Genomic DNA, 72,089 nt, shown 5'->3' on the forward strand with positions numbered 1-72,089 from the left:
ATGAACGGTTCTAACAACACTTACTGTTATTATGATGAACCGTCCATGTATTTCATAGAAATGAATAACTAAAATGTCTTCAATTTGATTATTTTTTACAAAGCTAATCTTTGTATTACATTATACAACATGAATGATTAGATTAGAAAATTATAATATTATTATGCGTTAACTACAAAAGAGGGTGAATATGTTAATTCACCCAAGAGTGAACCTGAGAATTGTTCTTTTTTGTTAACCCCTTTGCGGGTAGTTATCCCTTAAAATCCCCTCTCACCATCTTTCACGTACATACTACATGCATGCATGCATGTGCTCCTTTAAATGACGATTTATTAACACTATTATGAAACCTCACAACCCATGATTGATTTCTCTCTGATGAAATCATTTACGTATGTGTCATCCGAAAAGAAAGTTAATTTAAGCATTATATATATTCTCTATATACACCAAACCAAGTTTGTCAATGCATTATTTAATAGATTCAATCTTGAGAATTTTTTATGGGGTGATTTTCTCATGCTCCTTTTCTACATCTTTCAATTTTTTTTAATACATTATTAAATGAGCACGAAAATGAAGTGGAGCATGCAGAAAATGCTAAATGGGGAGCGTTCATATTTATTAAGATTGAGACGACTTCCTGTTTTGCTTTTTTGTTTTTGTTTTTTTTTTCTTTTTTTAATTTCTTTTTCCTTTTTAAAGAGGATCAAGCATTCACGTGATCCAAATACATAAATAAAATAAAATAAAAGTAGTTATCAATTGTCAAACTCTCTAATGTATACTGTACGGGATTGTAAATTATGTAATACTGTTTTGCTAAAATGAACGACAAATGATTTCTATTCGAACTGATGATGTGGTTTCCCTTGTACAATCTGCAGAGATATAATTATGGAGTATTCTAAGCATGCTCACAAATTAGGTGTCATTTTGTTTGCATTGCTATCTGAGGCGCTTGGACTCAAACCTGATCACCTCAAAAACATGGATTGCGCAGAGGAGCATGTGATTCTTAATCATTACTATCCCCCATGCCCGGAACCTGAACTAGCTATTGGAACTATCGAACACGCAGATCTTGATTTTCTGACAATCCTACTTCAAGACCAAATTGGTGGACTCCAGATTTTGTACCAAAACCAGTGGATTGATGTTCCTCATGTACCCGGAGCTCTGGTGGTGAACATTGGAGATCTCTTGCAGGCAAGCTTTCTATGTCATATCTGTTCACCAAGGCTATTTACTATTGTTTCAGTACATATTGAAACTATATACATGAATTGCTTCCTGTACACAATTTTCTGTTTTATCATACCACATAAGGCGTATCAGTGACATATTGTCATGGAAGCTGATACCTATGTTGTCATTCCAAATATTAAACAGCTAACTATAATTTGGACAATTTAGGTAACGATAGAGCAGCACGCAGATATTCAAAAAAATCAGACAACATTTGCCATTAGGAATTTTTAATCTATTTAATACTAGAAGATAGTTATGTTTCACATAAGTCCGTTTCCAACCCATATATTTTTTAACCCGGTAGTGTTTTGATGATAGACACTACTACCTTTTATCTTCGATTTGTGATCTAATTTTGAATGATCACCTGTATTACAAAATCACAAGTTCATAAACACAAGAACTATAGCCATGCTAGTTAGATTATATTATAATATAAGGACAAGGCACATACCTGATGTGAAGAAGAGTCAAACGTCATTAGTGCAAGTCTTAGTCTTCTGCATGTTTTTAAGTCCAAGTAATCTCTCAATGGGGAAGTAACTGTAGAACTCGTTGTCTAGAGAATGTAGGGACCTCGAGTTATATAGAGGATGATATTAGTAATATTCCTAATACTAAAGTAATTAATTACTCGTCTATATTATGTATCAATACACATTACCTTATATTCAAGTATATTACATTCTCAAAAAAAAAAAAGTATATTAAGTTTCCCTAATCAATATAGATGCAGATACAATATCCATATTGTAACAGGATTAGAATTTCTAAGTAATCTCAAGAATGAAAGTCATTAACTTGTTATTATGATTATTACCCATAAACAATAATGAGTCTACAAAATAATTCTTACACCATTTCCATTGCATTTAACGTGAAATTTAGAGAACTTCAATTTCTTTAATCCAAACATTCAACCAAGTCACTGTATCGTGTAAAATATATATATATATATATATATATATATATATGTGTGTGTGTGTGTGTGTGTGTGTGTGTGTTCATCATTGTATATTTGCATACGATTCCTTATGTTGTTGACTGCAAAAGTTGCTAATATGCAGGCCATTTCTCAAATACATTAAACAGCCTCCATTTAAGTTGTCACTTCTAATGAACTATTTGAGAAACTTTTTAAAAGGCTCAATTCTATTGCACTTTTGAATTTTCACAATGAACTTAACAGTCTAGTGGTACGTTGCTGCAGCTAATGTCAAACAATAAGTTCATAAGCGTCAATCACAGAGTATTGGCTAAAAAGGAAGGTCCCAGAATTTCCGTGGCATGTTTTTTCAGACCACCACTAGAAAGCTCTTCGACATTGTATGGGCCAATCAAGGAGTTGACATCAGAAGAAAAACCTCCAGTTTACCGGGAAACAACTATGACAGATTATATTAAGTGCCACTACAAACAATGGGAAGCAAATGAGGTATCCGGGCTTGAAAACCTGAAGATGTGAATTTATGATGAAGTTTGACCTGAAACAAGCATGTATCTAGCTAGTACTATTTATGCAATAATTGATTGGTCTCTTACTGTTGGAGAGCCCAAAAATGGACTAGAATAAAAATGACATACGGCACCCTTATTGGAGATGCCCTGTTATTATTTTAATTTCTATGCATCAAGTGATTTTTTTTCATGTTTCATGATATATATGTTTTGAGATGGTCGGAAATTTGTTGCTCCTTAACTAGGGTCATTGTTGATTTCTACCAAGCTTCTCGAATCTGGCCCGATTGTGCTCTTGAAAGTTGGTATGACTTTTTTTTGCAGTGGCGCTATCACTGTGATAATGTCCTTCTCCTAGCCAGATTGGGGTTTGGGTGCCTTGAACTCTCTTGGTTTGAGTTATTGTTGTCATATTTTCTATTTTTGTGGCAAGTTGTGCTACTTCTTGTCATGGTTTCACTTTTGGTCAATCCTTGATGGTTGTTACTCCTTTCTGTTTGCTGTATTTGTAATTTTGATTTGGTTTGTTGAAATTTGTTATATTGTTTGCCAAAAAAGAGATTCTTGTTTTTTTTTTTTTTCATCAAAAAATTCTTGTTAAAATTCCCAAATTTGCTAAATGTGTAAAAGTAAAATGAAATCGGAATTGGTCTACTCATTTAATTTCATAGCCCCTTTATATAAAGAGAGAATTACAACGGAAAGATCAATTACAATGATGACATTAAATGTTGATTGGTCCGTAATCCTTGTTGATTGATGATAATTGCTAATTCCTTGATTCCCTCACCGTCAATCACTTTAACGAAGGCACATAATGTGTTTTTCCTTTAATACTCCCCCTTGTGCCAAGTCAAAGACTAAATGGTGCATGAGTTGTTGCCTTACTAAAAACCTTGCCAAGTAACAATAAAAACTCTGTGGGACAAAAAATACACATTGGTCGAAGGAAAAGAGCACAACGCACCTTTTACATTTGAGTATGACATGTGTGTGTTAGACTCCGCCTGACGTCTACACCTCCCCTGATACTTACATTAATCAAGGGAGCTTAGAAAGTCTTCGCATTCCTATGCTTTTCACATGTTTCTCAAATATGGCCTTAGGCAATGATTTGGTGAACAAATCTGCCACATTCTCCTCAGACCTTACTTGATTCACTTGAATCTTAAGGAGGGCATGTTGTTGCTGATTGTAGAAAAACTTTGGCGATATGTGTTTTGTATTATCACCCTTGATATATCAAAGCTTCATATGTTCGATGCAAGCTGCATTATCTTCATAAATGCAAGTAGGCTCTTCAGTGGTAGAACTCAAACCAGTAGTCCCTCGAATATGTGTGATGATAGCTCTCAACCATACACACTCACGAACCGCCTCATGTAGAGGAATGATCTCTGAATGGTTCGAGGAGGTAGCCACAAGGGTTTGCTTGGTTGATCTCCAAGATATCGCCGTGTTCCCAATGATAAATACATAACTAGTTTGGGAACGACTTTTATGTGTGTCAGAAAGGTACCCAGCATCAACAAAACCAACCAAAACGTCATTTGGCGTTTCAGTGTAGTGAGTGGCGCTTTCACCATCAACATTTCCTTTAGGGATCGCAGTTCCATCTACGGTCTCTCTTGTCTCTCTGTAGGGAAAGAATAGTCTCAAGTCAATGGTTCCTTTTAGGTATCGAAAAATGTTCTTGATACCATTCCAGTGACGCTGCATTGGCGCTGAGCTAAATCTAGCTAACAAGTTTACTGAGAATGCAATGTCTGATCGAGTACATTGGGCTAAGTACAATAATGCGCCTATTGCACTTAGATAGGGAATTTCAGCTCCCAACACATCTTCGTCATCTTCGTTTGGACGAAATGGATCTTTCCTTGCATCCAAACTTCGACCGATCATGGGAGTGCTAGCAGGATGCGCATTGTCCATGTTAAATCGCCTGAGCATCTTTTGGACATACGCAGACTGGTGGATTAGTATTCCACAAACTCGGTGTTCTAGTTCAAGGCTTAGACAGAATCGAGTTTTCCCAAGATCCTTCATCTCAAATTCGGATTTCAAGTAGCTCGCGGTATCTCTTATTTCATCAAGAGTACCTATTATGTTCATATCATCGACATATACTGCTACAATTGCAAATCCAGAACTTTTTTTCTTTATGAATACGCAGGGGCATAATTCATCGTTCTTATATCCCTTTCCAATCAAGTAGTCACTTAGACAGGTATACCACATCCGCCCGGATTGTTTCAATCTATAAAGTGAGCATTTCAACCTAATTGCAAACACACTCCGTGGTTTAGAGTTACTTGATTTGGGTAATGTAAGGACATCAGGCACTATTTCATATATATATATATATATATATATCTGAATCTAGATCCCCATAGAGATATGCAGTATACACATCCATGAGCTGCATTTCCAGTCCTTCGGAAACTACTAAGCTAACTAAGTAGCGGAACGTTATAACGTCCATTACGGGAGAGTATGTCTCCTTATAGTCAATTCCAGGGCGTTGTGAGAAACCTTGTGCCACAAGGCGAGCCTTGCACCTCAGGACTTCATTCTTCTCATTACACTTTCTGACAAAGACCCATTTATGTCCTACATGCTTTACACTTGGTGGGGTTAGCACTACCAGACCAAATACCTGTCTCTTCGTCAGAGAATCTAATTCTGCCTAGATTGCTTCTTTCCATTTAGGCCAATTTGCTCTTTGTTGACATTCTGCAACAGAGCGTGGTTCGATATCATCGTGCTCTTTGATTTCTTGAGTAACAGTGTATGCAAATATATCATCAATGTGTATGGAAGATCTTTCTATCAACTCATACGCACTCTCATAATCCATTGAGATTTCTTTGTTCTCTAGAATCATTTCAAACATCGGAGCTGCCTCCAGTATTGATTCATGAACATAACTATAATAAGAGACAATCTCATGAGAGGGATTCTCTACATTGATGATTAATGGATCGGTTTGTGCCTTACTCGCCCTCTTCTTCCTTGGGTGAGTGTCAATCGAACCAAGTGGCCTCCCCCTCTTCCTTTAGGGAGCCACGACCTCAACCACACCTCCACTAAGTTTGGTTGCTGTGCCTCTATCTGCGGCACCGTGCCCTTTGTTGGGGACTTCTGACCTTGCAAGCACATTTGCAGCTGGTATATGTAATCTTGTCACTTTTCAGATATCAGTAAACGCATCAGGCATCGAATCTGCTATGTTTTGAAGATCGATTATTGTTTTCACTTAACTTTCACATTGTGAAGTGCAGGGATCAAAATGAGACAGAGTGGGAACAAACCACGACAATTCCTGTCATTCCCTTGGAAAATCATTTTTTCTATCTCCCCCTAATGACGGGAAGACTGTCTCATGAAAGTGACAATCCGCAAATCTAGCGGTAAAGAGATCGCCTGTCAAGTGTTCCAAGTAGCGGATAATTGTTGGGGATTCGTATCCAATATAAATACTTAATCATCTCTGAGGACCCATTTTGATGCGCTGTGGGGGCGCAAGAGGCACATATACTGCGCAACCAAATATGCGTAAATGTGAAATGTCAGCCTCATATCCAGTGACCAACTGGTACGCAGAAAATGGTTGGCTAGCAGTGGGTCAGAAATGAATAAGTAAAGCTGCGTGCAATATTGCATAACCCTATACAGATATAGGCAGATTGGTGCGCATAACCAATGCCCTAACCACCATCTGTAGCCTTTTGATGGTGGCTTTTGCGAGACCATTTTGGGTATGCACATGGGGTACAGGATGCTCTACATCGATCCAAATAGACATGCAATAATCATCAAATGCTTTTGATGTAAACTCTCCAGCATTATCATGCCTTATAGACTTGATAGGGCGATCAGGGTGGTGAGCCCTTAAGCGTATAATCTGTGCTAGGAGTTTTGCAAATGCAACATTTCTTGTGGAAAATAAAAAGACATGTGACCAGCATGTCGAGGCATCCACTAGAACCATAAAGTACTTGAATGGTCTGCATTCTTGATGGATAGGTCCACAGATATCTCCTTGTATCCTTTGTAAGAATGGAATGTTTTATTTTGTATCTTTAGCATAGGAAGGTCTCGATCCTATTTTTGCTAAAGAGCAGGCTTTGCAAAACGAGTGATGTGCCTTCGAAATAGTCAATGAGGCATAATGGGAGGGAGGTAGTGCCTCTGGTACTTCAGAAGGCAATGGCTGCATTTGAGCAATACTAGGACCGACATCTTGCAGTGTGGCAGATTTTTCTCCCATTTTATTTATCACTTGAAAGAAGGGATGTCCGTGTGAGTTCTTTAAAATACGGATCATCATGTCACGACCGGGGTGCCCTAGGCGGTCCTGCCAAAGCCTGTATGAGTCATTGTCCCACATTTAATTGTTGGTGACAGCATATGATTCAATGATCCGAATCGTAGTGACATATGGTCCACTAGATTGAGTCATAAGTTTCTCTAAAATGCGTTTCCTTCTACATTCATTAGAGGTAATATAAAGGTATTCAGTTCCATTCTCATAGTGTGTTTCTACATGATAACCGTTGGCACAAATATCTTTGAAACTTAATAAGGTTCGATTAGCTCTTGGTGAATATTTCTATTTGGGTAGAATGACAATCTTTTCATTCTAATAATTTTTTTTCTTTTTCTAGATGTATTGCATTACATTTTTATAGTGCTATTTCGAACCATGCATGTAAATATGTGTAGTAAATAAATTCAGTGCTTCAAAATAAAATTCAAAATTTATTAACAAGCCAACGATAATCAAATCAAGGTCTTTGTTCATAAATCTAATTCATCAAACCATTCTTTAAGACCAAACAATAGTCTAATTAAAAATGAGGCATTATGGCTTCACAACTATCTTTGGAAAATAATTAGATAAAGCAGGTCTGTCAAAATCTAGTGCATCCATTGACTGAGCAAGTTCCTTCTTGTCGTTGAAGTCTGCAGTTGTGAGGTTGACATCTGGGTCATGGCCTCCTTCCATATAGTGAGCCTCTTGTTCTTTAGACTCTCCATACCTCTTGTAAGTGGCTGCAATTATGTTGCTTGCTTGGCAGTTCTTGTACCAATGCCCAATGACTCCACACCTATAGCATGGTTCATTATCAATAATATCATGTTTGACTAAAGGGTTTTTAGGTGCCCTTTGCACCTTGTTTCCATGACCACTAGGGCCAGCACCACCATCTCAGTGCCATACATTAGGAGGGCCTCCACGGCCCATACCACGACCCCCATGTCCCTTTCCATATGGTGCATTGTTGCCACGTGGGGAGGGATCAACACGTCCAACCCCTTTTCCTTTGGGGTTCTTTCCACATTTCACTTTGCCATAATTAGCCTCGGGAATTTTCTTTGTCCCAACAGGCCTAGAATTGTTGTTCAAAAGAACCTCATTATGCCTACTCTCTGTCACTTGCAGTAGGTTGATTAGCCTATTGAAGGTTGTGATTCTTTTGTTATCATACTCCAGCCTATACTGGTTCGCTAGTATAAGTGCTGAAGTAGGAAAAGTAGAAAGAGTCTTCTGGATCATATCATCTTCTGTGAGTTCCTTTCCACAGAAATTTAGATGTGCCTTTAGGCACAATATGTCCTTGTTGAAGTCATTAACCCTTTTGTAGTCAAGTGAGCGGATTTCATTCCACTGAACGGTCAGTTCTGGGAGCAAGGTGTCATGAATGTTCCCAAAACGTCCTTTAAGGGCATCCCACAGTTCTTTGGGTGTCTTCAACTGAAGGTACTCCCAGCGTAGGTTAGGATCAATATGTCGCCTCAGAAACATTAAGGCATTTGCTTTCACCTTGTCAGACGGTCCATCGTCTTTGGGGTCAGTGAGAGTTTTGATTGTGGCAATGTAGTCTTTTGCCACAAAGGTAGTTTCTACATCGGAAACCCAACGGTGGTACTCAAGTCCTTCTGAGTCCAAAATGTTAAATTCAGGTCGAGTTGGATCAGCCATTTACATAAACCAGAGGGAAGATATAAATTACGCAGTCATAAAGACATCCCGTAAATTTATTTTCCAAAAATATGAATTAGATTTCAAAACCAAGATTCGTAATGGTCACATTTTTTTCGGTGCTACGTGAAAATACTTTATCACGGTAAGTATGTATTTATAATGCGCATGAATTTTCATTATCATGGCAAAATGCAATTTTTGTATAGCATTCTAAATAAGGAATAATCATAGCACGTAATAAAGATAAAACATAGCATATATAAAAAATAAATTACATAGCATGCTCAAATTTCACAAATATACAACAAAATATATGCTACACATAATGAAAGCAATAATATATCACGCGTAAAATAAAAATCACGAAACATGCTTAAAATTTCATAATAAAAACATAAGCAATAAAATATAAAGCATGTTTAAACATAATTATAAATCATGCTTAAAGACAATCAAAGAAAACATAAATAACAAGGCATGCTTGAAATGATCAAAATTATCTAACTAAACATGCTAAATAACAAAATATAATAAAGGCATAAACAATAGGGGCTGTGACCACTTACCCATTTTTAGCTTAAAAATTGCTCATCCACTCCACTAAGAGTTTTTTAACCCCATTTACCCAATCGAACATTCATTGACAGTTTTGCCCTTATTTTAATTAATAAATTACATCTCTCTCTCAGACTCTCTCTCTCTCCGATCTCTTTTCTCTCTCCTCCCCCCTAACTGATTTCTCTCTCTCTCTCTCTCTCTCTCTCTCTCTCTCTCTCTCTCTCTCTCTCTCTCTCTCTCTCTCTCTCTCTCTCTCTCTCTCTCTCTCTCTCTCTCTCTCTCTCTCTCTCTCTCTCTCTCTCTCTCCCTCTCTCTCTCTCTCTATCTGGGTTTGGGTTCGATTTGTCAGGCCTCCACCACCAAGCAACCGCGCCCACCACTCCACCGTCGATGTCGGGCCTCCACCGCCGCCGCTCTGTCCCCGCTGTCGGACCACCAGAGGAGGACGCCATCCAAATCCACGATCCCAAACCCATGCAGCCTGGATCCAGACCCGAGAGGAAGACTGCGGTGGCTCCGCCGCCTTGACCTAACGCAGAACCATGGGTCCGCCCAATGACCAACATGGTGGTTCCCAGCAGCCGAGGTAGGAATACGAAGCTCAACGAGCAACTCCCTCTCTTCCTCGGCGTACAAATCTCCGAGCCAAATCGAAGACGAGCCGTGCACCGTGGGACGTCCGTTGCAGGAATAAATGGCGTCCTCAGCCTGCTCCTGGCAGTAGGCAGCGTTTTGCCCGAACCCGAAAGCATGAACCGGAATCTCAATGTGGGCGAACGGGTGGACGACACGTCGTTTGAGCCTGACGTTGATTGGTTGAACCGGAGTTGTTGACCCTCTCATCCGGAGTTGTTGATTGGCTTGGTGTTGGGCTGATGTCATGAAGCCGCCATTACTGACTCCTAAAAATCACATTACTGGGGGGCAATAATATGTCTATTGTCCCCCAATAGACCAACATAGTACACTACATTTCCACTCTATAAACACAAATAAATGTATCAGCTATCAAAAACATAATTCCCACAAATAATAACATAGAGTCAATAGATTATTGGGGGGCAATAATCTGTCTATTGCCCCCCAGTATACCAACCAACAGGCCTCCATTTTACCCCTATTCACACACTACTACTATTTAATAAACAGAAAATTTTTTAGGAGGCAATAATATGATTACTGGGGGGCAATAATATGGTTACTGAGTATTATTGAGGGGCAATAAATTCAGACGCCGGAATCCCGACACCAGTCCTGTAGTCGGATTCCGGATTCCCTTCACCGGTCGGCGGCCGGCCACTGGACACCGGAGTCGGGCAAGGTGGAGGATGACTTCTCCCTCTAAGTGAGAAAGAAGGAGAGGGCAAAAAAGTCTCAAAAATAAATAAAAAAGAATAAAAAAGAATTAATTGGGTATTAGGGAAATAATCCCTTTGAGTGTTTTGGGTAAACGGGGTTAAAAAACTGTTAGTGGAGCAAGTGGACAATTTTTAAGCTGAAATTGGGTAAATAGGCATTTTCCCTTAACAATAAGGTATAAAGCATGCTGAAAAATAGAAAATATAAATAAAATTCACATGCTTTGCTAAAATCATAAAATAAAATAAAGAAAACATATTTGATTTTGAGAAAATAAAACAATTCTAACGCGCGCGCGTGTTGATGCAGGCATGCGTAGCAATATTTTTTGGCTTGAGCAAAAGTGGGCTGCTTCCATTTGCAGGAGCCACAAAACCTTGTTTTTTTTTTTAGGCCGCAGGTCTGCTTTTTTTTTTTGTTCTGGGCCGCAGAGGCCTGCTTTGTTCTTTTTTTTCTTGGCTGGGCCGCAAGGCCTGGTTTTTTTTTTTTTTCCTATTTTTTTAAAAATCTTTTTCTTTGTTTTTTTCTTTCTTTCTTTCTCTCTCCCTTCTTCTTCTACGTCTTCTTTCCTCTCTTCTTCTTCTTTCGTTTCTCTCTGTCCCTTTTTTTTTTTTTTTTCCAGGGATGCTGCTGTTGGGTGAGCAGGGCGAGTGGGCTGCAGATGCGCTGGTCGGTGCAGCAGCGTGTGGGCGCCGGGGCGCTGTGCTGGTGGAGGAGGGGTGCTGCAGCGTGCGAGGCTGGGCTGCTGCAGCGCGGGGGCTGGAGACCGGTGGGGCTGGGTTAGAGGCAGCGATGCTGGGAACTGAAGGCAAGGTGCTGCTGTGTGTGGACAATGGTGAGGCCGGTCTGGCCGACTGCACGGGGAATTTTTTTTTTTTGGTTTAGGGTGGCGGCACAAAAAGAAGAAAAAGGTTTTTTTTCTTCTAGGTTTTGGATTGTTTTTCAACAGAAAGAAACTAGAAAATTAGAGTTTTATTTTTGGCTATTTGCTCTGAGCGTGCTGATAACGTGTAAAAGTAAAATGAAATCGGAATTGGTCTACTCATTTTATTTCATAGCCCCTTTATATAGGAAGAGAATTACAACGGAATTACAATGATGACATTAAATGCTGATTGGTCCGTAATCCTTGCTGATTGATGGTAATTGCTAATTCCTTGATTCCCTCTCCGTCAATTACTTTGACGAAGGCACATAATGTGTTTTTCCTTTAACAAAATGAGTTAATTGCACTATTTTTTAACTAAGTTTGGTTTAAATTCTTTGAAAAATGACCATTTTTAGGTTTCCAAGTTGATTTATAACCTGATTTTCTAAAAAGTTGAAAAAGGATCTAATGAAAAGATAAAAAGTCATAATCATCCCCATCAAGAATCAAAGAAATTTTGAAAAATTACCATTTTTAGGTCTCCAAGTTGATTTATAACCTGATTTTCTAAAAAATTGAAAAAAGGACCTTATGGAGAGATAAAAAGTCATTATTATCCCCATGAAGTCTCTTTGTAAGCTAACTTTCTAGCAACACTAATCTCCCCCCCCCCCTCCCTTTAACAAAAGTCAATTCCATCATATTGTCGCCATTGTGTGCTTTCTTCTCCAATGAATGCCAAAGAAGTTTGTTGTCATAATCTTCCCCTCTGGCAAAAACTAATTTTAGTTTTCATGTATCTTCCTCTTTCTTTCTACTTCTATGACTTGAATTAAGTTACATATGGAAAATTTCTTGTTCTTTTCTATTTTACAGAGTCCTTTAACAATTAAGTGAGAGATTTAACATGTTCAATTGAAAATAAGGTCAAGATTTCCTAGGAATACGTTGAATATGATTTGAACGTGATATAAACTTGAATCATCATTTGAACATGCTGATTGAGAGACTGTTCATGTCATACTATACAAAACACCGAATTCTAACCATATGCCTACAAATCTTCAGTAATTTGCTTCGTCATTACTGTGATCTTCTTCATGTCTAATCAAAATGTTTTTTTTTTTTTTTAACTTCCAAATTCTCTAGCTTCACTTCTATTTTTTCATTGCAAGCAAAGACTATACACGATGAAGCTTTCTAAGAGGAAAATTATAAGAGAAATATAGATATGAACAAGTATAGATGTTTGATTAGATGTGTATGTAGTGTCATTCTGATGTCTCGTTTAATACCTTCAAAAATGTAGAAATTTATCTTATTTGACTGTCGGGTCCCTGATTTTCTCAAAAGTACCAACACCTCCAAAAACATCATAGTAGCAATGTCTCTGTAGGTAGACCCGATTGATTATACGCAATTATAAACAATACTGTTTTTTTTTTTTTTTTCAACATTTCCTAATGGAGAAATTTTAAATACACATCCCTATTATTTTATATTTCAAATCAGATTTTATAGGTAGGTTAAATGACCAAAATAGATATTTATGTATTAAAAGAAAATAATAATAATAATAATAATAATCATATGTTCCTTATATTAGTCTATAATTATAAACACAATGAATTTCTATACATGGCATCCTCATTTAAAACAAGAATAAAGTTAGAAACCATCTAATTTACATTTTTCTTAAATGAATTGTAATTAAATGGGGTGAGATACCTTGTAATTTAGAATTTTGAAATCAATAGCGTTAAATGTTTTTAAAACAGATCGCTTTACTCCCACTTTTTAGTTTTTTTATTTTATTTTATTTTTATCTAAAAGTGATGATTAGACAATTTCTTATCTAACATAAAACATCACATGTATAAAACTTTGTAATTGTTAATGTGTTTGACCATCCAATGATAACTTCGTAGTTCCACCATTGTGGAGAAACCACTGATACAGTTTTGGTTGAATGTTCGACTCAAAATTTTATACTTGATTAATAGGGTGTTTGGTGGATGAGAACTCAAATAATACAAACCTATTTCTAAGCATCCATTTGAACTTTGAAGGGACCAATAATGAATCCTTATGGATTTCCCAATAACTAACACAAGTAATTAATATGGTCAATTTTATATACTAATCAAATGTTAAATAATAGTGTATTGCATGATTTTTAAGTTTAAGGATATTTTAGGTAATTTGCGTTGTGTATTTAGTAAAATGTTAGAATGAGAAATTAAATTGTAGGTGTATTGAGTAAGGAGTGTGTATTTAAAACTTCTCTTTCCTTCTTTTTTTATTTTTTTTTCCTCTTTTTTTGATCACCTTTTTTTTTTTTTTGGAAACTTTCTTTTCTATATAAAATCACTCACTCCCACACTTATTATTTTGTAACACACTTTTTACTTTTCTTTTCTTTTAAAGCACTCAAACATAAAGTCATTCTCTCGAATCACTTCACAAACTACCATGGAATGGTAGGATAAAAGTGTATAGGCTAGGTAGGAATTTGTGGTGCAAATGAATAAAAAGGCTAAATATATAAATAGGCTCAAAGTGGCAATCTAGTGGTAAATGTCTTTGGACACATGCTTCTTTGGCCATGGTGGTAATTAACCCTAATGCCTCAATCATTTCCATCCCGTTGTGAGCTAACAAGTAGCCTTAAGAGGTCTCCAGCAAGTTCTAGATACGCAATGTCATGAAATTGTACACACATGAAAGAAAAAGTGAATGAACAATGCATACACCATAGATATTAGGCTCAAAAGCTCACAAATAAGGCATGCAAGTTAATCAAATCATCTATATGCTACTCTATAATTATGATGAACCAACCTAACCATAAGCTATGTGCACACATATAGTCAAGCATAGATCACATATAGACTTAATCACAAACAAATTCGAAGTCCTAGATCATGCTCAATCTATTCACAATCATAACAAGTTAAGTCCATGTCTCGCCATTGGGGTTTGAAAAGGCATTCACCATTAAATTCTAATTACAAAAAGCTAATTTAAAAAGGAAAAGTTTTTTTTTTCTTTTTTTTTTTAATAGGGCACCCAAGCCCTCACCCCCACACTTAAAAGTTATTAACATATAAGTGTAGCTTGCACAATCTTTAAGCAAACAATTATCCAATATTTGATAATAAATTAAGGAATATCACGGTATGCTCCGAGATTGCTTGATCTTCAAGTACACTTTATTTAGCCTCTAAATAATATTTTTTGAACTTGTCGAAAATATATAACTTGGGCCACCGATATTGGCCCGGTTTTCTTCGAGTCCCCCTCGTCGGGAAAAAATGTTAATTTTGGGTTTAAACAATCACCACCATGCACGACAGCACTTTTTAGCGATCCTTCATGATAAGTTATGGAATCTTGGAATGGAAGTTGTAGAGGGGATTGTTGGTCGATGTAGACGAAGGACTTCATGACAGTTGATTTGCTAATGTATTGCTGATGAAGGTATATGTGGTTTGCCATAAAGATTGTTCTCCTATTACTATACGGAAATGAGTGTGGATTAATTCACTTGATGATATGCTATATTGAGTTAGGATTGATACATCTTTTTAGAAAACTATAAAGACTTCATTGCTCAATTAATACAATTATCACAGATTCATCTCAAAATCAATATACAAATGAAACTCATGAGTGCCAGTCTAACAGAGTAAACACAAGCGTGCTTGTTTACTATCTCAATATACCACCAAAAGTGAGAAAAACCGAACCCGGTTGAAGTTCTATGATCGGATGAGTATGAAAACCGATATGGCAGGTAGAAACCAAGAAGTGTTGTTCTTGAAAATTCATTTCATGGCCTCTGACGATAATGGCATTCTTGCTGGTTCTACTGCTGAGCTCGGTGGAGTTGAGAAGCTTGGTTTTGTGCTTGACTTGTTTGTTGGTTTTGGCCGTTTCATAACCTGAAAATTAATTAACGTCCCAAACTCAAATTAAAGGCTTCCCTAATCTGCGATTAAGGTAAAATAATCAAGATACTGATGAAGTGGTGAGACTAGTACCAGAAGGAGGAGGACATGAAATCACCGAAATTGTGGTGTTGCAGAGAGGAGGGAGTTCCGGCGACTCTGTATGATAAATTGGATCCAAGAAATCATAATCAATTTTCATAATTACAGATTTGATTTGAGAAATTAAAGATTGGGGGAAAAGAAAATGATGAAGAAAATCAAGAACCTGAGCAGAGAGACTGAAGAAAAGTAGAAATAGTGGTGAAGTTCCGGCTACGGAAAATTGAAGAGAGAGAGAGGACGCGAGCGACGGTCACCGGAAAGCCTAGCATCAGAGGATCTTGGACCAGGTAGCAGAGGCAAACAGCGCGGCCTGAGTCGGCTGCAGACGAGAATGCCTCACAGCACTTGGAGGTCGGCGAGTCGGAGAGGTTGTTCGGCGCCGACGCCACGTACGATAGGCACGGCGAGAAACGGACGAGCTCGTCGGCGCAAGCGGACGGCGACGATTCTTTTGCTGACTTTTCGGAGCCTAGAGTGACGAACAAGGAGGCGAGGAGGAGGATGGCCATGAGAGACGACGAGCGCAGAGTGGTGGCGGTGCTCATGATTAAAAGGCGTAGAGAGAGAGAGAGAGAGAGAGAGAGAGAGAGAAATGGCGGGAAACGAAGTTTTGTTGTCTCTGAAATGCCCTTATGGTTTCTATGATTTACGTTCTTGTACAATTAGTTAGGAGAGTAGAAGAAGGCGGTGCTCAACTGCTCACCGTTTGGCTAGTTAAATCTTATAGAAATTAGAAAAATGGTTTTAGGATGATAATGGGTTGTTTTTGAATTTTGTTTGTTCCACGTGATTAGCAATTTTGTAGAATAAATTGCTAGAATTAATGCTTTTTGTGGATCGTTCAAACATGATAAGCTATTTTTTTTTGTTGAATAAAGGGTTGGTGCGGCTGCCCTTAAGCTTTGATTAAAGAAACTGTCGAATACAGGGGGGGGGGACACATTGAGCCTAAACCCCTGCTTACAATAGACACCTAGAAAACATCCTGACATAATATCTTCACTCTCTACTAAACAATTGTATTCAATTACACACCAACTAGCAAAGAGCGCTCGACAGGCGACTCTATTTGCTAAAGATAACTCGATTTGCAACTTGATTACAGCATAGCATAATTTCCCTACTCACAGCTTTCCCATCATGTTGCCACTGGAAAATACATCCAGTGACACTTAGTCTCACCCTGCCACTAGACGGTAGCGACCATTTGACGAAGCAAGGAACTCGCCGCCTACCTAGAGCAGACAAGGCACTTAGAGGGCACATCCAGGCACAAAGCCCGACTAGCCTTACACCACTACAGTAAGAATTTATTTTCAACAGAACAACAACCGTAAACAAACAACTGGAAACAAAACAAACAGAAATTAAAAACCACCAACAAGGCCCAAAAGCGAAAGCCCGGCCCAACCACCATCTCCCCCGAGGACCCAACGCAGAAGCCCACCAAGAATGCATCCAACGCCATCCGCCGGCACCAGACCGCCCCCAAGGATCACTACGCCGCCACGCTGCAACTCTGCACCCCCGCACCACCGCGACACTGTGTAGGCCACCCAACAATTAGATCAGCGCTCGAAACCAGATCCAAAAATGAGCTAAGCCCTCGCCGGGCTCATCACTGCCATGAGATCGAGATCTCAGCTGCAGCCCAGACCCCAGATGCCATAGAGACTCCACGATTCGCTGCCGGCAAGCCGCGCCCCAGAGCCACCCCACATCAGCCCACTCCCACGATCTGGGAGGGACATCGACATCGATCCCCCCACAACCAGATCGAACCTTCTTTCTCCCACGTGGACCACACTTCAGCTCAAGAGACCCACTGCACTCCCAAACCAACATCATTTCCCGGACCGAAACGCGGCGGCAAGAGGGCCGAAGCCGTTCAGCCGGGAGAGATCGCACTAGAACTTGTCTCTTCTTTCTCGCGCGTGAGGCGCGTTCCTCTCGTCGCTTATAATATTTTTTTTACATGATAAGCTATTATATAGCCCAGAAATATGATCGCTTTAGAAAACTGTGTAAGCTGAAAATGAGATAAAAGTAGTCTGTTATATTCATTTGATTTCGAAAAATTTAAAGGTTACTAAATGAACATGCAAGACATTTATGTAACCAGATTAGCAAACTTTAAATCTAAACAAAAGTAACAACTCAGATGAATGAATCGAAATGCAAATTAATCATGGAAGTTGATGTGGAAAGTACATATCAACTAAACAATGTTACTAGTAATAAGCATCTAATTCCTTATAACATGTTTCTTGGCACAAGAAACTCCACTATGCTTTCATCAACACACAAGAGGAGGCTTTATTTGTTTTTTCTTAGGGCCGTGGGGTTACATATCAAATAACTATAGGATTGAGAGATGCATACGCAAGCAACTCCTTATTGGTTTCAATTATAGCCATGTCGTCTTCTTTTAAACTCAAGAATGCTTCTATGCCTTCTCCATCTTTTGTATCAATAAAAAAAAAAAGATTCTTGATTGGGAAACCTGGAATAGTGACCCACGATGGCTTTCCCCATCCAAAATTGGCTTCATAGAAGCCAAACCTACACCAACTGCTACATGTATAGTTATTTATATCATTCTTACCCATTAAATCTTCATGCTCTTTGAAATGTTGGTAGATATCATCTCCGCTAACTCCATTACCATATTTCACTTTAAATTTCTCAATACTTTCCCGTAGTATAGCAACCAAGTTTTGAAGAGTTGCCTCACGTTCTTGTGTCTTTGCTGGGACATATCCTAAAAGATTTCCCATTAAAGTGGGATGCCCCAATACTTTCCGCATGTTTGCTGCTAGAAATTTGCATTGCTGGCCTTGTAACACCTAAGTTTGATCTTGATACGTCCCTTGCACATTTCCAAATAAGCGCTGACACTACTTCAACCCGAGTTGGATTTGGAACGATGGCACTGGCGGCTTTAGACTTGAGACGTAGAATATTTGAGGCATCAAAAACAAATCTCCTTTTTGCACAATCTTCATAAACATATTCCCCAGAAGTTTGCAATGACTTGATGAATAAATCTTGTGGTGGGTAAATAGATGCTGCAACACCAAATTCTGCAGTTGGAAGAGCCACTACATCAGTGCCAAGGCCCATTGCTACCTAGCTACATATGAATGTTCCGAGTGTGAAGCCGTCTGCGATCTTATGTGAAATGCTAATCCCAATTGCAATTCCGCCACATTCAAAAAAGTTGGCTTGGACTAGTAGGAGGTAGCCTGTGCTTTCAAATGTTGATTCTATGCCATTTGGAAGTAATTGATTTACTATTCCATCATGGGGCTTTTCCAAAACCTTTGATATGGGACAATTGACACTGGTTTGGATAAATGCCTCACCATGGTCATTGCAACAGATTGAAAGAATGTTGTTGTGGCTAAATATTCTTCCTGCGAAAGGATAGAAGCGGCTGAGGGCTTTAGATAATGAAGTTTTCAGAAGCTTGGATCTTTCGGTAATCAATGAGTAGTGGTGATCAACTGTATTGCCCTTTTGATTAGTAGTACTATTGTTGGGATAGAAGAGAAGTAGGGGGACATACAAGTCCGGTAAAAACTGATCAAAAACAGAAAGGTTGGAAGTTGTAAGGTGGTGAGGAGTAGGAGATGATGGTGTAATTGTTTCCTTGTTGATCACTTCAACCCTCATTTTTGAACACATTTTTCTTCACACATGAGTTTCATAATGAAACATTCATCTATATAAAGGCATATGATGGTGCAATGGAAGTCAATTTCTCTAATCTCCTGTATGCATTTTTTGACAATTAAAACTTTTGGAACTAAAATTTAAATTTAGATGAAAGAACTAGAGAAAAAAAAGAAAAGAAAAAAAAAACGCTCTTGATGAATACTAAATAAACCCTAATAAACTTGCTTGAGAAAAACAAGATTTAGTAAAACGCAAAGAGTAGAGAATAAAATAACTCTTTTTTTCTTTTGTTATGGGAAGACATTAAGAATTTCTTTTTAAGGAAATGAATATTCATATATTCTCACGACTTCAAAGAGTCAGCACCAGGATATTACATACGACAGAGCCTCGCGAATAAAAAGAAATACTCTTTGCCTTTTCTGCCTAACCGGGAAGAAAATCCCTAACAAATAACACTCATTAAAGAAATTCCATGCACACTTTATTCCTAAACTAAAAAACAAAGGTAAAGTTAAACTATGCCTAAGAACACAACTCACATGAGACATAGTGATCACCTGCAACTCACAAGAGACACAGTAATTGTTGTACGAGACTGGAAGAATTTTTTTACTTCTTTTGGCTTACTCACTAGAATTATTTATATTTCCTTTTAAATAGAGCATTCTTTTTATTATTTCATTGAACACGATCAAATTCTTTTCTATTTTCCAAAGATATGCTGGACTTATTGATTGGACAAATTAATTCATTAGACTTTGATTTAAAAAACTAGGTGGGCTATGATACAAAGTCATATGATTTGACAAAAAGTGACTGGTCTCTTCTATTTAAATAACGTGTTGGATATCGCACCATATATGGATCCCATGCCATTCTCTTAATCAGGAGAAGTCTTGTACTACAATGACTGATCGATCGACCAGAATTTGATATATTATAGGGACCTCTCATAACCAGGTAAGACGAGACAACAATAATCAATGGCGTCAAGAGCTTCAATGGCGTGTTCTTCTTGTTTTGGTATTCTTCTTCCTCTTTTATTTCTTTTTAGTTTTTGTTGATTTTGATATTCCAAATTTTAGTTTTGTTTTTTATTTTAATGAAGGAAAATTTGATTTTAGATTAGAAAATATAATGTCATGTCATTTGCCAAGTCAGCCTATTGTATGTTGATCTGAACCATTGAACATTTTAAAATCTAATGGCTCACAATGTGTGTCAAAGTTTTTGTAAAAAAAGGTGTCCCTTGATCCAGGGGATCAAATTTTCCTTCATTAAAAGAAAAAACAAAACTAAAATTCAGAATATCAAAATCAACAAAAGCTAAAAAGAAATAAAAGAAGAAGAAGAATACCAGAACAAGAAGAACACGCCATTGAAGCTCTTGACGCCATTGATTGTTGTTGTCTCGTCTTACCTAGTTATGAGAGGTCCCTATAATATATCAAATTCTGGTCGGTCGATCAGTCATTGTAGTACAAGACTTCTCCTGATTAAGAGAATGGTATGGGATCCATATATAGTGAGATATCCAAACACGTTATTTAAATAGAAGAGACCAGTCACTTTTTGTCAAATCATATGACTTTGCATTTGTAAACTATAATTGATTTTTATTGTCTATGTCTCAGAACATGTGACTCTAATTTCTACCGATAGCACCTACTAGAAAGGGTGGTAGAAGAGGAAGAAGGCTGTGAGCTTGCAGTTCATGTCTGGGCATGACTGTTTCTGTCACCTAGTTGGATTATGACTCTTAAACCCACAAATCATATGCTTCATCAATGAAATGAATGATTAAACAAAAAATTATGTTTGATATGAACTTGCACATATTTGTGTATCGGGTTTTGGAATTAGATGAACAAGAGTTAAAATACTAAACTGGGCACAAGAAACAGAGCAAGAAACCAATCAACAAAGCTAAGAAACTGATGCGCCTCCTTAGACTAAACAAGGTTGAGCTAAGATAGATATATTACACTGAAAAATTCAATATTTCGAGAGGTTTAGCTAGCAAGAAACAGATGGTGATAAGAAGATGAGGGATTGAGCAAAGTCATATGATTCGATAAAAAGTGACTGGTCTCTTATATTTAAATGACATGTTTGGATATCGCACTGTATATGGATCCCATGCCATTCTCCTAATCAGGAGAAGTTTTGAACTACAATGACTGATCGATCGACCATAATTTGAAATATTATGAGGACCTTTGACAGAACCCGCCCCGGATTTCACCTTGAAATCCAAAGTGGCCCTGCAGGGCCCACCTCAGAAGAAATTCTACCAAAAAATTTGGCAGAACTCCCTCTAAAAGGGGACTACCCAAAAACCTGTAGAAAGACATTTACACTTCTAAAATAATCCACCCTTAATCTTCTGGAGCCACCCTACTCCCCGTATCACAACATCTCCCACAACACAAAACAATTCTGAACTTAAGAATATTAGAATATTAATCTCATATTAATCTAATGTATGGGCGTACAAGAGAATAGAATACAAGATAAATGACCAATACTTTTATAATGCAGAAGCTATGACAGCTATGCCTCAACCCCATGTACGCTAGACCTCAAGCTAAACTGGCCTGCAAAATGGGCATTTGAAACCGAAGGGCCCAGGAAAAAACATTTAAAATCTGTTATAGTGAGTGGACGAAAAATAAATAATTTCGAATTAATAAGTAAAACTTAAACCTTTCCCAAGTTATTCTCTAAAACCTCGCATGCAGTAACAATATTGGAAATACTTTTAATCATCACCTTTACTGCAATCCTAATCACGTAAAAATAGAACATCTTGCAATCTCTTAAAATCTCATCCTCAATCCTTATAAAAACATCCTTTTCAAGAGGCTCGTTTGATGACTATGAAGGACTGCTGTCTAGTCATCTCATGCCGTCTAGGAGGGACTGCCACCCAGATGACGCATCGGAAGGAACTGCCAACCGGAATAGGAGGCGGTGGGTAGAAGGGACTGCCAACTAGCCACAGGTAGTTAGAAGGGACTGCCAACAAACTACCTCATGTCATCTAGAAGGGACTGCCAACCAGGTGACACATCGGAAGGGACTGCCACCCGGAATAGGAGGCGGTGGGTAGAAGGGACTGCCAACTAGCCACAGATAGTTAGAAGGGACTGCCAACTAACTACCTCATGTCATCTGGAATGGACTGCCAACCAGGTGACGCATCGGAAGGGACTGCCAACCAGACTATTACCTAGAAGGGACTGCCAACTAGGTAATATACGCATGCGCCGAAGATAGCCTTCTCAATAAACTGAATAGCCTCCTCAATAAACTGGAAACAACCTCTTTCAATTACTTGCTTTCGGAAAGAAACTCACTGTTACTTCAATAAAACATTAAAAATTCACCGAAAGCATAACTCAGGATTATCTCGCTAAATCAAATCTCAATATCTTAATAAATCCTCGAAAGCATATATCAAATACTCTGTAAATCAATAAATGCTTTCGGAAAGAAATCTCAATCTAACTCAAGGCTGATAAGTGCGGAGCTCAAAACTCAATAAATCTCGATAATTCAATCATGCTCAAATATTTGCTAAATCCTTCGTACTCGTATATCATCATAAAAACTTATATTCGAAATCAATAATTCTCATAATATTTTCTGAATCAGTCACTTCCCGAAAATCATTTCCCAACTCAATAACTCATAAATAATTAGCTTAAAAATCTATTGAAAGCCCTTGGGAAGGAAATCCACTAAAAATCCCGTAACTCATAGAGCATAATAAATCTCAAGAAATCAAGCTCATAAAATCATAATACTCAATAATTCAAATAATAAATTAAACCTCAATCGGAAAATAATAATATACTGCATGCACATTTAATTTAAAATAAATTTCCACTCACAGTACTATTTAGGCGATCACGCATATGAGTTCCTTCATCGAGCAATAGCTCGGTATATCGCCATGTATACAATTATAATTCATGAATAACATTCCGGAATTTAAATACGATTCCAATGTCCTATTCTCATAAATCAACATTTTCATTTCTTCTCCAATTTAACCCAAACTTCACCATTAACACCAATTCATTAATTTAAAGGTTCTAGGGCAGAACCAAGAGAAATCCGGCTGTTTGATTCTCGTAAATCGTTAACCGAAATTCTAAAATTCAGAAAAATTCACAATCGATACAAAACTTCTCCAATGTCCACCAAAATCACATAAACAAGCTATACAATATTTATAGGATTTAATTGGCTAAAAACAAGAATTAAAAACTTACTCTACGCGCCTCCACGCGCCATCTACAGTGGCAGCACGTGGGCCCCACGCGCCGCCGGCCACCACCTCTGATGGCCACCAAATTTCATCCACAGCATCATCTCAACATTCTAAGCATCTTTAACAACTACAACAAATCCAGAAAACGACTAGAAGTACCTCAACAATTAAGGAGAAGTTTGAACCCGAATTATGAATAGTAACCTAGAATTTCAAATCTTCGATTCTTCCTTCTCGCGTCAAATCGCTGTAAAATACTTGGGGACATCATCTACGACCCAAGGCGCTCCCAAGGACTAAGGTTTGTCGTCTGTGGTGGCCGGAATCGGGAGAAACCGGCATTGACCTCAATCTGCTACAGTGACCGTCCTCTTCTTCTCATTGCTGCACCTCCCATAGTTCATATTAAGCTACCAAACGAACCCAGAAATGAAGAGAAGGAAGAGAGCTTTCCAACGACATCTTATACGTCAAAATCTGTCGTCGGATGAAGGAGTTATGGCCGGAAGAAGGTGAAGAGGTCGGAGAGGAAGAGAGAATCGGGGAGAGAGAAGAAAGAGAGCTCGGTAAGTTTCCGAAAATGGAAACTTACCACAGTAGCTCGGCTATTTATAGAAAATTACCATAAACAGTAACTTTACCTTTTCGCTTATAACTTTCGCATACGAACTCTGATTTTTACGTACCATATATGCACGCGCTCGGTTTAACGTCGTCTACAACTTTCATGAAGAACATTTTCTTAAATTTTGACCCAAACAAAAAGCCAACTTTTAGGGCCCCCTAAAATATCGAAACGGAGCCAAAAAGTAAATGTAAATGTCGTTTACCCATCGAAAGACTCGTAAACTGGTAAATTTAGGTTCGGGACGTTACAACCTCTCATAACCAGGTAAGACGAGACAACAATGCTCAATGGCATCAAGAGCTTCAATGGCGTGTTCTTCTTGTTTTGGTATTCTTCTTCCTCTTTTATTTTTTTTGGGGAAATGCCCGTTCACCCATTTACCAAGGGGGTAATTCCCACTCACCCAAACTATTTTCAAAATGCCGGAAATGGACATCATAGCTGCAACCTTTCTTGTCTATACCCATCACATGAGTGTCTTTGTTTTATATTCTCAACTTTTGTTTTTGTAGACTTCTGCATGTACAGTTGTTGGGTAGCTCCTTGTGTAAAGAGTTGTAAAAATTTTTGTTCTTTTTTGCATGTTTCTTTGTCTAGTTATGCATGACAAGTCGTCCATACTTGCATGCTTCTTCCACTTGTTCTCTGGAATCACCACCTTACGGTGGAGTTTGTACAAAGCTAGCTGAAGACTAGTATAAGATGGAAAATAGATAGCAGATGGAGTACGTTGGAGAAGAAAAAATCTCAGTACCCATTGTTTTCCTTTGTAAACACTTTTAGTATCAATAAAGCCCTTTGTTCATAATATCATCTGTTCATATACTTTCTACTTATTAACACCACAATCATCCATACATAACCCACAACAATAATCTGTAGCTGTAATATGAAGCAGTAGCTGTTCATGATTAGCAGTAGCTGTGGTGACACTTTATTCATGTTCGTGTGAAGCAAACTAGCATTCAACCAGTGTTTTCTGTTGCAACTCCATAGAAGACTGTACAGTTTGTACTAGCATGTTCAAGTAGGTTCATCTTACTTTTTATTTTCCGGTTTTCTTAGTAGACTTCTAGTCCAAAATAGGGAAACACTGAGATAATTATGCTATTATATTGCTAAACGGACGATCATATTATCTTTAAGAATTCCTGTTTTAATTAACATGCATGCCAAGATAACTAATAAAATTAGTCAGGGAACCTCTGAGTCTAAGAACCTCTGTTTCTGCTCTTGTTTGGCCCAATAGGTTGGCTTTGTATGCAGTTTTAAGCTCTTGTCCATGTTCAAGACTCAATCTTTAATAGATGTTTTGGCATATGTGTAGTTAGGACAGACCTCCTTAAATCTGGTATCAGAGCCTAGTTTAGCATTATAATAGTATAGTTATATCAGTAAAGTACCTTGAGGACAGAAGTCATAAACACACCTAGTAAGAAAACAAGAAAAATTTGAACCTGTAATTAAGAGTCAGTACAATCCGACCCTGTATTGGGGGGCAATAGACGACTATTGGAGGCCAATAGACGATTCCGTTATCTTGAAATCTAATCTGTTTGTTACATATATTTAAATCTGTTGTTGTTTTATGATAGATTATCACTTAATTTAGAAATCACAGAGCATCAAAAACGTAAAATTACTCTAGATCATAATACTTTAGTTTGTTATTTTCCACAGAAGAATAATAAGCATATTTTACATAGTGAAGAACATCCACTAATTAATAGTGTCATAGACCTTATAATTAGCCAAGCAGAAAGTATAAAATTAGAACATAGTCAGTATAATCAGAAATTACAGCAAGTATTAGATTATTTTCAGAAAAATTCCCTACAAATAATTAGACAAAATTTAAGTTTTATACAATCACAACTAGAAGATAATAATAGAAATATACAAAGGTTTCCTAGTAGAAAAGAAATAAAAGAGCTTGTAGACATCATTGACAGTAAGCCGAAGCAAGTAGAATTGCAGTCCTTAGAAATTGTAGAACAGCTGAAAATAGAAGTACAGAAAATTAAATTAGTACAAAAAGAATTAACAGAGCAAATAGAAAAATTGCATAGTAAAATAGATAGATTATTAATTTAATGAATGATTCTAGAAATAATAATAATTACATCAAAGCATTAAAAGAAGTTAGTGAGTTAGAAGAAGAACCAATAGGATTTTCAGACTTTACAACAAGTGTTCCTAGTAATAATATTCCCATAAGGCAAAATAATTTTATTATCCAATTGATAATAAATTTAGCAGAAAAAATAGATCACATAGAAGAACAAATAGCAGAAATTAATCAACTTTTAAATAGCACATCAGCATCATTACTACCATCATTAGTTAATAAATTAGAAACTTTAACATTAGGCACAAGTAATATAAGAAAAAGAAAAATAAACCCTTTTGATAATAGCAAATGGAACTCTTTAGAAGAAAAGGAAAAGAAATAGTAAGAACCGAAGATATATATCCTAGTGAAGAGGAAGCACAGGACTTTCTTAGAAATGGATTTTTAAGATCACAAAGAAATAGACATAATTTATATCAATTAGGAAGATCTGAAAATAGAAATAGCATAGTAAGTAGCATAAGTCAATATGAAATAAGTTGCATAGATAAAGAAGTTATACTAAATTTACTTAGTAATTCGGCAATAGAACAACTTAGAAAATCAAACTATTCACAAATTCATATAGGAACTATATTAATCGGAATAGCAGGATTAACTAGAGCACAAGTAGGAACTAAAGCATTAGTATACATATATGATGATAGATGGGATAATCATCAACAAGCAGCCATAGCAACAGCTGAAGTAGACCTTAGCACAAACTTAGCAATTATAGGTTGCATTCCAAATTATGTAATGAATATTAAAAAATTTAGTAAATATATTAATTAAGGTAAGCATTAGAACAAAAAATTATAATATGAAAGGAGATTTTAAAAACTTAAGTGTTAGTTTAATGTATGTAGGAAAAGTGTCAGACAAATTTAACTATAAGTTTAATGTTGAATTCCAAAACTTAGTACAAACTTTTGGAAGTAAACATGTTAATATGATAGAAGCAAAACCAGTAGATAATAGTTTTTTAGAAGGAACTCAATGGTTATTACTTAATTTACATGGATCAAAAAATAAACAACCTGATAAAGCACAAATTTTTGAAAATCACTTAGGAGAAGCATCAGTAAGGTTTAGCAATTATAGACAAATAGAAAATGTAGAAGACTTAGAAAGTGAAGCAGAAATTAATATGGCTTTTGATAATTTAGAAATCAATATGATTGAACATAATTTTGATAACATAGTAGATAAAGTAATAGAAGACATAGATAATTTGAGTGAAGAACAATACTTAGAAAAATATAAAACTTATGAATTAGGATTACATAGACTAAATGATGAGGAACTGAAGCAATTAATATTAAAAATAGGATTAGAACATATTTTAGGAGAAAAAGAATATAACAACATGTTAATAGAAGTAGAATGTATGCCTGTAGAAGAAACTAGTTCAATAGGAACTTGAGGAATCCATACTGAACCAAGAGTAGGTAGAACCGATCAACAAAATATAAGACCAACTAGAGAACATTATGCAGAAAATAGTAGAACTTATGATTATGAAGAAACTAGACCTAGAAAAAATAGAATACCTTATTCAGGAATAGAACATGTAAACTTAGCAGGAAATATATTAAACATAGATCATGTAGACCCACAAGATTGGGAAAAAACAATAGAAAGATGGGAGAAAGGATGTGTACATGCGGCAATCATGTTAGATTTTAGTAATACAACTGATATGTTAGATTATTTTGAACATACTTTAGATGGAATGGTATTTGATTTCTTTCAAGCATGGAAAGTAAAAAATCCACAACAACATCAAGCGGCAAAAGAAACTTTTAATATAGATACTTTTGTTAAACTTATTAAGTATGAGTTTTTAGATCATAATAGGTTAGATGGTAGAAACGAACAAGAACAAATTAGAGCAATAAGAAATTTAGAGCAATTACAAATTTGTGATTTGCAATACATAGGAGAATATACTACAGATTTTAAATATTTAGGAAGAACAGGTAGGATTAATGACATAAATTTATTAAATACATATATGACTAAAATTAAAGGACCAATAGGAGAAAAAATATGGAGAGAATGGCAAAAACACCCTAGAAAAGATGATATAGCAATAGGACCTAGAACACAACATGTATATGATATATTAAGAGAAGAATGTAGACAATTAAAAGCAAAGAGACAAATTAGAAAACAATTTTACATGAGCTGTAAGAACATAGATTTACCTAAGCAATATGGTTGTCATAGGAAAGATAAGTATAATAAGAAAATTAGACCATACAGAAAGAGCTATAGGAAGAAGTATAGATCATATAAGCAACATAAGACCTTTGACATACAACCTTCAAGAACCTTTAGGAAGAGAAAATACATTCCTAAGCACTTTAGGAAAAGAACCAATAAACCTTGGATTAGAAAATACAAAGCACCAAAAGATAAGAGTACTTGTAAATGTTATTTTTGTGGTGAAGTAGGACACATTAGACCTAAATGTCCTAAGTTAGGAAAACAACCTAGAGAAAAAGTACAATTAATTGAGCAATTTAAATTAGAAGAAGATGAAGACTTAGAGTCAATATATAGCTTAGACAACTTAAGTGATAGTGAAAGCATTTAAAGCATAAATAGCATAGATATGTTATCCGAATCAGAATTAGAGTCAGATTACTCTAGTAATTCAGATAGTGAACTAGATGAAAATATATGTATGTTTGAGGAAGAACAAGAAGAATTTCAATATGTTAATTTAGGTTGGCCTCAAGAATGTAGTAAATGTAAGAAAGTAGTAGTTGAAAAATATTATACAAGCAAGATAATATTTTGTAAACCTTGTTATACTAATGAAACATTAGAGCTAAATTCAATAGAGGACGAAGAAATTAATATGCAAAACATTGGAGAAAATCAGAAAACTAGTTCTTTAATAACTATTAATTGTGAGTTAGAACTATCTAAAGAACATAAGATTCAAACAGTAGGTATGATAGATACAGGTAGCACTAAGAGTGTCATAAAGGAAGAGTTAGTACCAACACAATTTAGGCAAAAACTAGTTAAACCAGTTAGAGTATCACAATTTGATACTAGAACTGTATACTTAACACATTGTATGACTAATATACCTATAAAGATAGAAAGACAATTATTTACCTTACCTTTAACATTTATATCACCCGTAGGATCTTATCAATTTATCTTAGGATTAAACTTTCTTAAAAGCTTACAAGGATTTTTGTATATACCTCCGGATATAACTTTCTTTAAGAAAGGTATAACTACAACTGATCAAAGTAATTTGATAGAAGCTTATAATAGCATTAGCATAGAAGAGTCAAGAGAAAATAGCTTTAGAGAAGAAGAAAATCTAGATAACAATGTCGATGAGCAGAATAGTATAGAATATGATGAATCAATCTTTGAACTTGAGTATCCAAACATAGGAGAAGTAGCTCTAGTAGAACTAAAACAAATAGGTAGACCTAAAACATTAGAAGAATTATTACAATTAGCAGAACATACTCGAATCATAGGAGAAGATCCCCAACTACATTGGAATAAAAATAAGATTTTAGCAAAATTAGATATAATTAACCCAGATTTAACTATTAAAACAGCAGATATGCCTTGTAATTTATTGGGTAAACAAGAATTTGAGCAGCAAATAAAAGAGTTATTAAACCTTAAAGTAATTAGACCTTCTAAATCTAGACATAGGTCAGCAGCCTTTATAGTTCGAAAGCATTCTGAACTAAAAAGAGGTAAAGCTAGAATAGTTTATAATTATAGGAGACTAAATGACAATACTTATGAAGATAGTTATAAATTACCTAATAAAGATGAGTTAATAAATAAGATTCAAGAGAGTAAATACTTTAGTAAATTTGATTGTAAATCAGGTTTTTGGCAAATTAGATTAGCTGAAGAATCAATAGAATGGACAGCCTTCACTTGTCCAGAAGGACACTTTGAATGGTTAGTCATGCCATTTGGATTGAAAAATGCACCTTCTATTTTTCAAAGAAAAATGGATCAACTTTTGAAGAAGTATGATAGTTTTTGTAGTGTATATGTAGATGATATACTTATACATAGCAAAAATAGAAATGAACATAGAAAATAGTTTTTGTAGTGTATATGTAGATGATATACTTATACATAGCAAAAATAGAAATGAACATAGAAAACACTTAGAAATAATCTTGCAAGAGTTTATAGATAATGGTATCATTATTAGTAAAAATAAAATAGACTTAGAAAAACAAGATATAGAGTTTTTAGGAATATATATTAAGTCAGGAACTATTCAATTGCAGGAACATATAGCTAAGAAGGTTATAGAATTTCCAGATCGATTAGAGGATAAAAAGCAGTTACAAGCATTTTTAGGATTATTAAATTATGCTAGAAGTTTCATCCCAGATTTAGGAAGAAAAATAGCAGTTTTACAAAGTAAGACTAGCAAAACAGGTCAGAAATACTTTAATACAGAAGATATTAAGTTAGTTCAGCAAATTAAACAAGAAATTACACAACTTAAACCTTTAGCACTACCATTAGATAGTAGTTACAAAATAGTAGAAACAGATGCATCAGCATTAGGTTGGGCAAGAATTTTATATCAGAAAAAGTTTAAAGAATTACCAAAGTCTGATGAGCAAATTTGTAGATATGCATCAGGTAAATTTAGTGATATACAATCTCGATTACCAGCCACAGATTTAGAAATATTAGGCATAATTAATTCTTTAGAAGCATTTTCTTTATTCTTACATAATGAAATATTTACAATTAGAACTGATTGTCAAAATATTGTTTCTCATTATAATAAAATCACTACTAATAAACAAGCAGCCAGAAGATGGGTCAATTTTATAGATTGTATTACAGGAAATGGATTTAGGCCACAATTTGAGCATATAAAAGGAGCTGATAATACACTTGCAGATATCTTATCTCGGCTTCTTCTTTGACAGGTATGGACTTCTTCAGGCCTTCATCTTCTAGTACTCAAAGAGTAGAAAGTGGTGTGCCACCTCAAAGTGGTAATACACTAAGCATGACAGCAAGATCAGCAAATATTAGTTACAACTTTAATGGCTACACTGTGCAAGAAATTAGAAATCCACTCTTTAGATATAAAAGTACAGCATCATTATCGACTAGACAACAAGTTCTATTAGATAATTTTTGGAATATTAGAATAAATGCTATGGATATGAGAAGAGGTCAAGAAAAATTAATTAGAGCACTTGAGCAGGAATTTTCAGCCAATAATTGTGATCTTGCTAGATATCAAGAAGAGTATCCTAAGTCAAGAGCACAATATGCTAGACTTCAGACACAATATAATCACCTTAAAGCACAACATGATAATCTGAATGCATTGTATTATAATTTGCAAAATGAGCATGATACAGTAGTTGATCATTTTCGTACACTAAATATAAATTATCAGAAAACAGTTGAGTTTATTAAGCAAGAAGAAGAAAGTAGTTGGCCTGCATCTCTGTTAGAAAGAAAACAAAAAATCCCTACTTTTTACAAGCCCTAGCAAAAGAAAGGTTTTCGTATTTACATCATGATTGTAAAGATAAAATCTTCAAGTTACAGCATGATAAGCATCTTTCCCTTCAAGTAGCTATCCAGAATTTTCTCTTTAATCTTATATCTCATCCTCAACCTGGTATAGGAGTCCTTTGTCATGATACATTTTCTCACCCTGAAGAAAAAGCACGATTTCATATTCTATTAGCTACTATTAATATGAGAGACTTTGGTGAAATGTACATTGAGCATGATAATCGTAGAGTTAGAGTTACTCCAGGTTTTCTAATGGAACATGGAGTGTTAAAAAGTCTTTATGTCCAAAATGAACATCATATAGAGTCATTCTCCTATCACCTTAAGTATGCTATAACTCATTATCTTAAGCAATGGGGAAGTATAGGATTAGGTTATAGTACTATCCGATTAGAAATAATCAGCATTCCTTCATATCCCCGTAGGACCAGTCTATATCATGATAAAGCCAGACACCTAGTCATCATATCACTTCGTAATTATATAGAGCCACCTCCTTTACCAACAATTGATGTGGCACCAACAGTGGAGGATATTCACAAATTTCGTGCAGCCCAGCTTGTAGTAGATGATTTCTTTGATGATACAAATCTGCAATTAATCTACCAAGCCAATGCTGTAAATATCTACACTAGAGAACACCTGGATGGAGTACCACGACCAGGAGAGTTGTACACTGTTGATATGAGCACAACCACTAAAGAAGTGTATGATTTATTGTATAAAGAAGAGCAGGAGAGCCAACAAGTGAGAGAAAGTGATGCTGATTACTGGGATAATCTCGATGATGAAGAACTCCATAACATTGAAAACATGATGGAGGCTTGACGATCATCTCACTACATCAACATAGAAGATAAGACTCAAGCATGAAGATCTATTTCACACTTTTCAAGAAGTTCATTTCTCAAGCAAGAAGATCAAGATGAACAGCTCAACATAGTATTCTCAGCAACTGCCAAGAAGAAACGAAGCAGTGATCCAAGAGGCAAGAGGCAAGAAAAAGCCAAAATAACATTCAGCATGGGACCAGCAAGGAACTCCTCAAAAAGAAAAGGACATCAATGTCTTTTCACAGCAAAGAGTTGTGTAACTGGGCAACTTTCGCTAGTACTGGGGCAAATGGGAAATATCCCCTTTTTTTTTAGCATTTGTTGATTTTGATATTCCAAATTTTAGTTTTATTTTTTCTTTTAATGAAGGAAAATTTGATTTTAGATTAGAAAATATAATGCCATGTCATTTGCCAAGTTAGCCTATTGTATGATGACATCATTCAAACAATAAATCTGAACCATTTAACATTTTAAAATCTAATGGCTCACAAAGTGTGTCAAAGTTTGTGCTAAAAAATGTGTCCCTTGATGCGGACCCTATTAAGTTTTTGTATTAATAAAAATAACAAACCACAGGGCCTATGGCCCAGGCAACCCATACTGATCCTACGTCCTTGTAGCTAACTAGGTGGGCTATGATACATATATATGTAGGTGATCTTAGGCTTATTAAGTTTTTGTATTAATAAAACAAAAAACCACCGGGCCTGTAGCCCAGGCAACCCATACTGATCCTACGTCCTTGTAGCTAACTGAGCTATAATCATATCACTCAACTAATTGGAAATACATACATGATTGAAATTTGAATCGACATATTTGGTTCTTGTTACAAATTGAAGATACATGATTTCATGAAAGAGATTGATGTCCACAATATAAAAATAAACAATGGAAGGGATAAGAAGAGACTCTGCATGTATTTTCTTCTTCTCTTTTTCATGAGTAGGGGAAAAAGAGGAACTTTCACTGGAAAAATGAACAAAAATGTTTATGGGGGTGTGTGTTTAGAAAATAAGCATGTGTAGATATAATTTACTTAATTTTTTTTTCTTTAATAACATAAAAAAAAAAAAAAGAGGTGTACGTACAATAATATTCAGAGTGTGGACTTACTTTTTTTTTCTCTTCCTTGACATATTGTATTATAGTTTCTGTGTTAAAGTCTTGATAAGGTGGGGATAACGAAACCTGAATCTTAATAGGTGGAAAATATAATATGATTCGTATCAATGAAGAGTTAAAACCAACATTGTCCTCATTGTTATAAACTGAGCTCGAAAGCTAAATTCATGTTGGATTTAGGCATGAGAGTGAAGTCCGGGCGAAGGTCCAAGAAAACCTACACATAAATATACTAAACTAAATGCAGACGAAAGATACGGAAAACCCCCTTTGGCGAGCCTCCATTGCTCACGACCTTCAGAGAAGACTAATATGAGACACCATCCTCAAGGCACAAGACCTTGACTTCCTCAACGTATGCTCCATAATAGCTCTAGGTGCTCATGTAAAGATCAACTCCATTGAGAAAGATATAATGTCCAAAGAGCAATGCGTCACACAATAGGCTCATTTCAAAGAATAACGACCAAGGTCCTCCATTAAGATCATGGCCTTGAACACATCCAACATACTTCACGACTGCCCATAGATTACCCTCCAAAGATGAAATGAAGTGCAAAGAAGTCCAACCACCCAAGTGAACAAAAGCTAGTGAGTGCAGCGCAATTCCAGCAATGACCCTTCTGTCTTCAAATGCTCATATCTTAGACTCAGAAAGTGATAGATAACTGGGACTGCTTGGAATGGAAAGTAAAGAGCTTTCTATCCATATAAAGTGATCCACCTATCTCCAATTAAGATGAAAACTATAGCTGGTCAAAGTTGCCAGCTTGTAATGAAGTCTGCTGTTGACCCTCAGTCACCAAAATTGCAATATCTGAAACTCCAAAGATGCAAAAAGGGTGAGACTAACTAGATAAGAAACTAGACTCATGAGACTACCTGGTGGTACCTTTTCACTGAAATATAAGTTCTGAGTAAAACACCGTTGGCCTCCAAACTCACTGATCTGTTCTGCAGTTTCTGCTGTGCCCTGTTTCTGACCTCTATCACTTGGAACTCAAAATCTGAAGTTTGGAAGGCTCAATTTAAAATCAGGATATATAGGACAAGTGAAGTTACATCTCTGAAAAATTTCAGCTCCAAATATCTTGATATATAGAGGATGTAGCTTCTCAAAGTCATTGTACAGTAGCTGTCTTTGTTCTGACCTTTATCCATTGACAACTAAATAACTGAAGTTCCAGGAACCCAAAAAGGCTAAAATCTGGAAAGAAGATTGTTCACATATAGATTAAAAGCTGCAGAAAATTTTAGTTCAAGTTCACATGTGGATTAGAATCTACATTCACCCAAAGTTAACTGAACTTTCTGGACAGAAATTGCTCACTACCAAAATCATTCTCCTTCACATTTCTAACTCCACACGTCTCCCATCCTCTAAAAAATGACCAAAAAGCTTTATTCACTACAAAAAGGAACTACTAAAGGAAGAAATATTATCGATGATGTGGTAGGGTTGCCTCCCTAGTGAGCGCTTTGTTTAAGGACTTCATTGCCGGTCCATAGAATTGACTCTTTGTCAAGGTGGATACTTCTCAAGTGCGACCACGCTATTGTGTGGGGCTAATGGACTCCTTGATGTGTCATAGAGGTAAGGTCAAGAGCTATCCATGAATATTGCAATTGGTGACCAAAAGTGGTGCTTCTTAATCTTCCTCTTCTTCTCAATTTTTCTTCTAGGAATCAATATCCTTGCCTTCTCCTTCTCAAGTGGTGTAGAAATAATGCTTTTAGGAACAATAGGTGGTGGAAACTCCCGAGAGTGATAGGAAAGGTTGAATTCATGTGCTCCACTTCCTTTCCAATCCATCACTTCATTGTAGAAACATTGACCACTTAATAGTGGATTGAGAGGTAAAAGTACCTTAATTTCAATCTTCTCATTAAGAACATAAGTGCTTAATGTTCTACTCACCACCTTGGGAAGCTCATGATGGATCTTCTTTATCATCATAAGGCATTGAAGGACTCTCTTCCTCCTTGGGATTATCGACCTCAAAGATTAAGGGATCATGGTGTAACTCTTCAAGCTCTGCATCTTCCTCACTAAAAAAGCTATCCTCTTCTTTGGAATCAACTTCATATACCTCCTCTTCATTGTGAAAATTAGAGTTCCAATATTGCACCGATTCCTCCGAAATGTCATCGCACACCCTACTTGCATTGGAACTTTCATAACCAAGCTCACTTTCTTGTACATGAACATCACCCTCTCGATCTTGAATAGACAACTCTTGCTCATGATGCTCATAATATACTTCTTCTCTTAAAATAGGCTCTATTTGCTCAAAGACTCTTGCTCATGAGAAATTGTGAAGGGTAGCTCTTGTGCAAGAGTAGGCTCAAGTTGCTCATTGGAATGTGAAGACATGCCTTGAGAAGATTGCAATTGAACATTGAAGGCTTGCAATCGAGCTTGGGAGGCTAGGCATTGAGCTTGGGAGGCTTGCAATTGAGCATTAGAGGCTTCCAATTGAGCTAGTTGTTCTTCAAGTGATGGTTTCATAGGCTCAAAAGCTTGCTTTTGTGGATATGCTTCGGGTACACGTCTCTTGATACATCCCCATCTTGTTCTCATATTCTTGCATAAAATCCGCAAACATCACCAAATGTTGGCATCTACCTTCCAGATCATGTATTCAGTCACGGGCATATGTAGCTTTATCACGAGGAATTTCAAAGCCTACCACCAAAGTGTTAGTCAAGAAAGGCAAATTTGAAGGCAAGGAAGGAGTGTTCACAACAAATGTTGTGTATAAAGAGATTTTGCTTCCTTCAAGTTAACGTGATCTTATAAGGTACTTATAAGGCTTAATGTTTATTTGTAGGTGTAACCTTTATGGAGTTTTACTTATATATTTTAGCCACATTTATATTTTCAGGACTTCATGGGTGTGCTGATTTTAAGGACTAGGGAGACGAGATAGTGAGAGATGATAACATGTTCAACTGTCAATCTTTGTGTTTGGGTGATAATAGTGACTTTTACTTTGTTTGTAAAATGTGTTTTAGATGTTAGTACAATTTAAGTACCATATTAATTTGTCTGCTACAATTTAAGTGAATGCCTTTCTCTCTCCGATGTCAACTGCTTGATGCTTTTACATCCCTTGCCAGTGTCAAAATTTCGCTTATTACACAAATAATTTCAAAATAATTGCAGAAGTAAACATGGGTTTGGAAAAAAAAAAGGTGAAGATAGATAATATAAAATGATAATGATAAATAGAATAAAAATTAATCGCATGAGCGAGCGTGGCCCTTCCGCAAGGCTAGTCCTCATTAAATCCAAGCAAATCATAGTATTGAGTAGAGTATCACACTTCATTTAACTAACTCAATAACATCTCTCACTCTCACTGGTTGGCATAATCCAATCTAGCATCAATTATTGCCAAAAAGAAGAAGAAGCTAAAAGTAACTTCAACGCGGCTCTAGCCACACAATGAACAGTCTTAATACAAATTCTAGGAACATATTGTCACTAACATAACTGAAAAGGACTAGCAAGTAACCGAGCTTCATCCAATCATGCACCATCATGACTGAGATCATCATCCGTAGCCGACAATGCATCAATCACATTCTTTAAAAAAAAAAAAAAAAAGAATTACACTAAATATTAGTGGATATGTAAACTGTTTTTTTTTTTTTGAGAAATTCAAGTGACTAGTTTTTTCCAGCCATGAGTTTCATGTGACACGACATGAGCGCTCTTTTGTAGGCTAGGCAAATCTTTGTGCGCTACCATGCACTATTCACGATGCTACTGTAGAAAATACTTTATGTGAAATTTTGATGGTGCAAATATATTCTTGCGACAGTGAAGGCGTGGTTCACCCTCTAAGAAAAAATAGACGCATATTGAATATCTTCGCAAAACGGCCCAATATAAGTTGTAAACTTGTAATGTAATAAGAGAAATATATACCAAAGATATATAATTAAAATTTTCAAGCACATTATAGACAATATTCTAAAAAAAAAAGTATATTATTTGTTTATACCACATGTGTACAGATGTGCAAACAACGAATATATACGGCTAAATGACCATTAAATGATGTTTGAGTCCTTACTCTACAAAGGAGGCCTAGGGCCCAACACACATGCTTGCCTCACTTTACTAACTTTGATAGCCATATCTAGTCCTACATGGGAAAAGAAAATGGTGACAAGCTCTAACATACACTATAAATATATGCATCTCCTCTCATTCAAAGTAAGCCACCACTATTTATTAACTCCTACTTTGTCTACATTCTCACTGACTTAGGCATCGGAGAGTCGAATGCCGGCAACCCCGGCATTCACTTTGACCTCTGTTCATGATTGACATATATGGATTGTGAAAATGGTAACCCTCACAGTCATCCATTTCTGTAGATAGCGGCACAATGACACCGCATCAATATTATTTTTTCATTATAGACATTGAGAATAACGTAGAATTAAAAATTTCATAGCTAGTAGAAGTATAGACTTCTAATTCCTCTCGTATATTCTCTCTGTCTCTATATTATTCTCTACTCTATAACAAATCGGGCATACATTTAAAACCGAGTATGGGTGCTCACGCATGAGTTTTTCACCCCCCATTATCCATTGTTATTGTTACTGTTACGTTTCTTGTTCTAGATCTCGGATCCTTGTCAGCTACCATGGTTTCTTCTTGGTCTCGTTGGTGGAGAGAATGATGCTTTTGTGAGGGATCTCATCCTATTGGTTGTTGGTTCTCTCTTGATCTGCATTTTGGAATTTGTTTGGAATCGGTTTATCATGACGGAATTTATGGGTATTCTGTTTCCGGCGGCTCCTCAGCGTCGGTGCTTGGCTAGTGGCGCAATCTGGACTGCAACAACTGGGGTTTCGGTTGTGGGTTGGGCCTCTTATCGGGTATATGTTTTAGTTTTTATTGTTTTAAGGATTAATTTTCTGATACTGGCTCTCTTGGAGCCTAAGAGAAAATTAATTTTCCTTTTTAGTTTTTATTTGTATTTGCATGTCCATTAGACTGATTATGTATTTCCTTTTACAGCCCATTGGGTTAGCTTGGGGCAGCTTAATTGATCACCTAATAATTGGAAGTATAGACTTCTTTTTTTTGAATAAATCGGGCATACACCTAATAATTGGATAGCAGCCCACTCCTTAAATGCAGAATGCATTTAAATTTTGAAAGTATACTTAACAATTAGTTGGGTATAAAAACAGAAGCCCAGAAACAGAGGCGTACACACTATTCGAGGACTCACTACTACTGACACCTCTTCTGACCCAAAAACATGTGTACTCTAGAGAAGCGCGGCAACATCTTCTTCCTAACCCTAACCGGCGCCGGAGCCGGCGACGACGACGACGATCACCGCCTCGGCCTCCCCGTCATCTCCTCCCTCCTCTCCGCCCTCGCCGACGCCAAGTCCCAATCCTCCCCCGGCTCCGTCCTCATCACCACCGCCCGCGGCAAGTTCTTCTCCAACGGCTTCGACCTCGCCTGGGCCCAAACCGCCGGCTCCTCCTCCGCCGCCCTCAACCGCCTCCACCAGATGGTCGTCGCCTTCAAGCCCGTCCTCGCCGCCCTCCTCTCCCTCCCCATGCCCACCGTCGCCGCCCTCCCCGGCCACGCCGCCGCCGCCGGCCTCCTCCTCGCCATCAGCCACGACTACGTCACCATGCGGCGCGATCGCGGCGTGCTCTACATGAGCGAGGTCGACCTGGGGCTGCCGTTTCCGGACTACTTCGTGGCGGCGTTCCGGGCCAAGATCGGGTCGGTCTCGGCCCGGAGGGACTTGCTGCTGAGGGGGATGAAGGTGAGGGGAGAGGAGGCGGTCAGGATGGGGATCGTGGACTCGGCGCACGATAGCGCCGAGGCGGCGGTGGAGGCGGCGGTGCGCGTGGCGGAGAAGCTGGGGGAGAGGAAGTGGAAGGGTGACGTGTACGCCGAGATTAGGATGAGCTTGTACCCGGAGCTGTGTGGCGTGCTGGGCTTGGAGGCCAAAGTCGTCGCCACTCCGAAGCTCTGAGCTTGAAGGCGTCGTCTCAATGTTTTCGATTCAGCAAATTGGGAAGGAATAACTTTGAAATTGAAATTGATTCTGGGTTTGAAACTCTGGATTAACCTATGTAATATTGTAACAACTCAAAGCAAATAAGGAATGTGAATTACTGTCGAACCATACTTGTGTTCGAATCAAACTTCAGACTCTCGTTGAGACGGTGTTCTATTATTAGAGAATAATAACTCGTGTTCTATTATTAGATCGTTGGAAGCTCAATGTTGAATTCTGAGCTAAACAATGACTGGTTTTGTTGTTGGTAGATAATGTATGTAATTACTAACACGAGTTGGTTCAGTTGGTTTGGACGTATTTATAGTTGAGTCGATAATGAATGTGCTTGTAGTTGGTATGGATGTGCTTGTAGTTGAGTCTCAGTTTAAGTTTGAACTCTATTGTCAGCAGTCTTGCGTTGAGTCGCGCGATTTGTAAATTTTCTGTAGATATGCATACCTGTAAATTTCTTACAGAAATTCATATCTGAGAATCGTGGCGGCGTCAAAGTGCAAGATATCCATACTTTTGTATCAGATAATGTAGGTAGTTAATCTTCAATCTCTATGCACTTGTAATGGAGACTGGCATGGGGACCGACTAAAGACCCTTGGACGCTCAAGTGAGGTAATTTACGATTTTGATGAACTAACCATATTAGCATAGAGGATCATACTTAGTACGGCGGGTGCGACCCTTACTGGATTGGGCAGGAAACATATGACCATTCAGAAAATTTGGTCGGAAAAGCCTAAATATTTGCAACTAAGAATCGGAGGGTCGGCCAGGCGAGCCAACCCTATGAAGTCCCACAAATTATGTCGGCCATATGTCTTGATATCCATACGGCGCTCACCAATCAAGGGTGAGCATGGCATATTTAGCCAACCGACCCTTTTAGATTGTAAACACCACCACCAGCATACATTTATAGTATCCCATTCTGCTTTTCCATTTCGTTATCTTCAATGTGGGACGCCGTCGCCTATTTACTCTCACCATATATAGTCAGCTAGCCTCGACAGCCCTAACCCTCTCTATTGACAATACCAAAGTTAGAAGTTGGCAGGTAAAGTGACATTAGTATATTTTTTTCTTCGTTTGATCTAGGCAATAGGGTAGTCTTGCACTATTGTAACGAAAGTGACCGGGTTGTATGTTCATTTTCGTCGAGAACTTGCTGAAGATGCAGACTGGATTCTGCCCTCCGGTCCGTCAAGATCAGTTTGGACTACTACAATGAGAGCTTCAGATGCATCATAGGATAGAGGTAGAAAGAGAGTACACATACATAATGATTTTATACACCATAGAATATAATTGGACAGGTAAAGAACTTGAGTTCTATAATAATTCCGAAAATTCGATGAACCAAAAATCCCGAAGTGCAATCAGAGGCCAAATATCTCAAGGGCCTAGGAGCCGAGCTAAGCTAAATAAGAACCTCCCATTCACATATGTACAAATACAAGACTGCAAGATCTCTTAAATACAGTTAACAACCAATGCTTTTGACTATATTGCTACTAGCTTGGTAAACTTCAGAATCCTTGGTGAAGGAGCAGTGCAACGCCCTAACCAACATTTACATCATTTGGAAGTTGACGATAGCACCTTGCAGCCTTCGATTGTGTTTTAGTGAAAATAAGAGCAGGCAGTTGCTCTCAGTTTTATGAATTAATATAATACATTGCCTGTGCTTCGAGGAAATGGGAGTCCTTGTACTTTCTTCCCTTTCCAACGCGAACTCCATTTTGAATCCACTCATCACGACGTAGCCACCCATCTCGAGCAAAGTCAAGAATTCCAAGGATCTGGTGTGAGCAGGACATAAGCTAAGTTGGTAACATGATATAAAAAAAAATTATATAAACAAAAGAAAAAAGTTTAACCACTAGCTAGCAAAACATATTAGATTCCGATACATATGACCAACAGAGGACGAACTAATGCCTTTCAGACAAAAGTTGGATACAATTATAAACTGCACAGATAGAAAGTGCTTGACTCACCGCTCCACCTTTCCATGGTACAAAAGTTGGATTGCCTCTCGATTGCAAGACCTAATTAACATTTAAGAGATAATGTAATAACCACATATGAGAAGAGGCATGACAAGAAATAGTATGAAAGGTACTACTGAATCAGGCAGCAATCAATGAATCTATGATGTTCATAAGACCATATGTGGAAATCATTATCCATAACTATAAAAAATAAATTAATTAAAAAAAAGTTGTATCATCAAACTTTTCATTTCCATCCTTTTATGGTTTTACCTCCTCCATACTCAACCATGACCATAACTAAGATTATAAAAACTACAAAACAGTAACTCCAGAGGCACCTAAAATTCCCTAAACCTTAGCCACTAATAGATATCAGTGTGCCCTTCAATTGAAAAGCACCTTTCTGTTTTCATATCAATTGCTGAGCTACACACATATATTAGTTATTAAAACATATGGACAGAGCTTGGCTCTGCTCAAACCAAGTAACATATGAGAGATCAGGTTTACATATTTGCACGGGCAAAGTATAGGAACATAGGGCTATGGAAGTTGAACAAGAGGAAACCAAGTAATGCATGCTTAAAACCATTAAGAAAGTAAATTACCTCAACCCTATCAATTGCTTCAGTTGAAGGAATTGCAAGTAAAACCCTGCAAAAAAAAAAAAAAAAATCTTATTAATATCACATGCGTGTCTAAAACAACAAGTCAAAGGTCCATTGCAATGCCTTTGCAATTTATTAATGAAGTACCTGGGTATATCCTTCATCTAAATTTTTCTTTTCCAAAAACAGACACAGAATGAAATTACAATGACAAATTTTCACTGCCCTGGTTTTAATAGGTCACAGGCCCTTGCACAAGAATGCAATACCAAAGCATACTTAGAAACTAGAAAATTTTGCAGAAAGTTGTGATGAGGTGATTCATCGATAAGTGTAAATGGAGGCCTGCAAACAACTTTTCCAAGCATGGAGCCCCTGAACTAACTATTGCAATCCATATTGTATACTTGAAGTGTCCATACACAAAGCTTAATCTTGGTCAATTTCCCTGTCGTAACTCAAAATTTGCAAACTAGATGGCATAATTTACATAAAACATCATAGGCATCACCACCAAGAATACTAACTAACAATTAGATGAGAGTAGAACAAACCTCTCCTCCACTGCAGGAATGAGACCTCTTGTTAAAGCCACTCCTCCAATCTAAAGCATGACACTGTCATTTTTTTCCTTCTACTTAAAATAATCAAACATAGAAACTCATAGTCTAATTTGGTCAACAACTCACCAATTGTATACTGGAAAACAACTTTCTTTGGAGGTCTAAACGTCCTGTACAAAAGCAACAAGTGGTACTAAGGTATCAGATAGAAAACCAAATAGTTGGCAAGTCTACAGATACCTACCTGTTGAAAGGATGCTCCTCATTATGGCTTCTGCAAGGCCAACCTTCTCTTCTTTCTTTGGTTTAGCTGCATAAACTGGGTAGCTATCCCACATTGGATACCCAACATTCATGCTGGGATACAGTCCTTCTGACATTTCAGGTCTTCTCGGATATTCCATGTGCCATGTATCTTCCAGCATGTCCTCATAGTCAAGAAACCTATTTAAAGAACCAAGCCAATATTTATCAAGGTGAAGCATTTACCAGAAGTACTATTATGGCCCAGAGAAGTCTAATTTGGTAAACATCACTAACCAAACTCTAGGTGGTGGTGGATATGCATCTGGAACCAAAAGCATCGGATGGAACAAACCCATTGGAGGGACCTATAGGTGATACATTGACCATAAATATTCCAGAAAATCATTTTTGAGTAGTGCAATTAGAATTCACTTTAAGATACACACATTAAGAGCAGTTAGGCTTGTCTTATGAGATCCAGCTGGCATGCCATCTTCATAAGAATGAACTACAGTGACAGCTTCAAGTTTCCCCTCCTGTACAAAGAAAACTAAATAATTAAAAGGCATAACCTGAGAATCAAGATGAAGGGGTGGCCTTCTAATCCACATCTGCACTCGTTGGCCATCTGTATATTATCCTTGCCATAGAATCAATTACTAACAGTGTACTGTAACTAAGATGGATTAACCTACACTGACATAATGTACTTCACAACAACTCTAACTGAAGGCATAACCTAGTTTAAGAGAATATGATTAGTATCATAGTATGGTAATGCGATACTTACCCTGCCTCTCTTTCGGGAGAGACCCTCCTATCAAAAGTTGAAACTAAGAGTTTCCTCCATTCTTTTTCTTCAATAACCCCAAACCCACTTAGTGGACCCAAAACTGGGGCATCCTGTTGAACCCTACAATGTTTAGAAGACAGGAAAACTCTACCAATTGGCTAGGTATCTACCTTTGGGGGTTTGAACCCCAGACCACATGGAAGCAAACCATGGGCTCGACCATCCCTAACCCCACCTTGGGATATGAGAATTTCTCCTCCAGACAACTTTGTCTTAAACATATTTTCATCCATCTAGATTAGGAGGAGCTTAGTATTTTAAAGAGAATAACACCTAAAAACTCTAAGTTACCAGTAAGTATCCTCTTTTTGTTTGTTACAAGGGGCCCAAACATATAAAAATGTAAATCATCTGTTATCGACATGAACCGTATAGCACAAATAGAAACTAAGTCAGTCAACGACAGATAAATTTCATGTAGACATTCCTTCACATAAAACCGAAGAAGGAGGAAAAACTAACTTTAATCTCACAATAAGACTCCTTTAGTCTGTTAAGCATCAAGAGATCTATAGGCTTTGTGTACAAGTCAGTACGAATTTGTGGCCATGTCTGATGATGTCTCTGAGTCCAAAGAAGGCATCTTGATATATCCTGAAAAAATAAATTCATCATTTAACTTCACGAGGAAACAATCCACTGGAAAACAAAACTTATTAGATTAACAACACCTCAGCCCACCATGCAGTAAAGCCTATAAAGTAGGATATTGAAAAAGTTCAATAAAAATGGTTTCATTCATGGATGTCCAAAAGGTAAAGAACGGGGTTACAAAATGATAGTAATGACAGAATTAGGTGGTCACATACTAAAAGACCAATTAATGCACAATCACATGCATAGATCAGGTTGAAGGCATTTCAGACACGTTATGCTGAAGACAAGATGATAAACAACACACAATAAATCCAACTTCCTAAAGATGACATAACTAAATAGGGTGCAGACATATGAGCAGTTGAGCACTAAGGACGGAACATGAAATGAAAGACTAAGTTTTACCACGTCAAGAAACTGTTACTGAGGAGGGTGTGCATATTCCTTTTGGACTTATAGTTAACATGGATGATAATTACAGCAGCCAGGGTATAATATATCTTTCACTCTTATATCTATAGCGAATCTAAATAATAAATTTTAAAAACAAAACCCACCTCTCCACCAAAAGGTAAGGTTTTCTGTGTGGTAGGTAAAGCTACTCCATCCTGGATACCAAAGGAGACAAGTGGTAAATTATCATAGGAGAAAAATCAAGAAAAAAATAATAACTCTGAAATTTAAGTATAATCCACTCATGCTACTGATATACAACCAAAAGCTTGAAAAAGGTTAATCATTCTTCTTTTTCATTTTGCTGCATGTGAAACTTATCTAGAGAAGGATTTCTGAAGAAGTATTGGCGGTGGTATTGCAATAAAAATAAGCAGATTCCTCAACCTGGCGAATGAATAAATCATAATAGAGGCAATCGGTGAATACGTACTGGCCTGCAGAGCCCATTCACAGTTGTAGCAGTAAATGTAGTGAAGCCAATAGTGATGGTGATCAAGGTGAGAATTTGGGAGTATAGTTTTGTGAAACTTGTGATGGTGCTGATACTGGAGCTTGAGGAATGCAAATGACGGTGATGTGTTGGTGACCAGAGTATGCTAGTATTTGTAATACGAGAAATTTCTCTAAAAAAAAAAGTGTTTTCTTACACCAAATTAGGTACCTCCATTTCAGTAACAAACATGTATGTTTGCATGTTTGATTCCCAAAACATGAAATGATATCTATGGACTCAGAACTGGGACCCCTCCAGCAGAGGCCTACAATCGTAGTAGACAGTAAACTAGCATATAGCTAGTAATGTACTGCCTAGGGCATTCAAATCCCAGACCAGATGGGAACACAACATGGGCTTGCTGATTCCTACCCCCCCCCCCAAAAAAAAAAAAAAACTTTATACACTAAAATAGAAGGACAAAGAAGGTATAGAACTCGCAGTTACCTCAATGCAAATAACTGATGTCACCTGAGCACCCATGCTAACAATACATCCTGTTGACAACCCATTACCAAAAGCTGCAGCTAGACCTTCCTACATTAGCCAACACACGATAGATCATCATATAAAGATGAAACCCTGAAGAGTCACTGACAGGCCACATTGTACCGCAAACATAGGAATGCAACACTAAAAAAGAAAGACAACCACCAACAACAATCAGACAACAAATACAAAAATTAACGATATGTTTATTAATTGCACTATCTTATTGAACATAGAGTGCATGTGTAAGAGATGTAAGACCACATACACACAAAATTCATGGTAGTAATAATCTGTGGTAAGAATTTAGATTGTAATGACAGGCATGAGTTTTGGGTATGAAATGACTGAATAAGCAGATCCTACAAACGAACATTGTTAAATCCAGGATACATTCTCAAAGAAGTAGTTCATTCTCCGAAGTAGTTTTGAGTTTTCAGGAAATAGTCTTGCATCACAACTTAAATACGAATTGATCATGCAAAATTTAAAAAGAAAAATTCATCACCTGGTGAACCACTGCAAAGCTGAAATGCAAGTCTCGCAAGACTATAGACAACAATTCCTTTATTTCTGCTTGGGGAAAATGGAAAGAAAAGTCACATTAGTTTCCCACTTTCCCAAGACAATGTTCATACAATGTTACCAATGATAACATATCTCCATAATCAGAACTACAAAAGGCCAAGACAGATAAAAGAACCAACGAAGAGCAAATGAAACACATAAAGAATTAATTGAATCCTGATATGATCAAAAGAATATATCTATCAATAGAACTGACATGCTATTGTCCACAACATATACAAAGGGAGCATTAATTGCATCCTGAAATATCAGTACCTCGACTATCAAATGTTTCTGGGAGGACAAGAAGAGCAGAATACATGCTTCTTTCACTTAACGGGATGTGCAACTTCTCCGTCAAAATGAAGTCCCAAATAGCAAGCACATCCTCATATACCTATACAGAATATTGTATATAAGACATGGAGTATTTCATGAAAACTAGAGGCAGAGTCTGATAATGTTGTGATGAATCATACATAACTAAAAATGTCAACTGAAAATTCTCAAGAGTCAAAAGCAAACCAGCTGACAATGTAATAAATTTTATCTCATATTAAAAACTAATAAAAAGTGGGAATGCACCTGCTGCATGGGATAATGTTGCGATATATTTAGATGGCCTCTGCGAATAGGACGACGTAATGTATATGGCGCCATGGGAGATACTTTAAGTGCTTCCTCACCAAAAATGAACTCTCTGTATTGGTGTTTGCTAGAACCAAGCTCCTCAGCATTTGCATCATCATGCTGGTCTTGGTCCATGGCCTCTTTAGTTGTGGCTCTATCCTCTGAACTTTCTGCACATAGAAAGTTTCTGGGTGAGGAGGTGTGCACCAAAAGCAGATAACATGTATAATTGAAAAACATCAAGTTCGCCCATGCAACCATAAAAGCAGTTCAATGAACCATGAGAATCAAGGATTCATATTTTACCTAATGCAGGTGACGAATTAGAGTCCTTTACATACACATCTGTCCAGTCAAATGCTGCTTCCTTTCTACTATTCTGTGGATTATTTCCATCAATACGTCCCATCTGCACATCAGTTCCATCATTTCAATAACCAAAACACCACCAAAAATTGAGCTGCACCGATATTGGTCTTCATAGATTTTAGGTAATTAGAAGAGTTTTCACTTAAATGGAAGTTAACAGCAACCACTAAACATCCATTTGAATTTCAGATATTCGAATGAAACCACAAGCCAACATATCTTATCAAAATGAATGTCTGCATTGTATGATTCAATCAGAAAACAAATTTCACTTGTACCTTGCGTGGGAATGAATTCTTAGCAATCTCTTCATCAAGAAACGGTATCTTCAACGCGGTGGCAATCTTAGAAACACACACAAACACATAGCTTCAATTAAAAATGCCAAACAAAAAACCATGAGGTCAAGATAAACACATCAATGTGCAGAGGCTCACTTTATCATACGCCTTTTCGCGCTCCATGTACTGTGCAGTAGTAACTGGAGTATTAAGCATCTAAAACCCAACAACAATTCAAAAACCCTAATCAGAACCACAAAAGCCAAGACCACCCAATACATAAAATCAAAAGCTATCAAATTTAAGCAACCTGGTCTTGAACATTGATCTTGGGCACTTGTGTGGTGTGCCTAGCAATGCAATGAGGGAATTCAAGAGGGCTGTCCTGTGAAGCAAGGCCTATTCTGATATTTGCAGAACCTGAGCTCCCCCAAACAGAAATGAAGACAAAGTGAGTGACTCAAAGACTGGATTTTGCATCGTGAAAATTGATGGGTTTATGGTGAATTGTTCTGGGTATACCTGGGTTGATGACGACGATGTTGGAGCCTCGCTCGGAGAAGAGGTGTGAAGGCACCACGGATTTCAGGTAGTCCTGCCAAAAGTAGCACAAGCTTGCTTTGTAACAATTTGCAGAGAAATACAGAGAGAGAGAGAGAGAGAGAGAGAGTTCTGGGTTCATACCATTGAAGCACTGAGCTTGAAATCCCAACTCAGTTTGTCCGAGTTTTTGTGATGCTCTGTGTTTTGCTCCGGCGAAAGTAAATATTTTTTCAACGGTAACTGGCTATAAAGTTTTCCATGTGTGTTCTATTCTGTTAATTACGTTGAGATTTTTTTCACTTTTTTTGGATGGGGAAATTGAATGATTAGATAAACAAATATGAACAAAGTGAGCTTGGACATCAAATATATTGTTACGAAGTAGTTTATTGTATTGCTGAGTTCGTTCTAAAAGAGTAATCTCGCAACTTAAATTAAAGATGAGTCGGAATGGTTTATAGAATCGGTATCGAACAATTTTAATATTTTTAATATTTTTCCTCGTTAATGAATAAATTTATTTTTAGAATAAGAAAAAATGATCTGAATCGCTCATTAAATACATAATTTTATTGGATTAATGGCTTTTGAATTTTCTTTATGATGTTTGTATCCATTCTATTTTTAATCACTTTGTTTTCCTGTTCTCTTCGCATCTACTTACTTTCTCGTATAGGTCTTTCATTTTCAAAGAGCTTCTCTTTGTTTCTTATCTAGGCTTAGGGGTGTGCAAAACATGGTACAAATCGGCCAAAACCGACCGATAAATATGGTTTGGTTAAGGTTTTTTAACTTCAAAAATTGAAAATCGGTTCAATATTGAACCAAACCATTTATGAACTGGGTTGGTTTGGTTTCTCTTGTACTTAAACTGCGGAACCCGAACCGACCTATATGTATAAAATATAAGAGAAAAAGTTGCTATATATATACATACACACACACACACATAATAAATATATATTCATTTGTTCTAAATCTCCAATTATAACTTTATTCTCAAATGATATACTATCATATTGAATTCAAGGCCTAAAATCTTAGTATATAATCTCTACAAGTTTTTTGATCCTTTCATATAACATCTCTGATATCTCAATCTCTCATTCTTTGTCTTTTAATATTATCATATTAAGCTAGTATTGATGGCTAAGTCGTTAAATAAGTGAATCATTTTGAATCTAATTTAGGTTTTAGTTTTGGATTTTAATTATTGAATTTTAAATTTAGATAATTTAACTTTTGTTTTTTTGGTTACAGACGGGGTCTAAAAGACCCAAACAAAAGCAAAAGAACAACTAAGTGTGAGAGCACAAGCCAGATCTTCTGGCTCTAGACACAGCAGCAATATCCTCTAAGTATGCTTGAGCAGCATGGATAGGGGGGCTTTCAAAAGTGATGATGCCCAGATCATGATTGATGCTATTCTTTGCTAATGCATCAGCAAGCATGTTGCATTCCCGGAACACATGGGTGAGCTGAGCATTGTTCATATTAGACATAAGCAACTTACATCCATTGAGTAAGGATGCCAGAGGATGGAGGGAGAGATCAGGCATTTGCATCAACTGGACCAATATGGCAAAATCAGATTCAACCACCAAGTTAATAGAATGATGTTCAGTAGCCAATTTGAGACCATAATAGAGGCCCCAGGCTTCAGCCTCCAGAATTTCACCAGAACCAAGATTAATCTGAAAGCCAGTAATCCATAAACCAAGGTGATCCCTAATGACCCCACCAGCACCAATCTTACCGGAAGGAGAAATTCTGGTACCATCAATATTCAGCTTGTAGAAATTCTCCAAAGGCTTTAACCAACAGTGCATAGAGTAGCTATACATATCTGTAACTTTGGCCTTATGATAATTTAACATAATTTCAATTCTTGAGATTGAATTTTTACTATGAATTTTTTCATAAATAGCATATTAATATTATATAGGTGAAAACCGCCTAATCGACCAAACCAAACCATCTTTAATTGGATTGGGTCGGATTGAGCTTATTTTTTTGATGACCGGTTTTCCAAAATGCCTAAACCGCTTACTTTGATATAGAGACGGTTTGAAGTCAAAACCGATCCAACCCAATCCGTGTGCAGCCCTATCTAGGCTTAGTTTGAGATTGTTGTGCTGTGAGGGGAAGCATTTCTGATTTTGTTGCAAGAGGAAGCACTTCTGATTTTGCTGTCAAGGGAAGCAGGTGAGTGTTTGATAAACTATTTTTAGAAGTGTTGTAAGAATGAAATGCAAATTTTGAATGTTTGATAAATTGTAAATAAAAAATATTTTGACTATTGTAATTACCAAAAAGGTCATCAATGTTAAATATGCTACTAAAATTCTTTTTTCTATATACCATTTCAATGCATAAATTTTGTCTCGTCTTCCATACCAAATACTATATGTAATATTTGTTTCTTGTATCAAACTATTTATTGGTGTAAAATTAGTTCACAGTAGAAAATGAAAACAAAATCTCTCAAAATTAAATTTCCGAGTCATGAAGTAGAAGTAGCGGCCATCAGTTGACAATAGACAGAAAAAATAGCCTCTTTAACAAATCAATAAATTCCACTTGGATTCATCTATTTTCAAGGCATGATGCATACATTTTCAGTATATGAAGTATTGCAGTTTCCATAAGCCTTTGCTCGTGGATATTAATTTCTGGCTCTGTTTGTTGGATTCCAATACTGAAATGCAGAAGAGCAAACACACCTCTGATCAAGTTACAATTTCTTTTCTTCTTTTGACAAATGAAATTTCACTGAAAGAGGAAAGAAACTTACAAGCTGAAGAGCAAAACAACCAAAGAAATAAAACCTGCCTAGCAAAACTAAAGAACAAGAAATCAACAAAACAACAACACACCAGAAAGCCCAAATTTGAAACAAAGAAACCAGAGTACAAAATAAACTAAAAAGAAATTAAGCTGGAGCAGGTCATGAAATAAAGAATGCCCATCAAATACAAGTATTATATTAATCATGAAGAGTTTATATTAATCAAATACATCACTATGGAAACCAATTTCTTCACCATCGAAGAACTTATTTCAAAACCCAGCAACTCACCACGAACACCCACACGAAATAATGAATACCCATCAAATACAAATATTATATTAATCATGAAGCAAACAAATAATCAGAACCCAACCCAAATATTAAGAATTACCACTTAGAGAGTAGAGCATCTTCTCTTAAATTTTTGAAGAAGATGAAACTGAAGGAAAATATAAAAAACATGAAATTGGTGAAAGAGAAAGGGGATTAACCATATGTCATAGAGATAAATAAACTACCATAGATCTAAGACTCCAAACATTGGTTAGGAGAAGAGATGTGATCAGACCCAGTAAGAGAAGAGGGAAGAGATTTGAGTCGGGACTCGGTGAGAGAAGAGAGAAGACACTAGAACTAGAGCAAAGGAAGTTAGGATATTTGATGTAAATTTGGAGAAAACTAAGGATAATTTTGGCAGATGGTAAAGTTTCATTTAATCATCCGCGTTCTCCAATTTGATTTCCTCAAAAGCGGAAATGAGAAGCTGCTTCCTGTTTTCTGCTGAGCGCAAAAGCGCTTCCAGCCAAAAGCACAAATTTGGGAGTTTACCAAACACCCTCCTAGAGTATGGAGGAAAAGTACTTCCTCTTCCGAACCCTTACGGCCTATCAAGTTATTTTGTGGAGGCAGTTGCTACAGTGGTGGAGGAGCATGTGATTGAGGAGGCTGTGACTCTGAGTGGTAAGAAGCGACTGGCAGGGGTTAAGTTGATCCATCCTAGCAAGAAATTTCTTGCTTTGCCGACTCCGTCATTGAAGGTGGATGAGGATCTATCCCTATCAATGAAGCAGAAGCATGGGAGGCGTACCATTTCCCCTCAGAAGAAAAACTAGGCAGGCCTGAGGGAAGCAAAAATAAGGCCAAACTGACTAGTACTCCGAATACAGAGACAAAAGAGAAGCACCCCAAGCTCAAATAATGGAAGTGCTTTCCTAAGAATATTGAAGATGAGTCCAAAATAGAGGACACTAGTTTGCCAGATGATGGAGGTATACCTCCTTCTACCTCTAGTAGTGCTCAAGTTTGAATAGGTCGCTAAGAATCTAGCATGCTCTGTTGACTCATTTACATTGCTTCGGGGAACTAGGGCTCTGTGTTTTATGGCATGATTTTAAAAGGTGGGTGTACTGGGTGTGCTCTAGGTACCTTATTCTTTGTTTGAGATAGACTTTGTTGGTGTACCCTGCGTAATGACTCTTTCTGACGATTCCTAGGGGTGTGTCATGATTATACTCTTAATAATTCTATATTATGATGACATTTTCAGCTAAAAAAAAAGAAAGTAAAAGTATGAGATCATATCTATATACAATATGAGAATTAGCTGGAACAAATTTTCTCTCATACAAGAGATTAACTACATAAAGAAGTCATCTCACTATCATCGCATCAACTTTATCATATTAAACTTATCACGTAAATCCCTTTCAAAAACAAAAAAAACTTATCACATAGATGAATAGAAACATCATATATTAACCTCTGCGAATCCAACTCTTAGTCACAGGCCCACAACACACACACACACACATCTATAAAATGTTTGTAGAAAATGTCCAAAATTAGAAACTCGAAAGTTTCGAACAAAGAAAAATGGTCCCAGCCTTTTGCTTGAGTACACTACTATACAGAAACAAATCTACAATCTCTGCCAAAATCAAAGCCGAGAAACCATGAATCCTCAGAGTAAGTAAGGAGCTTAAAAAAATATTGATCCAATAGCGCCATAGAATGAAACTATGATCGCAAAAAACTTTTGGCGAATAGAGGGATAATGTACATAATTTTGTCTTTACGGTGAGAATTTTGATCATGAAATAGTTTGGGAATATTGTTTGATAACGTTTTCAAAAATGATTTTAAAAAAAAGTTTTTTCAAAACAAAAATGAGAAAAACAAGAAAAACAAGATTTTGTTTTCCGAGTTTAAAAATGTTCAATAGTTCAATGAAAAAAAAATATTTTTAATATTGTTTAAACTGTAAGAAAGAAAGAGTGAAAACATCAAATTGTTGTTTCTACTATTTATATGGACTTGCTATGCTTAATCAGTTAAACCCTATTGAGCATATTATGGGCCGGTATACCAACCGCAGACGATCTGAAAGATTTTGCTTGTTGGGAGAGAATGAGATTCTGAGCGAAAGAGACCGCAAAAGTACTTCTACCCTCAGTTATCCCACCCTCTTCCGTTGTTGCGGTTGCAACGATACCCATATCGTTTGCAACTGCCTCATTGGAGGTGGGGGAGGACAAGGATGAGAAGGCGCTTGGAGATCGAGATGGCGATGGCGAGAGGAATAATAGCTTGGTTTTTGCGTTTTCTGGGATTGCTTGATGGAGATGGCGATGACGAGAAGTATTTCAGTTCCAAAAGTATTTCTTAAACTATTCCTCCTTCCTCCTTCCTCCTCCGAAGAATAATTTGAATTATAATTTTTACAAATGAAACTCAAAGTATAAATATGTAAGTATATATACTTACAAATGATACTCATGGTATATATTGGTCTCACGTAGTTGTTTTCATCTTGGTCAAACGAACGTCAAGTCAATATCTCATCTCATTGACAGGCGAAGCCTGCTTGATGCCTTTTGTTTTGGCCAAGGGTCAGGATATTTTCACCTCTCTATATCCCGATGGTGAAAATTCTGACCCTATTTTTATTTTCTAAAATGAAAATACAAATAAAAAAGTTATCGAACACCACCTAAAATTTCAGTACCAAGACTAGATGTCGTTTCTACTTGGTAATTCTATTAAGATATTATGAGAAAGTTAATTTCTAGTCAGATCTTACTTTTTATTTCATTCCCCATCTCTAATTACAACTAAACAACACGTCTAAATGGAAAATGAAATTAATTCACATTCCATACCCTGATTTGTTGTCATCCAAACGGGGCCTTACGGTTTCCTCTCTCTTTGTTTACTCTAACCTCTTTTCTTGTACCCTGCAACTGGGATTTTGCCAAAGCCAAACAAAAAGCCTCCAAGACCAACCACAAGCGCTCCAATTCCAAGTAAAAGAGGCAAGATCCAATATAATATGTTCAACCTAATTTAAGACTGCCAATGTATTCAACACAACTATCAACCATAATACATTATAGCAATGTGATTAAGAACACACGATGCTTTACCATTTCTTTCATCTTTTTTTTTAGAACATACCATTTCTTTCATTAGCAATTGTGAAGGCTCTGAAAAATATCCACAATTCAAAAGCAACGTGATTTGTCATTAGAGTAAATTTGATTTGAAGCAAAGTAGATTTGAAGAATAAGAAGAAACATAGGCTGCAATCAATCATCTATTGAAGTAACAATAAATTTCACCCTGTAACAGGGCCAATAAAAGTAATGTATCCTAAAAAGAAAATCTGAAAAAATTACAGGAGCAATAATAAGAAGTTTCACATCCACAATCTGATGGTGATTAGCAGCCACTTCGAGACCCTAAAATTTCCTCTTCAAAATCTATCGCTTCATCGATAAACGTCTAACCAGTTTTGGTTTTGTGGATCTTCTTCTTGGTGATTTGGCCCCTCTTAGAAATAGAGTTCTTCATCCCGATGAAGAAAAACAGTGCACCAACAAGTGCTGCTTGCTGCAAAGAGAAAAAATACAAGCACAACAACTAAGTTTCCAACTAAAAGGAACACAAGCATATCCTGGAAAACAATCAAGCGATAGGCATTTGTGTTACAAACCTGCAAGAAATCATTCAGGAGTACACCAAATTTGGGAGTGTCTGGACTGAAGTTGTAGAAATCATAGATGAGGGGAGTGGTAAATGCCAATTGAATAATCTACAACCAGAAAAACATCAGTTTAATTCAGTAATATACAACAACCAATCGCTTTGAAACAAGTGAGGTCATAGAAAAGGAAATGATCACAAAAGAAAGTAATACTAACCAGGAGAAGAGCTCCAATATTACTGTTAAGTACAAATAGAATGCCTCCCAGACCTTTTAGAGCTATCACAGCTCCAGCTAAATGAATAGGCTGCACACAATATTCCCACATCAAAAGCCATACTACACATGAGCAACATGACAAAATGCTACATGCAAGAAGCTGCAGAGAAAGACAGACAAAGACTTACATCTACATCCGGTAATGCAAAGCCCAGTTTCGAAGACAGGTGATCTTTTAAAACGGAAAATTTGGGAGCCAACTCCTTTGCAGCAGGTCCTCCATCAGTACCAAATTCATTGAACCTAAGTATACAAACGCAACATCAACACCAATAATAAAGTTCTGAATATACCAAACAAGTGCAATATGCAAGGTAAACCATGCATAAATTCTTAAAAGATAGCAAAGTAAAGCCCAACAAATATCGTGCAATATTCTTCAAATTATATACAAAGTGTAACTAATGAGCCTACATCCAAATGTTACACTAGTTCATTAACCTTAAATAGCGCTTGATCGAATCAGAAATGGCATTAAGACACAAAGAATGTTCACAGATAGAATGTTTGTTGAAACAAAAAAAAAAGTGCCCAATCAAGGACCGGACGTAACCCATACACCGATAGTAGTCAAAATTAGCATTCAAAATTAATCTAGCACTAAGGATTGGCCAAAAAATCAGTATTACCAAAAAAAAAAAAAACTCACATCTATAACAAACAAGTGTGCAATGGATTCTTTTGTAACGGAAGTCAAGTATAAATTCTTAAATGAAAGCAAAGTAAAGCCCAACAAAAGTAATTCAAAATTTTTTAAATTATATACCATGTGTGTCATAGTGAAAACAAACTAAAGAGACTACATCCGAACCTTACACCTGTTCATTAACCTCAGATGGCACTCAATCAAATAGAAATCAGCACTAAGATACAAAAAATGGTCACAGTCTGAATGTTTCGTTGAAGCAAAAATAAAACCGCCGTAACCAAGGACCGGGACGTAAACCATACAATAGATAGCAGTTATTAACACAACAAACCAACAATTAGCATCCAATTAATTCAGCATTAAAAATTGGCCCCTATGTACATAGAAAAGGGTTCATTAATCAATGACGGGATAAAGAATAGCCAACAAAACTTTACACATATGCAAAGTAGTCCAACTCTTGGTCATAATAACTTCGCTTCAAAGTTATTCTTAATCCAGATTACTTAACACACACAAAAGATCATTACATCCCCCAGATGCATTAAAAAACCTTACTTCCGAAACTTCATAATAACACCACAGACTAAACAACAACAATTTATAAAAACTCAGCCCAACTAACTAGATCTCAGTAACTACTAAAAGCCAGTATCAACTATCAATTAGCCAAAAAAACCATCTAGAAAATTCAAAAATTTTCAACTCTTATTTTAGAAAAACCATCAAAGATCTAACAACTGTTTCAATCTCAATCTCGTAACTCCAAGAACCATCGCGAAATTTCAAACATGCATATCTATAACACACTGAGCATTAAATCCATATAAAAAACAAGCAACACTTCTTTTTCAAACAAAATCTGAAATAACGCTTCATGAACTAGATCAGACAAGCACAGCTGAATCAAATCGGCTTCCGGTGATGAAAATTCAAGATTCAAGATTCGAAGCCCTAATCTGGTTAGATCTGAGAGGGACGGATAGAGGGAGCTTACGCTTGCCAAGCGGAGAGGATGAAGATGGAGGCGAAGAGGACGCGGCCGAAGAAGGAGAAGAACCCCATTGAAGCTAAGAGAGAGTGGTGAAGGCGAAAATGAAGAAGCTCTCTCTGGTTTTCTCTCTCTCAAATTTTTGTGCCCTGGGTCTAGTCGTTGTGTCTTAATATTTAAAGCAATTCAAAGAAGCAGGGTTTAAGACCGGTGACCGAGTCCGACCCGGACCCGGTTTTGGGGTAAAATTTTTGAAAAAGGGGCGTGGACTTTGACCCGATTACCGAGTTACCATCGGCCGTCTCTGTTTGTCTTCACTTGTGAGAGTTGGGTTGAGAGGTGATTCTATATGGGGGTAAGTTGAATTTGAAATTGATTGATTTTTTCTTTTGAATTCGAAATTGATTGATTGACCTAATGAAATTAGATTACATAATTGATTTTTATTAAGTTTGGTATGGGATTTAATAGTTTGCTTATTTTCTTCTAAAATTGCAAAATTATGGGGTTTTCGTAATTTGATCAAGAAGACCCATTACTGAAGAATTTTAACAACAGAATTTATTATAATGTAGTTTACATGATAAGTTCGTTTAGAGATTAGAGTATGGATGAGAAGAACAAATTTGGTCACTTCTGTTGTCTTTTAGAAAAGAAGGTGTATAACATTTTCAATACGAGTTTTTCTATTGGGACCTCTATATTTGCTTATTTGACATTTCATCTCTTTATACTTCTAACTTGCTTTTTAAAAAGTAAAATTTGCTAAGTAAACATCTTTCAAATATTTAACTTAACCTTACCCATAAAAGGAAATGTTTTCGAGCATTAAGAATGAGTTACAATGCTTCCATAATTATTTATTTACCAAAAAAGAATCTTGACATTGTTTTAAAAAAATCTGAGATACTTATTGAAAAAAGATAGTGTAACTAATTAACAAAAAAATTATTAGGGATTTTTTCAAGCCTAATATTTCATGCTTAATCATGGATTTCCAAAGCTTAGTTTTTACAGTTTATGGTTGCTGGAGTTTTAGATAGGTTGAAAAATTAGATTTGTTCATTATTTTTTTTAATACTTAGTTTTGTCTTATATACCGCTTCACAAACTTATTTGGTTAGTTTACACGAGAGTTCTCTGTCCCTTGTTTCAAGATATTATTATATTGATGAGAAAGACCTTTGTTTATTTTCTTCTCTCTTGCATCATAGTTTTATTTTTGTATAATTCACCAAGTAATTTTAAAAGCATTTTTCTCTTGATTTTTTTTCATAAACAAAGAAATGAGAAGTATGAAATGACAACTAAAATGGAAATGAATAATAAAAATACTATAAATTGTTAAAAAAAAACATATTGTGTGCCTTCGTCAAAGTGATTGACGGAGAGGGAATCAAGCAATTACCGATTAACATCAATCAGCATGAATTACGAACCAATCAGTAGTTAATGTCATCATTGTAATTGTTCTTTCCATTGTAATTCTCTCCCTATATAAAGGGGTTATGAAATGAAATGAGTAGACCATTCCAATCTCAATTTTACTTTAACACGTTATCAGCACGCTCAGAGCCAATAGCCAAGAAAAAAATCCTAATTTTCTAAGTTTTCTTTCTAACGAAAAGAAACAAACCCTAGAAGAAAAAATATTTTCTTCTGTTTCTGCCGCCACCAACAACCAAAAAAAAAAAAAAATTCTTCTTCTTCTTCGTGCAGCAGCCCCACCCTCTGCCATCAGTCCATCACCACCGCAGCACACCACCACCAGCCAGCCACAGACCGGCCTCCAGCCTAGCCCAGGCCGTGCCCTCCAGCCTGCCCACCGGAGAGAACCCAAATTCCAGCCAGCCTCAACCTCTGCGCATCAACAACAACCGGCAGACCGATCTTGCTGCTGCCCCACCCAGTCTCGCGCTGCTCCTCCATTGCGCAGCCCATTTGCCTCCACCGGCCGGCGCAGCCTCCATTTCCATCGAATTGCTAAGGGCACCCAGATCGAATTGCTAAGGGCCTCCCAGATCGAATTGCTAAGGGCCTCCACCGGCCGGCGCAGCCTCCATTTCCACCTGTCCAACTGCTTGCAGCCCAGATCGAATTCATCGTCCGTTCCCGGCATCGCCATCTCCGCCTTGGACCGGAGCCTCACCTGCACCGGAGTCATCTGCAAGGGCCTTCTCTGCACACAAGCCGCCTGCGCAGATCCCGCCTGCCGCCTGCTGCCCCACCCGGACCTCGCCTAGCCAACGCCCCCGCGTCTGCATCAGCAGCCCAGAAAACCAGAAAGAAAAACAGGCGGAGGAAGAAGACGTGCAGGAGGGAGAAAGAGAAAAAAAAAGACGCGAAAAGGAAGGAAAAAAAAATAGAGAGGAAAAAAGGTGTGACCCGGCCCACAGAAACGGACCCGGCCCAACAATCTCATTAAAAAAAAAAAAAAAAAAAAAAAGTAAGCCTGCAGGCCAGAGAAAAAAAAAAAAAAACAAGGCCCACTGCTGAAACAAAAAGGAAGCAGCCCAGTTTTTCTCACCCCCAAAAACATCGCTACACACGCCTGCATCAACACGCGCGTGCGCTAGGATTGTTTTATTTTTTCTTCAAAACCAAGTATGTTCTCTTTAATTTATTTAATTTCATACTATAGTAGATTCTCATTATTTATTTTCTTGAGCATGCTATATATTTTATTGTTTATGCTTTTATTATAAATTTTTCGAGCATGCTTAGTTAGATTATATCAATTATTTTACCCATGCTTTGTCATTTATGTTTTATATAATTATCTTTAAGCCATGATTATATATTTGATTTTTGAGCATGCCATATATATCTATATATATTGTTATATATTATTTATGAAATTTTGAGCATGTTTTTATTTTATTTACGCTTATATAAATTATGTCTACGCATGCTTTGTATTTTACTATTGTTTACATTTTATTTTACGCATGATATATTATTGCTCTTATTATGTGTAGTATATAATTTGTTGTATATTTGTGAAATTTGAACATGCCATGTAGTTTATTTTTATATGCTATATTTAAATGTGCTATGATTATTTTTAATGCAACATATCAATACCGTTTGGCCATGATAATGAAAATTCATGCGCATTATACACACACTTACTGTGATAAAGTATTTTCATATAGCATCGAAGAAAAAAAAATGTGTGACCATTACGAATCTTGGTCTTGAAATCTAATTCATACGTTTGGAAAATAATTTACGTGGATGTCTTTATGACTGCGTAATTTATATCTTCTCTCTTGTTTTATGTAGATGGCTGATCCAACTCGACCTGAGTTTGACATCTTGGACTCAGAAGGACTTGAGTACCATCGTTGGGTTTCCGATATGGAAACTGCCTTTGTGGCAAAAGACTACACTGCCACCATTACTGATCCCAAAGATGATGAACTATCTAATAAGGTGAAAGCAGATGCCTTAATTTTTCTGAGGCGACATATTGATCCTAGCCTACGCTGGGAGTACCTTCAGTTGAAGACACCCAAAGCACTGTGGGATGCCCTTAAAGGACGTTTTGGGAACATTCACGATACTTTGCTCCCAGGACTGGCTGTTCAGTGGAATGGAATCCGCTTGCTTGACTATAAAAAGGTCAATGACTTCAACAAGGACATGTTGCGCTTAAAGGCACGTCTCAATTTCTGTGGAAGGGAAATCACAGAAGATGATATGATCTACAAGACTCTTACCACCTTTCCTAATTCAGCTTTTATACTAGCGAACCAGTATCAGTTGGATTATGACAACAAAAGAATCACAACTTTCAATAAGTTGATAAGCCTACTGCAAGTGGCTGAGAGACAAAATAAGATTCTCTTGAATAACAATGCCAGGCCAACTAGGACAAAGAAAATTCCCGAGGCTAATTATGGAAAAATGAAAGGTGGAAATAATTCCAATGCAAGGGGGTTTAGACGTGCTGATCCCTACCCACGTGGCAACAATGCACCACGTGGAAAGGGACATGAGGATCATGGAAACAAGATGCCAAAGGAAAGAGTTGACAATGAACCATGCTATAGGTGTGGATTCATTGGGCATTGGTACAAGAACTGCCAAGCAAACAACAGAGTAGCAACCAATTACAAGAGGTATAGAGAGCCTACAGAACAAGTGGCTCCCTATATGGAAGAAGGAGGTCATGACCTAGACGTCAACCTTACAGTTGCAGACTCCAATGGCAAAGAGGAACTTGCTAAGTCAATGGATGCTCTCAATCTTGACTGATCTGCTTTATTCATTTTATTTTCCAAAGACAGTTGTGCAGGCATAATGCCTCATTTTTAATTAGACTATTGTTTGGTCTTAAAGTTTATTTTCAATCATGGATTGATGAATAAGATTTCTGAATAAGACCTTGATTTGATTATCGTTGGCTTATTAATAAATTTTGAATTTTATTCTGAAGCACTGAATTTATTCAAATTTACTTACTACACATATTTACATGGTTCGACATAGCACTATAAAGATGTAAAACAATACATCTAGAGAAAAATTATTAGAATGAAAAGAATACCATTCTACGCAAATAGAAATACTCTAAAGAATATGAGTTATATTTTCTAAATACCTCCCATTTATTTGTAGGAATGAATGGAGGAGAACTTGAGTGCTTAGATGATAGTGGGACTACCCACACAATATTAAGAAATAGGCAATTATTCATTGAACTAATAGCCTATAATTCCTCTGTGACTACGATGATTGGATTATCAAAACTAATAAAATGGCGAGGAACTGCCAAATTTTTGCTGCCTAATGGCACAATATTTCAAGTCACAGACGCTCTATATGCACCACGAGCTAATCGAACCTTGTTAATGTTTCAAAGCTATTTGTGCCAACGATTATCCAGTAAAAACACACCGTGAGAATGAAACTGAATACCTTGATATTACATCTCATGACTGTGGAAGGAAACGCATCTTAGAGAAACTTATGAGTCAATTTAGTGGACTGTACTTCACTACTATTCGGATCATTGAATCCTATACTGTCACCAACAATGAAATGTGAGACACTGACTCATACAGCAGGCTTTTGCATGACCGCCTATGGCACCGAGGTCGTAACATGATGATCCATATTTTTCAAGAACTCACATGGACATCCCTTCTTTCGAGTGAAAAAAAAAAATGGGAGAAAAATCCGCCACACTGTAAGGTGTCAGTTATAGATGGTGGCTAGGGCATTGGTTATGCGCACCAACATGCCCATATCTGCATGGGGTTATGCAATATTGCACGCAGCTTTACTCATTCGTTTCAGACCCACAGCTAGCCAACCATTATCTACGTACCAGTTGGTAACTGGATATGAGCCTGACATTTCACACTTATGCATATTTGGTTGAGCAGTATATGTGCCTATTGCGCCCCCACTGCGCACCAAAATGGGTCCTCAGAGACGATTAAGTATTTATGTTGGATACGAATCCCCAACAATTATACGCTATTTGGAAACCTTGACAGGCGATCTCTTTACCGCTAGATTTGCGGATTGTCACTTTGATGAGACAGTCTTCCCGTCGTTAGGGGGAGATAGGAAAAAGGATTTTCCAAGGGAACGACAGGAATTGTCGTGGTTTGTCCCCACTCTGTCTCATTTTGATCCCCGCACTTCACAAAGTGAAAGTGAAGTGAAAAGAATAATCGATCTTCAGAACGTAGCAGATTCGATGCCTGATGCGTTTACTGATATCGTAAAAGTGACGAGATCATATATACCAGCTGCAAATGTGCCTGCAAGGTTAGAAATCCCCAACAAGGGGCATGGTGCCGCAGATAGAGGCATTGCAACCCCACTTAGTGGAGGTGTGGTTGAGGCCGTGGCTCCCCAAGGAAGAGGGGGAGGCCACTTGGTTCGATTGACACTCACCCAAGGAAGAAGAGGGTGAGTAAGGCACAAACCAATCATCAATGTATAGAATCCCTCTCATGAGATTGTCTCTGATTATAGTTATGTCCATACTGGAGGACGCTCCGATGTTTGAAATGATTCCAGAGAACAAAGAAATCTCAAAGGATTACGAGAGTACGTATGAGTTGATAGAAAGATCTTCCATACACATTGATGATATATACTGTTGCTCAAGGAATCATAGAGCACGATGATATCGAACCCCGCTCTGTTGAAAAAAGTCAACAAAGAGTAGATTGGCCTAAATGGAAAGAATCAATCCAGGTAGAATTAGATTCTCTGACAAAGAGACAGGTATTTGGTCAGGTAGTGCTAACCCCACCAAGTGTAAAGCCTGTAGGACATAAATGAGTCTTTGTCAGAAAGCGTAATGAGAAGAATGAAGTCCTAAGGTACAAGGCTCGCCTTGTGGCGCAAGGTTTCTCACAACGCCCTGGAATTGACTACGAGGAGACATACTCTCCCGTAATGGACGTTATAACGTTCCGCTACTTAGTTAGCTTAGTAGTTTCCAAAGGACTGGAAATGCAGCTCATATATGTGGTTACTGCATATCTCTATGGGGATCTAGATTCAGAGATATATAAGAAAGTGCCTGATGGCCTTACATTACCCAAGCCAAGTGACTCGAAACCACGGAGTGCGTTTGTAACTAGGTTGAAACGCTCACTTTACGGATTGAAACAATCCAGACGGATGTGGTATACCCGTCTAAGTGACTACTTGATTGGGAAGGGATATAAGAATGATGAATTATGCCCCTGCGTATTCATAAAGAAAACAAGTTCCGGATTTGCAAATTGTAGTAGTATATGTCATAACTGGTACTCTTGATGAAATAAGAGAAATCGCGAGCTACTTGAAATCCGAATTTGAGATGAAGGATCTTGGGAAAACTCGATTCTATCTAGGTCTTGAACTAGAACACCGAGTTTGTGGAATATTAATCCACCAGTCTGCATATGTCCAAAAGTCAGGCGATATAACATGGACAAAGCACATCCTGCTAGCACTCCCATGATCGGTCGAAGTTTGGATGCAAGGAAAGATCCATTTCGTCCAAAGGAAGATGACGAACAAGTGTTGGGAGCTGAAATTCCCTATCTAAGTGCAATAGGCGCATTATTGTACTTAGTCCAATTTACTCGACCAGACATTGCATTCTCAGTGAACTTGTTAGCTAAATTTAGCTCAAGGCCAACGCAGCGTCACTGGAATGGTATCAATAACATTTTCGATACCTAAAAGGAACCATTGACTTGGAACTGTTCTTTCCCTACAGAGAGACAAGAGGGACCGCAGATGGAACTGCAATCCCTAAAGGAAATGTTGATGGCGAAAACGCCACTCACTACACTAAAACGCCAAATGACGTTTTGGTCGGTTTTGCTGATGCTGGATACATATCTGACCCACACATCGTTCCCAAACTGGTTATGTATTTACCAATGGGAACACAGCGATATCTTGGAGATCAACCAAGCAAACCTTTGTGGCTACCTCCTCGAACCACTCAGAGATCATTGTTCTACAGGAGGTGGTTCTTGAGTGTGTATGGTTAAGAACTATCATTGCACATATTCGAGGGACTAGTGGTTTGAGTTCTACCACTGAAGAGCCTACTTGCATTTACGAACACAATGCAGCTTGCATCGAACAGATGAAGCTAGGTTATATTAAGGGTGATAACACAAAACACATATCGCCAAAGTTGTCCTATAATCAGCAACAACAGACTCTCCTCAAGATTCAAATGAATCAAGTAAGGTCTGAGGAGAATGTGGCAGATTTGTTCACCAAATCATTGCCTAAGGACACATTTGAGAAACATGTGAAAAGCATAGGAATGGGAAGACTTTCCAAGCTCCCTAGATTAATGTCAGTATCAGGGGGAGGTGTAGACCTTAGGGGGAGTCTAACACACACATGTCATACTCAAATATAAAAGGTGCGTTGTGCTCTTTTCCTTCGACCAAGGTGTATTTTTGTCCCACAGGGTTTTTATTGTTACTTGGCAAGGTTTTTAGTGAGGCAACAACTCATGCACCATTTCGTCTTTGACTTGGCACAAGGGGGAGTGTTAAAGGAAAAACATATTGTGTGCCTTCGTCAAAGTGATTGACGGAGAGGGAATCAAGCAATTACCGATTAACATCAATCAGCATGAATTACGAACCAATCAGTAGTTAATGTCATCATTGTAATTGTTCTTTCCATTGTAATTCTCTCCCTATATAAAGGGGTTATGAAATGAAATGAGTAGACCATTCCAATCTCAATTTTACTTTAACATAAATGTGTTTGTATTATTGTAAATCTTTGCAGAGGGGAAAAAAATATAATTTTCCTTATTAATTTGTGGTCTGTAACTGTCTTTTTATATAAGGATACATATGTAATTTAATAATTAAAAAATAAGGGAGGTATAGTGAGTAAATGGGGTCCATATAGGAACTCTCTTTCAATATGTATGTGGCTATGTCAATCATATGTCAAATTTGAATTGAATGAGTTAAATCTAAATTGCTTTTTACAAAATGAACACTTAAGCGCTCATCACCAAGAGACAAAGCCAGACTGACAGTTCCCTATATTCTCTATCTACGTCTCTTCAATCACAACATGGAAAACCCTAGCGCTCTACTCTTTCTAACCGCGCTCTCACTCGCGCTCATCCTACCACCGCCACCGTCCGGCGGCAACAAAAATGGCGGCTATGGCCATTCCAACTCATGACATCTTTGTTTGTCATCATCCTCCGATCTTCCTCGCAGATTTCATGTTCCTTTACATCGGTCAGAGGCTGCTACCATTGGGATTGACTATAGCAAAGGCACGGTCTCCCTATTTATCTGGGCACTGCTAGATCCTGGTGTAAGATCATGAATTTTGAAGTTAGTCAAATTTTATTTTTGAGCTTGGAAATGGAAAGTAGAGGTCACCACGAGTTCGCAGCATTTTTCCGTGAATTCTTCGGGTTCCCGAGCTATTTTTAAGGAATTTTTTAAGTTTGGATGCAAAGTGCATTTTGTGGTGACGTGGAGCCTTCCTATTGGCCAAAGAGTTTACTTAGTGACCAAGAGTAGCAGCCCAACGTGTCAGTCACAAGCCCATGAGTCATGTTGACATTTGTCAAGTGGAAGGAAGAAAAGTGGTGGATGCTTGACAAGTGGTGCAAGTACCTTGGTGGAAGGTTTTAATCTTGACACATGACAACTTTTGATTGGCCATCTTTCCCTATATATAGGAACCAGCCCCGTCTCCGGTACATATTCCCATTTTGCTGAGAGACTCTCTCTCTACTTTCTTTCTCTGTCTAGTTTCTCTCTCTAGCTTTCTCTTCTAAACTTCGACGGATCATAATTTTTGATCCGTAATTCCGATTTAAGATCCGTGAAAAGCTACGGATTCGTCTTGATGTCATCTTTCTATCCATAAAGGTTTGAGTTAGATCCAATGGTGATTTCTAGAAGGCTCGGTTAACGATCTGTATTTAAGGAGGCGATTATTGTCGAGGTGAGTGGGTTTGTGTAATATGTTTCAAATATTCTTATTTTCTACAAAAATGGTGGAAAAACATGATTTTAGCTATTTACGAAATATCTCTCTATTTTCAAGTGAAGCATGTCTGTTTGCGAAATATGCGGAGTTTATATATATTATGTGCTGGATTCATTGTTTGACTAGTCATGGAACATGAGAACTTCTTGATTGATTATGCCGAAATAAGGATGTGTCACACGGTGGTATAGGACTAGAGAAGGCCATTAGGGTGCCCGTGGTGGTCACTAAATTGAAGGATAATCAATAAGAAGGGATGATGCGATGTGATGAATTGTTGTGCATTGATGTGTATACGATATACTACTTTCTAGCTTGTGTAAAATGACATGGCTTTACTGGCATATTACATTATATAATCACTGAGCGCGTGGTTTCGCTCACCCACCCATCTCTAATACCTCTTGCAGAGAAGTACTTAGGTTTTGACGAGCCGAAGTGGGTTGGACGAGCCTAGAATGAAGAGCCTAGAAGGAAGATTTTATTTACATTCTGCCTTGTAACACTCACACCTCAGATTCGGGGTCAAGTGCTTAAATCCACCGACACCGGGTCCGGGGTGTGACACCTGGAAATGGCCTGATTTCCTCGTCTGGATTGCCTTCTAACCCTGGGCTCGATGCAGGATCATAGATGGCTGGTCTCGGTGCTTTGAAGCATGAGTGGCTGGGATTGGAACTTGTTGAGGCAAACGAAGGCGTATTGCTGTGCAGCGGCACAAACGTGAGAACAACTTGGCTGCTGTTGGCCTGGCGCTTAGGCTTGGGTTCCGTTCAAGGGCTACGACGCTAGTGGCAAGTTACAGAGGGCAATGGTGGCGGCCTAACTAGCAGTGGTGATGGTGGCTTTCGGTTTTTCGGAGATGGAAGCAACGGTCTGCTTCTAAGATTTAGGTTCAAATGTACAGTGGTGGTTGCGATCTGCTGTGGAGGCAAATACTTTGGTGTGACGGCGCAACCATAGGTTCAATTTGGCTGCTGAGGGTGGCGACAAAGGGTGAAGCCAATGGCCTGGTAATTGACGTCTGACGAGGGTGGCTTCAAGATGCCCAGAGATGGGTGGCTAGATCAAACTAAGCTGTCCTGGGTTTGGGATTCCGTGGGGCCCACTTTACTATATTGTTGGGCCAGATCTCTCTATCTGGTTTTAGAGCCCTACTCTTTGGGCTTGGTTATTGGGATCCGGATGGTCTAATGAGCAATTTGGCTGTTTTTCAGGCTCGAATCAGGCTGAAGAAGAATATTAGGCTTTGGTTTCTTGGGTCCAAGATACTGTTGGGTTTCTATACCCAATTTTTAGTTAGTTTTCAATTACTAGCCTATTACTATGCGTTACTTGATCATAGTTGAGTAGGATCGCTGAAATAAGTAAGCATGACATGTCGAATAGATGATCCTAGCCTATGTATCACCGTGATGTTTACTTGCATCACAACTTCTTGACTATCTGTACATGGTAGCGGAAAGATATGTAATGGTCATTCTGGCCTTATCCATTTTAATGAAATCTATATGATTATTTGTCAAAAAGAAAAAAGAAAAAAAAAGGAACACTTAAGCCATTAGACTAAATCAGTATGGAAATTATTCTTTATTTTTGGAAAAATGAAATGTTGGTGTTTTTAGTGTAGGTAAAAGTATTGCATGCAACTTTGACATAATGAAATTGATTGATTCACCTAATGAAATTAGATTACATAATTGATTTTTATTAAGTTTGGTATGGGATTTAATAGTTTTCTTATTTTCTTCTAAAATTGCAAAATCATGAGGATTTCGTAATTTGATCAAGAAGACCCGTTACTGAATAATTTTAACAATAAAATTTACTATAACGTAGTTTACATGATAAGTTCATTTAGAGATTAGAGTATGGATGAGAAGAACAAATTTGGTCACTTATGTTGTCTTTTAGAAAAGAAGGTGTATAACATTTGCAACACCTGTGTCAATCATAAGTCAAATTTGAATTTAATGAGTTAAATCAAAATTGCTTTTCACTAAAGGAACACTTAAACCATTAGACTAAATTGGTATGGAAACTATTCTTTATTTTTAGAAAAATGAAATGTCTGTGTAGGTAAAAGTATTGCGTGCAACTTTTTAAAGAGGAAAAAAAAAAATGAGAGTCGAGCGCACAACATTTAGACAATTTGTTAAATTTAGTAATTGAACTTTCTAATTTTTGCTACATCAGACTATTAATTGGTTAGAGCTGTTGTAAAAGTCAAATGTTATGGTTAGAGAGTCATGTTGGCTAAAATCTTTAACAGTTAAACAATGTGCAGTTAAACAAAGTAGGTCGTCTTCAAAAGTGAAAACTCAACTAAAGAGCAATTAGTCATTGATAAAAAATAGCACCTCAAATGTCACCACGGCACCACCAACAAGAGCACTAGCACGTAACGATCATTAAAATCATCTAGCAATGTTCTCACATTGAGGATCTAAGACCGCAATTCATATCTCTGACATGAGGCATGGAAGGAAACCTTTAAGAAGAGCCCTCCGCCCTCAACAAACTATAGACTAAGTGAAGCACAAGGAAGACAAGACAATCTCCATGTTGATCCAATATGTCGCAACACATTCCAAAAACTTAAAAGCTTGAAACTAATCTCGGCCTAACCAGTAACCCTATCCCTAGAGCCCTAAAAGGATCAAAACTGTACCCAGTCACTGTCTCTATCTCGCAGAGGTTCAAACTCTAAGAATGCACTACCGCTACCTTAGGCAAATTACCTTGGCGTAATTGGCCAAGATCCTGCATGAAATGAACAGTCTTTTATCTAAATTAAACCAGGTAAAAAGGGACGATGATAACACATTGACAAACAAACATAGCACCCCATTCGCGACAATTCCACTAGGTTGCCAATCCCTGGAAGCCAAAACACCTTTGGTTCTAGCACATAGAGCCACATATCTACTGAAAGACTTCTTAACAAGCGAAGTTGCTTGTTGGAGAAGACCAAGGATGAGAGTCATTGGTTGAAAAGGACCAACAATGAGAGTTACTCGGAAATCTCGACTGAAGTGCATCATTGGTGACAAAGAATAACCTAAGTCTAGAGAAAGAGAGAGAGTCATTACTTGCAATTCCACTTCATGACTGAACAAGTGAATCAAACCAAAGATGGGCTCTAATAACTGAAAAAGAAGAAGTGAAATTGGCGCACACCCCATCTTCCTTTTTTCATGAATATTTGACACAACAAACATGTGCATTACAATAGGGAATGAGTGTAGTTTGTAAAAAAATGAGGCGTAATATAGCTCTCGTCTAACGGTCCTTCTTGCTGGTGATGGCCTTTGGTTTTATCATAGGGATGCGGGTGCGGCTAGACGGGTCCTCGAAGCCCTTTGAGATGTTGAGTCGTTGATGGGCGAATGTGGGTGCAGGTGGAGCACATCAAGACTGAGTATCGGGGGTGAGTGGATGTTACTAGTAGTATGGATATGATCAATCTTTATAATGCCAAAGAAGTTGGCGGAGGAGAGGAGTGGTGGCTTGGTGGTTGGAGGGCAAGTTTGGTTTCTCTTCTAGTAGGTTGCGATAATGAGGATAACCAAAATTGGTGTGGATTAGATCTGCGCTACACATAGATCGAGGCTGGGGTAGGGAGAGTACGAGTTTGGGTGGTGGTAGAGATTGTAGGAATGACCACTACTACAATAAGTTAATCAGACGACGGGTATTTGTAGTTGTGTGATGACCAGCCTCACTGTGGTCTAAACGAGTGTTGTGTGATTGAAAAATCACACAACGGTGATTTCACCGTTGTCCAATATTCATTTCCTCAACAGATATTTAGTTCTGTTGTGTGAATTCTGCGCAGGCATGTGCCTGGCATGGCATGCGCGGGGATGCCTCGGCATTGACATGGCCATTCAGACAACAGAAAATGAAATGTAGCTGTTGTCTGAGATTCATAACACACAACAACTATATTGTTTCTTTGTTGTCTGAGATTCATAACACACAACAGATCGAATTTTTTCTTTGTTGTCTGAGATAAGTAACAGACAACTTAATGAAATGATATTTGTTGTCTGTTGATTGATTCAGACAACAGGAATAATTTTATTTCTGTTGTGTGTTATGAATCTCACACAACAGAATTTTGTTATTTTTTGTTGTTGGTTGTTTGTTCACACAACAGCTATATCGTCTTAACTGTGGTGTGAATATTGTAATCGAATTGGTTAACATCTAGTAACTGTTGTACGAGAAGCCTTAATTTTGAATCCTTTTACAGTCAGACAACATATTATTCTACATTGTGTTGTATGACTGAACCTTGGACAACTGAGATTGCCTTATCGAATTGTGTGAGGAGAACTTAGACAACATATTGTTTTTATCAACCATTGTGTGAGCATTATAAACCAGTTGTGTGATTATTTTAGGGTCTATTGTATGAGCTTGGTTCTCACAACTTGGTTGTGAAATGTTGTTTGTTCAATCATGACCTAACTAGCTGCAACAATTTTCTAGAAACAATGCTGCATGTATATATTACCACAAAAACAGTACATTACCAAATGAACAATACATATAAAGCCACATTGATCCATATCATTACTGTAACTATATAAGTTCAATTTGTCGAGTACAACTAAACATCCAAAGTAGATAATTAAACTACCAAACAAACAAAGAAAGCATTCCTAGTCTAGCTAGACCAATGCATGCATGAATCAAAAGCTGATAATTGTTTCATGTGATCGATATCTATCAGCACAAGCAAAAGTTCATCATGCTTTCCAAAAACATATGCGATGGCTTCTACACATATCTATTAACCACAAACCTAGCCCACTCATTCCTCATCTCATCAATATCCACTTGGGTATAAATATGGTTGCTTCTCCTCTCCCACTGAAAAAAATTCAAGTAACTCAAGTCAAAATTACCATAAAAAGCTTGTTGGAACACAAACAGAATAAAGAAGCTTTAATTGTACCTTGTTAACAAATGAAAAGTCCTTATCTTCAATGATGTCTCTCATGTATCGCATGATAAAGTAGCCACACTCCTTGCTGCTAGGTTGAGGAGGAACACCCTAAAAGCAGTAAATCCAGAATAGCAAAAAAAAAGAATCCAAATTAATAATCATGGGAACCTAATCCAAATTTGCTTCCACAATACTTATAAGCAAATTTTAGAATCCAACATAGCGAATTTCTAAACAATCCAGAATCTAACATAGCGAAAATGTACATACCGACAAATTTTTCCATAGAGGCGAACTTCGGCCTTTCCTGCCCTTGTGTGCATTATACATGGATATTGCACTAAAACAGAACACACGCACACACAATCAGGTTTTAAGAAATAGCCATGCTACCCCAACATG

General features: G+C 37.3%; 6 protein-coding genes and 1 non-coding gene across 7 annotated transcripts in view; 2 read left to right on the plus strand and 5 right to left on the minus strand.

Annotated features, from left to right (window-relative positions):
- The window catches only part of LOC112199889 (deacetoxyvindoline 4-hydroxylase), a 3,842-nt gene extending 933 nt beyond the window's left edge, over positions 1 to 2,909 (plus strand). Inside the window, exons 2-3 of the mRNA XM_024340865.2 lie at positions 891 to 1,212; positions 2,465 to 2,909. Coding sequence (XP_024196633.1) covers positions 891 to 1,212; positions 2,465 to 2,719 — 577 coding nt within the window. The 3' untranslated portion in view covers positions 2,720 to 2,909. The remainder of the gene's footprint in view (positions 1 to 890; positions 1,213 to 2,464) is intronic.
- A 12,787-nt stretch (positions 2,910 to 15,696) lies between these two features.
- On the minus strand, positions 15,697 to 16,086 carry LOC112198709 (non-specific lipid transfer protein GPI-anchored 25). The gene has a single exon (XM_024339834.1). The coding sequence runs from the start codon at positions 16,084 to 16,086 to the stop codon at positions 15,697 to 15,699; it is 390 nt and encodes a 129-aa protein (XP_024195602.1).
- Positions 16,087 to 18,670: 2,584 nt separating this feature from the next.
- LOC121052769 (salutaridinol 7-O-acetyltransferase-like) lies at positions 18,671 to 19,216 on the minus strand. The gene has a single exon (XM_040518625.1). It carries the CDS (start codon positions 19,214 to 19,216, stop codon positions 18,671 to 18,673), a length of 546 nt encoding a protein of 181 aa, XP_040374559.1.
- Positions 19,217 to 38,977: 19,761 nt separating this feature from the next.
- LOC112200597 (enoyl-CoA delta isomerase 2, peroxisomal) lies at positions 38,978 to 40,086 on the plus strand. The gene has a single exon (XM_024341628.2). The coding sequence runs from the start codon at positions 39,054 to 39,056 to the stop codon at positions 39,789 to 39,791; it is 738 nt and encodes a 245-aa protein (XP_024197396.1). The 5' UTR covers positions 38,978 to 39,053; the 3' UTR covers positions 39,792 to 40,086.
- Positions 40,087 to 40,591: 505 nt separating this feature from the next.
- Positions 40,592 to 40,718, minus strand: LOC112201225. Its single transcript, XR_002936679.1, has one exon. It is a non-coding gene; the product is annotated as a U11 spliceosomal RNA (small nuclear RNA).
- A 388-nt stretch (positions 40,719 to 41,106) lies between these two features.
- LOC112200255 (actin-related protein 9) lies at positions 41,107 to 48,866 on the minus strand. Its single transcript, XM_024341284.2, has 20 exons — positions 48,664 to 48,866; positions 48,502 to 48,574; positions 48,290 to 48,399; positions 48,136 to 48,195; positions 47,977 to 48,042; positions 47,636 to 47,738; positions 47,285 to 47,499; positions 46,976 to 47,096; positions 46,641 to 46,705; positions 46,091 to 46,180; positions 45,252 to 45,302; positions 44,560 to 44,691; positions 43,691 to 43,780; positions 43,539 to 43,609; positions 43,243 to 43,442; positions 43,125 to 43,168; positions 42,990 to 43,039; positions 42,436 to 42,481; positions 41,831 to 41,881; positions 41,107 to 41,632 (listed from the first exon to the last, which is right to left on the minus strand). The coding sequence occupies exons 1-20, from the start codon at positions 48,664 to 48,666 to the stop codon at positions 41,489 to 41,491; spliced, it is 1,785 nt and encodes a 594-aa protein (XP_024197052.1). The 5' UTR covers positions 48,667 to 48,866; the 3' UTR covers positions 41,107 to 41,488.
- Positions 48,867 to 54,870: 6,004 nt separating this feature from the next.
- LOC112201081 lies at positions 54,871 to 57,378 on the minus strand. Its single transcript, XM_024342095.2, has 5 exons — positions 57,221 to 57,378; positions 55,703 to 55,817; positions 55,513 to 55,602; positions 55,305 to 55,403; positions 54,871 to 55,201 (listed from the first exon to the last, which is right to left on the minus strand). The coding sequence occupies exons 1-5, from the start codon at positions 57,286 to 57,288 to the stop codon at positions 55,094 to 55,096; spliced, it is 480 nt and encodes a 159-aa protein (XP_024197863.1). The 5' UTR covers positions 57,289 to 57,378; the 3' UTR covers positions 54,871 to 55,093.
- Between the last annotated feature and the right edge of the window lie 14,711 nt (positions 57,379 to 72,089).

This window comes from Rosa chinensis, chromosome 4, assembly GCF_002994745.2.
Source record: "Rosa chinensis cultivar Old Blush chromosome 4, RchiOBHm-V2, whole genome shotgun sequence".
Taxonomy (NCBI): Eukaryota; Viridiplantae; Streptophyta; class Magnoliopsida; order Rosales; family Rosaceae; genus Rosa; species Rosa chinensis.

Excerpts from the sequence above, each read along its gene's own strand:
- LOC112198709 (XM_024339834.1), bottom strand. The coding sequence starts at position 16,086 with ATGAGCACCGCCACCACTCTGCGCTCGTCGTCTCTCATGGCCATCCTC.
- LOC121052769 (XM_040518625.1), bottom strand. The coding sequence starts at position 19,216 with ATGAGGGTTGAAGTGATCAACAAGGAAACAATTACACCATCATCTCCT.
- LOC112200597 (XM_024341628.2), top strand. The coding sequence starts at position 39,054 with ATGTGTACTCTAGAGAAGCGCGGCAACATCTTCTTCCTAACCCTAACC.
- LOC112200255 (XM_024341284.2), bottom strand. Across the intron at positions 47,097-47,284 it reads AACATTATCCCATGCAGCAG|GTATATGAGGATGTGCTTGC; the intron begins GTGCATTCCCAC and ends TATTCTGTATAG. Across the intron at positions 44,692-45,251 it reads CCTTACCTTTTGGTGGAGAG|GATATATCAAGATGCCTTCT; the intron begins GTGGGTTTTGTT and ends TTATTTTTTCAG.
- LOC112201081 (XM_024342095.2), bottom strand. The coding sequence starts at position 57,288 with ATGGGGTTCTTCTCCTTCTTCGGCCGCGTCCTCTTCGCCTCCATCTTC. Across the intron at positions 55,404-55,512 it reads ATATTGGAGCTCTTCTCCTG|ATTATTCAATTGGCATTTAC; the intron begins GTTAGTATTACT and ends TTCTGGTTGTAG. Across the intron at positions 55,202-55,304 it reads TCCTGAATGATTTCTTGCAG|CAAGCAGCACTTGTTGGTGC; the intron begins GTTTGTAACACA and ends TTCTCTTTGCAG.